We start from the raw sequence: 72089 nt of genomic DNA, 5'->3' as shown, positions 1-72089 counted from the left end.
AAAGAATGTAAGCTCTCCAATCATTGACATCTCGAACTCCTTCGACATCAATTCACCAAACTCTTTGCAAGAATCTTCATTTGATGATCCAAAGATGATATCATCAACATACACTTGGCAAATGAAGATATGTTCATCAAGCTTCTTGGTGAATAGTATGGTGTCGACCTTCCCAATGGTAAAGCCCTTCTCAATGAGAAAGTCTTGAAGGCGCTCATACCAAGCTCTTGGGCTTGCTTAAGCCCATAAGCCCATATAACGCATTGGACAACCTATAACATGATTAGGATATCTAGGGTCTTCAAACCCGGAAGGTTGATTAACATAGACTAGTTTATTTATAAAGTCATTTAAAAATGTAATTTTCACCTCCATTTGATATAGTTTTATTTCATGATGTGATGCATATGCAAGGAGGATGCAGATGGCTTCTAGTCTTGCAACCAGTGCAAAGGTCTCTCCAAAATGCAAACCTTCAACTTGAGAGAACCCTTTTGCATCTAGTCTTGCCTTGTTCCTCACAATAATGTCTTGATCATCTTGCTTGTTGTGGAACACCCACTTTATTCCAATGACTCTTGCACCTTTTGGTCGCTCTTCAAGAGCCCAAACTTTATTGCAGGTGAAGTTGTTCAACTTTTCATGCATGGCATTGATCCAATCTAGATCTTGAAGAGCTTCTTATACCTTGGTAGGCTCAAAACAAGAGACAAAAGTGTGATGTTCTATAAATAAAACAAGTTTTTGTGAGCGAGTCATTACTCCCTTTGATGGACTCCCTATGATAAGATCTTGTGGATGAGCTTGAAGTAGAGGTGAATTTCTTCTATCAACCACTTGAGGGGGAGGATGTGGAGCATCAACATCTTGTGCTTGTGTCACCATTTGCTCATGGGAGACATGAGTATCTTTATTTTCTATTCTCCCATCTTTTTCACCATCTTGTGACATACTTGATGAAGAAGGTGGATTGATCACTTGCACATTATCTTCATCATCATTAGGCTTGATGTCTCCAACCAGAATACTCTTCATAGCCCCCTCAATGGTTCATCACCTACATCATCAAGATTCTCATGTGCTCCTTGGGAGCCGTTAGATTCATCAAATTCCACATCATATGTTTCTTCAACCAAGCCAGTGGCATGATTAAATACTCTATATGCTTTGGACTTTGATGAGTAACCAACAAGAAAACTAATATCACAATATTTTTGAAACTTCCCTAGGTGTTGCCGCTTCTTGTAGATGTAGCATTTGCAACCAAACATCCTAAAGAAGGAGATGTCCGGCTTCTTCCCATTGAGCAACTCATAAGGTGTCTTGCCAAGAAACTTTTGAAGAAATAGATGGTTGGATGCATAGCATGCGGTGTTGATAGCTTCCGCCCATAGAGCTTCGGGAGTGTTGTACTCATCAAGCATTGTTCTTGCAAGAGTGATCAATATCTGGTTCTTCCTCTCAACTACACCATTTTGTTGATGAGTATATATTACGGAGACCTCATGCTTGATCCCAACTTCATCACAATAGGCTTCTATGTTTGTGTTGTCAAATTCTTTACCGTTGTCACTTCTAATCTTTTTGAGCTTCACTTCAAATTCATTTTGTACTCTCTTAGCAAACTTTTTGAAGCATGATGCAACTTCGGATTTATCATGAAGGAAGAATACCCATGTGTATCTTGAATAGTCATCAACAATCATAAGACAATAAAGATTTCCTCCCGAACTCTTGTATGTTGTTGGTCCAAATAAGTCTATGTGAAGGAGTTCTAGCACTCTTGTGGTTGACATGAAAGCTTTTGTTGGATGAGTATTTGCAACTTGTTTGCTGGCTTGACATGTACTACAAAGCTTATCCTTCTCAAACTTCACATCCTTCAACCCTCTCACCAAATCATTCTTCATTAGCTTCTTGAGTGAGCTCATCCCAACATAAGCAAGTCTTCTATGCCATAGCCACCCAAGAGTTATTTTGGTGAATAGGCACGTCTTCAAATTAGCATTTTCGGAGGTGAAGTCTAATAGATATAGGTTGTTGTATCTAAATCCTTTGAATATCACTTGATTATTATCCTTCATATATACAACAACTTCCTTCTCGGTAGACAAGCATTGGAAGCCAAGATCATATAATTGTCCAACAGATAGCAAGTTGAAGCTCAATGAACCAATATATAGCATATTTGAGATAAAATAATCATTTGATATTGTCACTTTGCCTAATCCTTTAACCTTGTCCTTTGAATTATCTCCAAATGTGATTCTTTCTTGTTCATCTACTTCTTCATCTAGTGAGGTAAACATACGAGGATCACCAGTCATATGATGTGTGCAACCACTATCAAGAACCCAATAACTTTCACCGGTCTTGTAGTTCACCTATACACAAGAGATCAAGCTTTAGGAACCCAAACTTGTTGAGGACCCTTCACCTTCTCAACAAGTGACTTTGCTACCAAAATTTTCTTAGGCCTATTCTTGTTTGGAGGTCCTAAGAACATGACTTTTATCTTTCCACTAGAATCCTTTCTAAGCATATAATGAGCATTGAAGGCAAAAGGTCTAGCATGCTTGGGCAAGTGTTGTGGTGATGGAGTTTGATACTCATGGGCAAAGTAACCTTCTTGTCCACACTCAAAATATCTCTTTGGCTTTGGCTTTGACTTATGTTGTCGTTGAGCTTGAGCCTTCTTCTCTTGATTTGCCAAGTACCCAATGCCACTTTTATCCATCTTCATAATGGTATTCATTAGTAGCTCACTTTGAAGATGCTTGCCTTTTGTGAACTTGCTCAATCCAATCTTAAGATGTTTTTTCTCCAACTTGAGCTTCTTATTCTCTTCTTTGAGTGCATCATTGTTTTTCTCTTCCTTGAGCTTCTTGTTTTCTTCTTTAAGCTTCTCATTTTCAAGAATAAAATCACCATCATGATCACGAGTTTCTAGCATAATAGTGTTGTGGCTTTTGATCTCTTCAAGATCTTTCTTGAGCTTTTCATTGTCATTCTTGAGCTTGACATACTCATCATAACTATCGGTCTCAACCACTTGCTTGCCCTTGCTACTAGAACTTTGCTCAATGCTTTCAATGATCAAATCATCACATGATGTAGCTATATCAATCTTAACAATATTGTTAGTAGCATCATGTGGCTCATTGGATAAATATTCTTGAGCAATGATAAGATTATCATAATTAATCTTAAGAGTAGTATATTCTTCTTTTAGCATGTTGTGGCTAGCGACGAGCTCATTGTGTATCCTCTCAAGTTTATTATGTTTATCTTTAATTTCTTTCTTAGAAGATTTGAGCTCCTTGAGTTTGGATGATATAGCATCATTTGCTTCTCTAATCTCAATACTAGTTTTTTCGGCTATATCACATTTAGCTAAAAGAGAATCATTCTTAGCTTCTAGTTTTTCATTCTTAGCTCTACTCTTTCTAATGATCTTAGTGTATTGATTTAGCAATTTAACAAGATCATCATAAGAAGGTGATTCATATGCATCATTATCACTATCGCTATCATCATTGCTAGCATGTTCATCACCACTACTATCATCATTTGATACCTTGCGATCACCCTTGGCCATAAGGCATAGGTGTGTAGAGGATGATGGCGGTGGTGGCGGTGAAAATGATGAAGTGTCAATAACAATGGCGGCCACCTTCTCGTTGTCACTATCATCATCGGATGAGCCACTAGATGAATCAATGTCCGTGAGCTAATCACTGACGATGTATGCCTTTCCACTTTTCTTCTTCTTGTGGAAGTCCTTCTTTTTACTATCTCTCTTCTTGTATGGCTTGTTTTTCTTCTTCTCATCTTCTTCTTCATTGCTTGAGTCATCTTTGTTGCCCTTGTACTTGTTCTTGAACTTGTCTTTCTTGGGCTTGGTGCATTGGTGTGCTAGATGCCCAAGTTCTCCACAATTGTAGCAATCCATCTTGGAGATTGGCTTCCTTCTAGAGCTAGTGAAGAACTTCTTCTTCTTGCCATCAACTTGATGCCACACTTGTTGAGCTTCTTTAGCATCTTGGCGGTTCTTCTCACCATGAGAGTAAGACTTGCATCATCAATTTCATCATCACTTGAGCTCTCATACTCAAAGCTTGCTTTGCCCTTCTCTTGGCTAGCTTTGAATGCTAAGTCTTTTTCTTTCTTCTTAGTAGAGGATGATCCACCTTGTGGTATGATGTGCATGTACATCTCATAAGCATTGATCTTTCTCAAGATTTGTGTTGGTGAAAAGATCACCTTGATGAAGCACGGTCACAATATGCTCATATTTATCAATGGGGAGGACACTCAAGATTTTTCTTACAACATCGGATAGTTGCATTTGAGTGAGTCTAAGCCCATTGACTTCCTCTACAAGAATATTCAAATGTGAGTACATCTCATTAGCACATTCTTTAGGAAGCATCTCAAAAGAGTTAAGCTTTTTCATGATAAGATGATAGCGTTCCTCATGCTCACTCTTTGTTCTCTCATGGAGCGCACAAACATCTGACCATAGTGCATGGACGTCCTTGTGGTTCCTCACCCGGTTAAACACATCTTTATAAAGGCCTCTAAAGATGGTGTTTCGAGCCTTTGCATTCCATTTCTCGTAATTCACCTCATCGTCTTATAGGTGTGTAGCATCCTGAGATTTTAGGAAGCCTTGTGAGGCGGCTCTAAGTATTCCAACATCTAGAGCTTCTAAATACGCCTCCATGCGGATTTTCCAATATGGAAATCATCCCCCTCAAAGATAGGAAGAGGACCATCCCTGTGAGACATCTTTCCCTAGGCGGTTAAGCCTAAATACATGAGCACGAGGCTCTAATACTAATTAAAAGGATCAAGATGTCCAAGAGGGGGGTGAATTAGGCTAATTCTAAATTTCTTTGCAATAATTAAGTCCTACGATTAGCCCAATTAACCCCTTATGCCTAGAAAGTATTTCTATTGATCTACCGCACAAAAGTTTAGTAACCTATGTTCCAGTCCTACTCTAGCATGGCAATTCTATCAATGTAAATGACAAGAATTAAATTGCTCAAAGTAAATGCACAAAGTAAAGAGAGAAGGAGGAACGCGGCGATGTTTTGCTAATGTATCGGAGAGTCGCCACTCCCCACTAGTCCTCATTGGAGCACCCATGCAAGGGTGTAGCTCCTCTTGATCCGCGCAAGGATTAAGTGCTCTCTACGGGTTAATTCTTTGACACTCCATCGTAGTGAATCACCCACAACCGCTCACAACTTGAGTTAGGGCATCCACAAGCTCCACCGGATGATCATCAAACTCCCAATCACCATCAAGCCATCTTGGTGATGGCGATCACCAAGAGTAACAAGCATGAACTCTCACTTGACCACGACAAGCCTAATGAGAAGGGTGGATGCACACTTTGCTACTCTTGCTTTCACTAATGAGGGCTCTCTTTGGGATTCTCAAATCTCAATCACCTCACTAGGACATTGCTCTTCTTGGCACTCTCAAAGGTGTTTCTCAGCTGTTGGAATGAGCAAAAGTACCCCTCACATGAATGGAGGAAGTATTTATAACCTTGGTTGAAAAATGAACTGTTATGTGCCTCTGCGGGGTGACCGGATGCTCTGGTTATATTGACCAGATGCTCCGGTCAGTTCTCCCTGAACATCTAGTGTTTAAGTTGTGACCGAACACTGGACAGCATCCGGTCAGCACTGACTGGACGCGTCCGGTCACGATTTCCCTCTCTGGAACCTTACTAGAGTCGACCGGACGCTGGCACCCAGCGTCCGGTCACTCAACTCTCAACGTCTGATCATGTCTAGACGATTTTACCTTTATCAAATGAACTGACTAGACTCTACACCAGCGTCCGATCACTCTGGAACCAGCGTCCGATCAGCATTTGACCCTTCATTCACTTCCAACTCTCGATCATACGTGAATGAAGTTTGCTCCAATGGATCTAAGGGCTTTTTAGAAGCTACCTAGTGCTAGATTTAGCAAGTGTGCACCACACCTAACCCACTAGACTCACCTAGGTCAAGCTACCCATCCATACCCCCTTAATAGTATGGCCAAAGAAAAAAAATAAAGTCATAAACTACTCTAAGTGTCTCCTCAACACCAAACGACACTTATAACTAGTCCATCCTTAACCTTGTCGTCCATCCTTTGAAAACCAAAATGATTTCCATCATTGGGGCATGACCACCATGATAGCCCAATCGATCTCCATTACAGTGATCTAACTTAATTGCCTTTGCAAAACACACGTTAGTCACAGTAATCACGTATTATCATTAATTACCGAAACTCAACTAGGGGCCTAGATGCTTTCACCAGGTATGCACCGACATACCCTGCAAACCTGGCCAGCAGTAGTATATATACTATTATATTGTATATATGTTGTATTTGTTAAAAAGAAAAAAAACATACTTGGACACCATCGCGTGATGACGGGAGGCCCATATGATGCATTGACGCGGCCCATGTGGCAAGGGAACTCCAATTCTCCAAAGTCCAAATGTCTGATATGTGCGCTCCGTATACGACCCTTCGAATTTCATAATCTAATCTCGATCAGACGGGGAGCCACGGAGGAACACGTGCGTCGCCGCCTAACAGGTGAGTCTGTGATGCCCTAGCCGGTCGTGCCCTGGTGCCCTGCCACCCTCCGCTATGCTCTGAATGCTGGATCGGAGGATCGCCATCTAATTCCCACGTCCTGTCTGCAGAATAAACGGTTGTGCCAGTCAGGACTTATCGTCTTGATTTACTATTTTGGTTAGGTAAATTTTAATCTTTGCTCTTCGTGTTTTTTAGAAAATTATTTTCTACATTCATAACTATTTGGTAACATTCATAGCCAGTTGAAGCTTCTAATCCTCCACCTAATCAGGTTGAACTAGTGGTGGAAGACCGGTGGTTGATCTGGTTGATGAAGAAGATATAGTAAGACAATCATATTCCTTAGAAAGCGTCAAATAAAACAGTCTGAAAAATAGTATTGTAAGCCTCTGGTACTCTTTTATGCCTATATTTAAACTATCGGTATGGCTTTTGAACTATTTATATTGTATTTAGTAGATGGTTTCAACTTAATCCTTGAATTTAAGCCTTATCATGTTACTTAGTGCGTGTATACTAAATCACGTTGTAAAATTTATAATTGTTACTGAATTGCTAAAATGGATTTACCAAATTGTATCTGAATTTTTTTTCTAGTGGCATCCCTAAAGTTAAAATCTTAGATTCGCCACTGGTCATCTTGGAAGATGGGCGTAAGGTGGAGGGGTTAAAGCGATGTTCTATCAAGAGGGGTCATGGCATCAAAGATTCATCCTTGGTTTTGATTATATGACCAAACGCCGTCCGGGTAGTAGGAGTAAAAAAAAGGGCACTCTTCCAGAATGGAAGAGATTTAAACAAAGAGAGTAAAAATGAAACTACCAATGGACTTGCTAAGTTGGCAAAAGGAAGTAGTGTATATATAGACATTAGACGTTGAAGTTTACATATGTCTGTTTTCTGTAAGCAGATATATCCGAAATATGAGTAATACACAAAGGCTATCGTTTTCTTCATCTCTAAGAGAAAAAAAAACTACTCACTCTATTCCAAATTATAAGACTGTTGTCTTTTTTAATACATTATTTTTTCTATAATATATCTAGATATAGTGTATATCTAAGTGTATAGCAAAAGCTACGAACCTAGAAAAGTCAAAAAGTCTTATAATTTGGAATGAAGGAAGTACTAAAGTATTCCCTTCATCCAATAATAAGTGTTCTTCATGTCTTTTTTCTGCTTTTTATTTTTTTTCAAAGTGTAATGATTATATCTTTATAGGGGTATATATATATATATATATATATATATATATATATATATATATATATATATATATATATATAATTTCTTATTAACATTGATCTTTTGATCGAAACTCCAGAAGTGCACTTGTTCAGGACGAAAGGGGCAGTAATTCGTGAGGACACGCCCAACGCAGGCAGTACCCATCAATAGCCCCATGGAAAAGTTGGTCTCCACGTAGACAACGACAAATAGAGTCATCATTTTCACACCGCGTTGCGTGCTCTGCATCCTACTTTTTGCATGACCATGACTCTCTCTCCCTTGTCATCCACGTATGTTTTTTCCTAGCTTTTAGTCTCATAAAATCATCCGAGCTACTGCCCCGTACTTGCAACGCGTGTCCCAATAGTTACTTCATCATTTTGTCACATGAAACTACTGTCTTTTCTGCGAGCTTCTCAGTATGTGAAACCACTGTTTTATGTGATTCGGCTATATCACGCGGATGTGACGTCTGGGACAGTACTCCAGCATGGAGCGTTTAGAAACCCCTGAATGGCTTTTCCAATAGACAGCACGAACAACGTAGCCACGCAGGCAACAACCACCTGCCGCTCCAAAGCAGGCCGTGATTACGTCACCGCACGCGTACTCCTCCCTTCTTTAGCCTTTTCCCTATGTGCTATTATGAAATATGCTCAATTTCTACATGCCACTAAAAAATTCATACAGACCCTAGTGTCATGACGCTAAACTCTTTTGTCCAACACGCCATTCCGTCCAGTTTTGCTCCTAACGGTGAGTAACGGCGCAGCCAAATGACTTAGATGCCCTTAGGCTTGAGAGACTATGAACTAGTTGGTTTGCTTCTGTACCATTCCCAGGCCAGCCCCAGGCTGAGCGCTTTGGCGCCAAAGCTATGGTGTTGGTGACAAAGCCAGGGTTGTTGGGCCCAACTGTCATGTGCTTGCCAAATGTTTGAATGATGAATATGAAGATTGTTTATTTGTCTAGAATGCAACAACATATAAGAACAATATAACAACAACAGTAAACAAACATTCATCACATAACAACAGCTACCTTATTGTTTTTCATCACAAAGGTTTCATGGCACCAACATTCATCACATAGTAGCTAAGTTATTGGTTTTCATCTACAGCTAAGTATTGTCATGCCATCATAGAACATTCATCACAGAGCAAAAGAACAGTCGTGCCATCACATAACATATGTTTTTCCAGAACTACATCACTAAAAGAACATTTAGCAGGCACATTTCACTGTAGCTGGAGCTTCTTCTTGCTTCTGGTATTTGAAGCGGGGCTGGCTGCTGCAACTTGGAGCTTCTTTGATGTAAGCTTCTTCTTGATCCCTATCTTCCTCCTTGGTGAAGCCTATGGCAACACAGTCTCCAGTGGCTCTGTCTCTATTGTAATAGAGTCTTCATGGAAAGGGGCCAGGTGCACAGTTTGGATTGGAACAGGGTCAATGGAACTAGTTCCAGACCTTGTGGCAAAAAGGCAGAGTATGCTTTAGCATTAGCAGTCATAATAGAAGTGTTGTGATCAATTGAAGAGCTAGTAAACATACCTGTTAGACACACTATTTGGACCTAAGCTTGAAGTAGTAGTGGTAGCTGCCCCTTACTCTTCTTGGCACTAGAAGAAGAAGAAGATTTCCTCTTCCTTTTCTTATGTGTAGCATTGACCACTGTCTCATTGTGTGGGAACACCATCTAGGATGGAGTAGCAACCACAATGATAGTCTCTGTGTTATAGCTTGTTGTTTTTTAGCCTTTTCTTTAGAAGACCCCTACATAGGAAAAGTTATATTAGTTAACTAAGTTATTGAAGTTGTACATGTATCTGCAAAGTAATTTAGTTACATAGTTTATCTTTTAGCCTTCATTACAGCTATATCTTCTGGATTTCCATTCTTGCAAGTGTACCAGTGATGCCCTAACTCATGGTAGATGGGGCACTCATGCTTCTTTGCCCTCTTTCTTGCTGCTGCCTCCCTCAAGTGATGATTTCATCCTATTCTTCCTTCTATCTCCTGTGGACCTAAGACAGGGAGGGTGCATAAAAAAGCCATGAGTAGCTTTGGGCCACATGCTCTTGTCAGGAATACAAGGGATGGAACCCTCATATGCAGCTCTGAATTTGTTGATAGAGAAGTAATCATCCACGTGGTCTTCCAGTTTTTCATCAGGAATTGAAGTAATGTAGGCTATTGCATGCTTGCATGGGATTCCTGACCCCTGCCAAACCCTATAGGAACAGGTTCTATCAGGTAGGCTGATCACAAACCTGAAGCCACTACCTCCCTTAGCACATAGTTCTACCACACCATTAGGGGAGGCTGTGATCACTTCAATGTCCAGGTTGTAACTGTCTTCCCTTAGCTTCTGCAAGATGTGAGGCAGAATCTTTCCCTCCAGCTTCTTGGCTACCTTCTTCCTATGGTTTCATTTGATCAAAATCTTCTATCTTATAGTGTCCAGCAAGTCATCTAGGTGCTTTACCTTCTTAGGTTTGATCCAATTATTGAACGACTCAGCCAAATTATTAGTCACATAATCAATCTTTAACAATGTCCTATACTGGCTCCTGGTCCAAAGTTTCTTATGAGTTTCTTACAGATACTTCATTGCCTCAGGTTTGGCTACAACCATTGCTTGATAGTGCTTCTCAAACATGTAAGGGCTCCATGAATATGAAGAAGCCCACAAGTGATCATCAAATACCTTCCTATTGTACCTCTTCTTGAAATTCTATACTAAGTGATACATACACTCTCTATGTTCAACATTTGGAAAAACTTCACTAACCCCATTCATGATTGTCTGGCCATAATCTGTGCAGAATGTCAAGCCCTCTAGGGTGCTTATTGCTTCCTTCAACCTTTCCATGAATCATACTCAATTCTCATTGATTTCTGAGTCAATTACACCAACAGCTACCAGATATATCCAGTTGTGCCCATCTACTGCACAAGCAATGCACAACTGTCCCCTAAACCTTCCTGTTAAAAATGTGCTATCTACTACAAGATATGGTCTACAGCCTCTAAGAAATCCATCAACATATGGTTTTAGTGCAGAGAATAGCCTACTGAACCTGATCTTATTGTTGATTGTGTGATTATCAATGACAAGAAATGATCCAGGACTTGATTCTTCTAACTGGGCCTTAAGCCTATACAGGTTATCAAAACTTTGGCCCCGCCCATAAATCTTATCCATGGCAAGATTTTTACCTTTATACACTCTCTTGTAGGGCACCATAATTTTGTGTGCATCCTTCAACCTCCGTTGCAGTTCTGTTGCACCTAGAGTTTCATCTTCCTTTAGCCAATCAATCACATGACTGCACACCCAAAACTGTGTTACCCCTACATAGATTCCTTGCCTCCTAGTGCTCTGACACTCATGAGGGTAGGGGTTCCTTTTTACCTGCAAAACAGTCAAGTAATGCACTTATTACAAGCCACACAATGCAAGAAAACAGGGAGCAGTCAATGAAAATAATGTACTAACACATTACCTTAATAGTGTGCCCATCCCTTAGAGTTGATGCATGAAGTCTCCACCTGCAGCCCTCACTCTGCTATGAGCAGTTCACCCTATACCTCCCTGTATCAGCAATCTTAAAAGCATCCATATCCGAATACACTGTTCCTACTAACATAGGAGGGTCCTTTTTGTCATAATCAACATCAGACATATGTTCAGGCTCTCTATCTTTAACCATATCATCTATGTCTTCTACTTCATCATTAGAGGATTCATCATCAGAGTTTGTCTCAGAGGATTCATCAACACCAGAACTCTCATCTTCCCATTCTTTACTCCCACCTTGGCTCTGAGGATTGGGAGGAGGTGGAGGGTATTGGAGACCAAGGTCAATATACAACCCTTCTTCATCAACACCCATATACTTATTCATTGGGTTTGGGTTAGCTAGGTATTCAGGTTCAGCACATTGAGTATGTGTGGCATGGCTTGGTTCTGCTAAGCTTTGACAAGCAATTGAAATGGTGAATGTGGGTTCAACAGAGTTCAAAGTGCTACCAGAATCCCAATCAGGAATCACAGGGGGCTCACTACTTGGGCTATGATATGCAACAGTAAACAAGCAGCATTTGGAAGCCTTATGTTTTGCAAACATTTCAACCAAATCTTAGTCAGTGCAGACTTGGATGTTCACTTTACTATCCATGCAGAAATAAAACAATCTCACTATGTCACCGTAGTTATGAGGATACTTGTCGACAATTTCAGCAACCAGGTCTGTGAAGTTAGTACGGTCAGCATCCACGACTTTGTTCAACGAAAACCACCGCGCACGAGAACTAGGAGCAACAATCCAGATTTCTATGTTGTATCTATTTTCCGCGTCCATCCTACAGATGAACAAGGAGCACGCAATCAACACTACAAACACGGGGCACAAACGTAGGGCACTAAATACCAATCAACACTATAAATACGGGGCACCACGAAACCAAGGGGGGAAGTAGTGAACTCACTCGTCCGGAAGCCAATCCGGTCGCTCGCCCACGCCCTTGTTCCCCATCATGCCACGCCTATCCTCTGGATCCACTGTCGAATCCACGCTCCACTACCCTATGCGCCGCCACAAGCATGGAGGATTCGTCGTCTTCTCTCCCAGCCGCTGCTACAGCCTCCGTCGTCGGATTCGCCGCCGCTAGGGTTTCTCCATCGATAGGGTTAGAAAACTGAGGGAGTCGAGCGAGAAGAGAGAGTGAGAGACTGAGGGAGATGCCGGTCAATATCGGTCAACACAGCCTTCACATATGCCCGTGACTAAAAGGGTAACATGGATATTTTTTCTGTCCAGTTCCACATGTAAGAACTGTCAAACGGTTAAAACCAAATAAAATAGAGACGGAATGGCATGTTGGAAAAAAAAAATAGCGTCGTACCACCCGAATCCTTGTAAACTTTTTAGTGTATAGGAACAGAGCATCTTTAGGGCCCGTTCGGTTATGCCGTTCCCGGTCTTTACTGAGCAGAAACAGTTCCCGTGCTATAGAAAATACTGAAGAAACGAAAATGGCAGGAATGGATCTGGCCAGGAATTATTGTAACCGAACGAGGCCTTAGTAAAGGCACGCGAAAACGCTCTCCCTTCTTCCTCGCCGCCCCGCCCCCTTCGTCGTCGCGTCCTCCTGTTGAGGCCTCGGCGCGAGGGCACGCGATCCCGTCACTGTTCACCCCCTTCTCCAAACACTAGCTCCGCTTCCCGTTCCCATCCCGCTGTAACGCCGCAAGATCGGGAGGGGGACGAGGAGAGGTCGGCCGGGAGGAGATGCACCGAGACCGAGGCGTCTCGGCGGCGGCGGTCCCCGGTGACCGGAAGCGGATCGGCGAGCCGATGGACAGATCGTCTCCGTCTACGTCATGGGGGTTTTCCGTAGGCCGCGAGAAGGAGCGGATCGGCGCGGGGAATCAGCCGGAGATGCCTCGCTCAGGCGGCGGATCCACCGCCATGTCCAAGAGCAAGCTCTCTGACGGTGAGCGTTGCTTGCCATTATGCTTTCATTATTTTGTGGGTTACTTTCTTTGCTCTGTTAGTAAATTTTTTAGGCCTGCTAGAGGTGGATTGTATGCGGTTAAAGAATTGTCAGTAGAAACGTAAATAATGGCATGAACAATTGTTAGATCACTCATACATTGCTTACCAGCTGATGGGTACTTCCTTTTTTCACGATTTCTGTGTATTGCTGTTCAGTCATATATGCTTAACTTTTTTAGTTTGTTTGACTGTTTTTTGTGTGTGGATCTTGTATGCATATGAGGAAGTTCTAGGTGGGCACAGTAAATAACTAGGTACTTCTACAAAGTTACCCAAGTGTTACCATTGTTAGTAACATAACACAACTTATGTAATGCATGGTAGTTGTAAAAACGTGAATAACTGTGGTGGCATGTTTAAGGAGGTTTGGTGCTCATTTGGTGTGACATTTTGTCAGTTGTCTTTCTTTGCTTGTTAGGTCAATTTATGTTTACTTTTTATGCACCTTTTTGGTGACCAGGGTCATTCAGCAGGATCACTTATATATGTGGTTGCTTGTAGTTGTAGCTTTGACTTGAGAAAAATGCTAGGTGTCAGATATTGACCCAAAAATGCAGCTCTCCTGAATTTTCGAGATATTGAGCCCAAATCGTTGTGGAGACAATGCTGAAATGCTAGAGGACAGACTAGTTCAACCAAACGGAGAAAAGAGGCCCAGACAAGCTCTAGTGTTGAAACAACCTGACTCAAATTGGCCAAACAGGCTGAATACGAAGAATTCCAAAATTCAAACTGCAAATTAAATGAATTGATTGCAAACTGCTTAAACTAGATATTTGTACTTGCTTGCTTACATATCTCCCAGCAACCTTGTTGTATGACCAGTGGAAATTTAGTGCCTACTATTCTGCAGTGAACAGCAATTCTTGTTAACCTTTTACAGTCGAAATCTACTTTTCTGTTTTGAATAAGGAACATCGCCTCACCAGAACAATTCAGCAATTTAAGTTTTTGTCTGATTAGTTGAATCAGATGACCAGATTTCACAACCATGTATTTTGTTTCATGTCTTATGGATGCGCATGGTCAATTCGGGGATATTTATCCATACATTCCATGTGCTGGGTTAAAGCGTTATGTATTGCTTAATGCTAGTGATGGTATGCTCTGCAACACGTTTTATTTATCTACTTTAGCTAAAGTTGTTGTAGTTCATGTTCTAGTGGTTCTTGATATTTCTTTGTCAATCATAATTTGTGTGCTGATTGATTTACAGCAGAATCAGAAACCGACAGCAAAGAATCAGATGTGAGTGGTTCTGATGGGGAAGATACTTCGTGGATTTCATGGTTCTGTAGTTTAAGGGGTAATGAGTTTTTCTGTGAGGTTGATGATGAGTACTTACAAGATGATTTCAACCTCTGTGGGCTAAGCAACCAAGTTCCATATTACGACTATGCGCTTGATCTGATATTAGATGTTGAATCTTCCCATGGTATGCCCCTCCTCTTTTTAACATTCAATTTAGATAGAACATGGTTGGAGGGCTCATACTGTTTTTCCACCAGCTGTAACCAGTCTCAGATTTGCTAGCTTTATTATATTTGAAGTGGCATGAAGTTGTGCAAGATGCTAGAACAGACTGTTAGGGATTGGAGACCAGATTGTTCTTTTAAATGAAAACTATTCCAGTTGTTGTATCATAGGATGATAGGAACCAATATATTTCATGTAAACTCTTCTGCAATCACCTTGGACCCACTACAAGGAATTAAGGAACAGATCACTCTTATTAATATTAGTAACGATTTATGTTCCTAGTTGTCTTGTTTTCAGTTAGGGTATATTGAGTTTCACATCCCGACTGAGTGGATGGAATAAGATGTAGAAATTTGGAACTGTAATATGGTGTCATATAGTCACATAACACTGTATGTCCCCGCATCTGCATGACATTTGACCATAAATTCTAGGTGCATATGTAACAACACTTGTATAGAGTAGCTGAACCACAGAAGCAGCACTAATATGCATTCCCTAAAACTTGTGTAAAGCATTATAACGTCTTCTATTTTTTTCTGCACGATAGAAAAAAATGTTAGAATGAAGCTTATCAATTTAGAATTAAGAGGTAGTTTGGTTTGATGAATGGAGTAGTCCATCGTCTTCTCACATTTTTGTTTTTTTTTGTGGAATGGACTGGGCTGATCTGTCACCACCTCATCCCTTGCAACCTACTCCATCCGTTCCAAATTATAAGACGTTTTGGCTTTTCTAGATACATTGCTTTTTCTATATATCTAGATGTAGTGTATATCTAAGTGCATAGCAGAAACTACTTATCTAAAAAAGCCAAAACGTCTTATAATTTGAAATGGAGGGAGTAGTAATGATTAGTCGAGTAAAATCCACTGCTGGCCCTCAAATTTGTCCATGAACTTGCAGATTGCAAAAACCCATCCTAAACTTACTAATAAGTGTTCCATGAACTTATATATTGCATATTCACATCCCTAAACTTAATAAGCAGTGTCATCTATGTCCGAATCCCATACAAGATGCTAAAACTTAAATAATATGTGGCATGCCACTGTGATACATAAGTGTGTGCTTCTTCCCTCTTAATGAAAAACAGGCCACGATGGTCTTGTTCGTGAAAAAAGTGTGTGCTTCATTCACATGCCTGATCTGCTCCGAGAGGGAGGGGTCCATTTCCATCCCTCACTGGTCAGTGGTCACCATGAGTGCGTGGGCCCATATTCTTCTCGACATCTACTATGGTAATACGTAACCATGCCATATCACCACTGACCAAAAAGCAAACCCTTGGTGGAGTTCACCTTCGCCCACAGGACCTCTGATCTCCCTAAGCCACGGTGATGGCCGCTGGGCAGCCACTTATCGTTGACGTGTGATGGACCCCCGTTGGAGCTAACTAGGCATGTGATGGAGCACATGTTTCATATCACGGTGGTCGGCGTGCCATCTAGGTATGCCTCAGTGTCTCTAAGACTGACTCCAACAACATACCCAAACGCAAAAATGCGTTATCCACAGTGTTTTTAGGTATCAAAACACGCCTCCAACAGAAGACCGAATCTAGATACCCATTCTGGGTACTCGACGATTCGGTTGGCAAATCTGCGTCGCCGAAGAGAGACGACGCAAACAAAGCCGCGCGCTGCCACCTCCCCACCTTCCTCTCCCCTCCGCTTCCCCTTCCCCTTCCCCCACCTCGCAGGGAGCCGAAGCAATCGGAGCAAGAAGACAGCGGCCGGCTCCTCCCACTCCCAGGCCGCAATGGACGCCGCCGAGGCGAGGAGCAGCAGCAGCGCGTCTTCCTCCGCGGAGTTCGAGTTCTGGCCACTCCACCCCAACCCCGCCGCCTTGCCCTCCTGCGCCGACGAGCTCTTCGCCGGCGGGGTGCTCCTCCCGCTCCCCGTTCTCCCACCGAAGCCGACGTCCAGGAAAAGCAGTAGCGGCATCAGCCAAGGTGTGCTCGTCGCGGAACCGGAGCCGCAGCCGGAGCCGGAGCTAGGGGAGGCGTCCCTTCTTGCGACCGTCGCGCCGCCGGCTCGACTCGGCGAGGCAGATCCGCGGCGGAGCGCGGCCGGCGGGGCGAGGCAGGCTCGAGGCGAGGAGCGCCCGGAGCGGCGCGGCGTGGCGAGGCGGATTCGGGGAGGAGTGGAGTGGAGAAGGCGGGCCGCCGCGGGAGGAGTTGACGAAGGAGAGAGCGCCGCCGGGCCCTGCCTGCGCCGGTGCGCCGCCACGCCGAGGGGCGCCCGCGCCGGGGCCCACCAGTGCCTCTGCGCCACCACGCCGGTGCGCCGCCGCGCCGAGAGGTGCCCTCGCTTAGGCCGCCAGCGCAAGACCGCCGAGCCCGCCTGCGCCGGTGCGCCGCCGCGCCGAGGGGCGTCGTGGCCCCGCTGCCGCCGCTGGCGAGGTGCTGCTGCTGCCTGGGGAGAGAAGAGAGGGAGGGAGCGTGGAGAGAGAGAGAGGAGAGAGAGCACGGATATTTTTTTGCGGGATTTGGGGCTCATCCGTTGGAGAGCTCAAGAACGGGGTGCGTAGCTTTCTGCACTGTGCGTTACCTAAAAGCTGAAATGGGTATCCGATTTAGGTTATGTTATTGGAGTCAGTCTAAGGGGATTTAGACCTAGATGACATTGTTTATTAAGTTTAGGTATGTATACTTAATTGCTTATGCAATCTGCAAGTTCATGGACCTGATGGTTTACTGGGCAAGTTTTGAGGATCACCAGTGGATTTTACTGTAATTAGTATAAGCATGAAGGATGGAGTCGCACCACCAAAATTCTTTCTTTTGATGAACTAATGATGGACCAGTCAAGTGTAAGCTAGGATGAGGTGGTTCCTCAAACCAAGGACCCCAACTGTCAGCTAGGATACTGGAATAGTGTGTCTGTAGTCTGTACTATTTGCAATAGGTGTTATTATTGCTAAAAGGAAGCTAAATTATTGTATGACAACACCTTTTCCAATAAGGCTTGTACAATTACACAGGTGATATGTTCACAGAAGAGCAAAATGAACTCATTGAATCAGCTGCTGAGATGCTCTATGGATTGATTCATGTTCGGTATATTATTACAAGTAAAGGGCTATCTGCAATGGTAAACTTTCTCAAATTGTTTCTGATGGATATATTATTATTTTTATGAATTTGTATATTATCACATTTGATGTTTGTGCAGCTGGATAAGTACAAGAACGTTGATTTCGGTAGATGCCCTCAAGTGAATTGCAGCGGCCAACAATGTCTTCCTGTTGGGCAGTCGGATGTTCCTCGTTCGAGTATGGTGAAGATTTACTGCCCTAGATGTGAAGACATCTACACTCCAAGATCCAAATATCTAAGCAGTATCCTTTCATTTCTGTTTAAGTTTGCTGTCTTACTCTAATGGTTGCTGAAAATATTTACCATCACGTGATCTCTATGTCAATAGATAATTGACTTAGCAAGCTGCTGACATGCCTCCCAGCTTAGGGGTTAGGGCTGTGTAATTACACTTCATTTACTTGTGCCTTCCACATTGCAGCACTTGGCTAGAAGCCTAGAATGTGTTTTTTATAGGGTACCCAAACTGATAGCCTGCAATACTATTCATTTCATTAAAGCAAATGTTGTTGGGTTCATTTGCAATTTTTTAGGAAAAGAACATACATTCAAGTTTCCACATTGCTCTGAGCCTATGACATGCTAAACTTACTCTTGGTAGTCAATGTTTTACTTGTACATCAAGCTAATTCTTCCCAAAAACTTTTACTATGGTTCAGAACACTGTATAACATGGATGCAAAAGTTGTGAACAAACGAAATGGCATATATTTTTTTGAGGTAAATATGAAATGCCATAATACATTGTAAGAATGGTTTTTGGGCTGACAGGAAAAAATGTTTGTTTTTCTTCTGTAGCGTTGTAAGAATTGTGTTTCATGTTTTGGAACATAGGCCATTGTGCCCTACCCTTGACTTGTCATGTAGACATCGACGGGACTTACTTTGGGACAACATTCCCCCACTTGTTCCTGATGACATACCCGCATTTGAAGCCACAGAAGCCGTTGCAGCAATACGTTCCCAGGGTATTTGGGTTCAAAATTCATAAGCCATGACAAATTTGAAGGTTGAATGTGTAAAAGGTTCATCTGCGTCCAATAGCGCTTTGTGATCTGCTGGTTTGTGTCTGTATTGTTCACACGACACGACATTGGAATACGACATTGGAATACACCTGACCCCCGGCTGACCTCCCTAGTCTGGTTTCTTGCTCTGGCCTGACATTCTGATTTGATGCTTGTGGTTTGTTTAGCCTAGTCAATCATTCCATATTTTTTCACGATCTTATGTACTGTGGTTCTAATGGTTTCGTATATGTGTGTGTTCTTTTAAAAACATCCATATTTTTTCAAAAAAAAGTTATTGTATTTTTAATTTCGCAGTTAAAGAGGTCAACGCGTGTGATGTCGTTGTCACCTACTTTCTTCGTCCATAAAAGAATGCAATTCTCGTTTTTCGAGAAGTCAATCAGTTTGAAATTTGATTAAAATTATATAAAAAAATACTAACATTCATGATGCAAAATTAGTATCGTTAGATTAGTTATAGAATATATTTTTATAATAAATTTATTTAGAGACATAAATATTAATACTATTTGCTATAAACTTGGTTAAACTTAAGATACTTTGATCGGCATAGATCCTATAATTGTATTCTTTTGTGGACGGAGGAAGTGTATTATATTCTTCTTCTGCTGCTGTGATAGTTGCCACGTAAAAAATGATGGTAGCATATTCTATTATTCTTCCGCTGCTGTGATAGCTGCCACGTAAAAAATGATGGTAGCATCAATATGACTGTTAGAAGTGAATGTAAATGAACAAGACGTGGAAGAACAGTTGCTTTCATTAATCTTAGAAATATATTTATATAAGTGGAGGGGTGTCACGAAGGAACACGACTGTTTTCAAAAGACATGACCTTTGGAACTAAAATTAACTGTCTAATCATATCTACTAATCTCGTACTTGATGGATGAGATCACTCGTGTATGTTTTACAGAGCGTTGTGCGTCGTGTGCCCGTGTGAGTCTCTGTCTGTGAGCCTGTGTCTCCGTGAGTCTCTGTCCTTCCTAGAAGCGGCCCCGGTCACTCCCTTTTATAGTCGAAGGGAGGCACGGGGGCGGTACATGGGTTTGCTACGTGGCGTTTTGTGAGCAGAGGTGGCATGTCCGAGACCTGTAGCTCGTCACTGTGGCGGCATGGTCGGTGGAACGGCCTTGTCCTCGGTGCACTGGAGCGACACGTCGGTCACGCCTGATCCTGTGCGACGTGGGAGCTCCTGCGGCTTGACGCAGGGTATGGTGTGTACTGCGGACGACGTGCCGGTCGCTGTATGTTGACAACGTAGAGAGTCGAGGCCTAGTCGGTGCAGAGGCTAAACCATTGTGGGGGGCTCGGCGGGCACAGGTCCCGAGGCTACCGAGACCCCGAAGCAGATAGCCGAGGCTCGGAGGGAACATTTGGTCTTTGTACGTCGATTCCGAGGCTACAGGGACCCGGACATGACTCTCCACGCCGCGCTGTCCTCGGAGCAGGGGTTAGGCAGCATAGTGCAGCACGGGTGTCAGTCGTGGGCACAGTGCCGAGCATAGCGGCCGGTAACCCCTGTCCCGGACGGCATGGCGTCGATGTGACTCACGTCTCGTCGGCCACTTCGCTGTATCGAGCCGTCGTTCGGCTGATGTCACGGGAGTGGTTGAACGCGTTAGTTGGACGTGACGTCCTGTCAGAGAAGTCAGTCAAGGCGGATGCGACGGGGTTGTTGCCGAGCCGGCCTCGAGCGAGGCGGAGAATCGGTACCTCGTCCGAGGCCTTACGAGCGGGGCCTCGGGCGAGTCGGAGAATCGGTACCTCGTCCGAGGCCTTACGGGCGGGGCCTCGGGCGAGGCGGGGAATCGGTACCTCGTCCGAGGCCTTATGGTTTCATTTTGGGCCGAGCCCACTTCGGGTGAGTCGGGATACTGTCCAAGGTGGGCCGGGTGATCCTGCCAGGCCTCGGATAAGGTGGGGTTTTGTCGGTGGTTGTCTCTTGGCTTTGATATTTACAAGGTCTAAGCGATTTTTTCGGTCCTTGCTTAGGGGACCCCTTTTTATGGTACCCAACACCTACTCTATTCATCCACAAAAGAATGCAATTCTTGTTTTTCGAGAAGTCAATCAATTTGAAATTTGATTAAAATTATATAAAAAAATACTAACATTCATGATGCAAAATTAGTATCGTTAGATTAGTTATAGAATATATTTTTATAATAAATTTATTTAGAGACATAAATATTAATACTATTTGTTATAAACTTGGTTAAACTTAAGATACTTTGATCGGCATAGATCCTATAATTGCATTCTTTTATGGACGGAGGGAGTGTATTATATTCTTCTTCTGCTGCTGTGATAGTTGCCACGTAAAAAATGATGGTAGCATATTCTATTATTCTTCCGCTGCTGTGATAGCTGCCACGTAAAAAATGATAGTAGCATCAATATGACTGTTAGAAGTGAATGTAAATGAACAAGACGTGGAAGAATAGTTGCTTTTATTGATCTTGGAAATATATTTATACAAGTGGAGGGGTGTCACGAAGGGGCACGACTGTTCTCGAAAGACATGACCTTTGGAACTAAAATTAACTGTCTAATCATATCTACTAATCTTGTGCTTGATAGATGAGATTACTCGTGAAGAGATGCCTGTTCGTCTGTAGACGTCCATTCGCGTATAGGTATCGTTTCACAACACTCCCCCTTGATCGAATCTTCCTTGAGATCAATGCAACTGTAAACTGAAATTCCTCGAAAAACCCTATGGGAAAAATCCGAGGAATATATGATGTGCCATAAAAACTCCTTTAAACCTTATTAGAAAATAAGGAGAAAATAACATATTTATTTGTGATTTAAATAAACCACTATGTCATTGTATCCCATTAAAAATCCCAATGGGAAAAATATTAGAGATACGACATAAAGATAACTCCCCAAAAATCTTTCGGAAAAAATATGAAGAGCAATATAAAGTGATATGCCGCTAAAACTCCTGTAAAAACCCAGTGGAAAAATTAGGAGAAAATGTGACGACATATTATTGGTATTGCCTCTTGGATAACTCACATAAAAAATATTTTCAGGGAAAAACCATGAATGAGTTGTGAGGGCAATATGCGTCTTTGATATTTCCCACAAAAACCCTGATGGGAAAAATAGAAAATATGACACATGCTTATGTTAATATTACCCCATTAAAAACTTTAACAAGAAACCTTATGAGTAAAACTTGTGAAAGAAAAGAGTATAATATAATACTGGTACAAGTCAGCATCTAGGAGATGTCTCTCTCTGATTCTTGTAAATTTCAAAGTCGTCGCATACCAATCTTATGTAGAAATTTTTTGAAACATAGAAGTTGGTAAGGACTTACTAAATAGTTCAGCGAGATTATCGCATGCGGTGATTTGCAAGATGTTTATTTCCTCACTTTCTTGTAACTTATGGGGGATAAAATAGCTTAGGGGCAATGTCCTTAGCGACATTACTCTTTATGTAACATGTTTGCATCTATGTAACATAAGCGAAATTATCTTCATAGATAATTGTAGGTGATTTAATCAAACCAATACCACATATCTGTTGTATGTGGTTAATCATTCTATGAAGTCATACACATTCATGTGATGCCTCATATAGAGCAATAATTTTAGAATGATTAGTAGAGGTCGTCATCAGAGTCTGTTTAGAAGACTTCATGAAATAGTTGTACCTCCATGTAAGAATACAAATCCAGTTTGGGATGGGGACCAGATAAGTAACCAGCATCCGTGTATCCAATCATATTGGGATCATGATTTCTCTTAAAGAATAAACCAAGATCCTTTGTGCCACTAAGATATTTGAGGATATGCTTCGCTCTCGTCTAATGACGATGAGTTAGATTTGCACTATGTCTAACTAGTATGTTCACTGCAAATGCGATATCAGGCCTGGTATAATTTGCAAGATACATAAGTGCTCCAATGACACTAAGATATGGAACCTTGGTCCTAATATTTTTTCTCCAATATCTCATGGTCTAAATGGATCTTTCTCTATTTCTAAAGAACGAACAACCATCGGGGTTTTGTTATGATATGATTTGTCTATATTGAATTTCTCCAATATTTTCTAGATATAGGTTGATTGATGCACTAAAATTTCTGAAGGACAGTGCTCAAGTTGTAAGCCTAGGCAATATTTGGTCTTACCCAAATCCTTCATCTCGAATCCACATGATGGAAATTGTATCTCAAATGATTGCATAATTATTTCTGTATCATGATGATATCAAAATAACCAATATACGCAATCATGCTTAATTATACACAATGTATGTTGCGATTTGTATTTGGATTCAGAATATGAAGTCCATTGGGACTTATACGTCCGAATCTATCAAATTCATTTGATATGCCAATTATTAAATTTGAAAAACTTCATTTTCACACATACCATGGGGTATGCTATGCCGGGTCTCTACATGAAACCATATGCTACAAGCTCTCATTGTTCACCATCTTGCTTCTGAAAAGAAACTCTGTGAGGGAAGATATTAATGTGGTAATACTTCTCATCATTGAACAAGAGCAATCTCCTTAATTGCCACCTTTTAGTTTGACCAAATTTGAGTGTGAAGACACTCTACCTAGGACTTTTGGTCTGGATCCAGTAAGGTAAAAAAGCAATCTTTAAGGAGTATATGCCACGACAATTTGTAGTCTTTAAATGATTGATTCAGTTCTTGAAATCAATATAGCATGTGAAAATGTTAACCCTTTTGGACTCTGAGTCATTTCTCATATGGAGTCAGGGTGTTCCAATGTCCCAGGATCAGAATTTGGGTGCACCATTGATCCGGATGGATTTTGATCTGGGTTTTGGATGCTTATCCATTTTGGGTGTCTACCAACTTGAGGTTGGCTTAGATTTACTGATTTGGAAGATATTGTCCTCGGTATCCTCGGATGCTTACTTGGAGTATTATCCTTAGGAGCGACCGTACTTCTCCCCTTCTTCTTTGGAAGTGGGAGTTGAATGGTTTTAATCGGTACCTCCATTCTTTCAAGCGCATTATAAGTAGGATAAGAGAATTTTGTAACACCCTTATTATCAGTAAATGTTTCTGGCAGATTCTTTGCAATATGATGCAAATATAAGATGTTTTAAAGATTAGGTTTAGAATTTTTGGTACGTGGATGTGCGGATTGCTCTTTTTGATTCCTGGCATTCTTAATGTGGTATAAATCTCCCCCTAATGCCTAGAATTATCCTAAAATGTGATCAACATACGAGCAATTTATAAATCCACTGCAGAGTTACCTCTTGGGATCCCTAATGCCCATTGGTATATTGGGGTGGTGATATGGGTATGTGAAAACATACTTGATGCACAGATAGGAAATGTTTGGTTGCGGCCAAAGTTTCATGTACATACTGCAACGGAGGGAGTTGTATAAGTGCAGCTTGATGAATTTGAATTAACGATACGGTATGTAAGGCCGCATGAAAACAACTTAGTTCTAGTAAATTACAATTCTATTTTAATATGTCATACAATTTGATTATCAATAAGAGACTCAATAAAACTATTATTGGTATGGACATAAGGTACTTGATATATAGTACCTAAAAACCAAACTGTTCCATATAAAATGGATTTGATCCCGCATCTAGGATAATTTGCTCTAAATTGAAGATTTTGAGCAATGAGTTTGGTATAGTGATGATTCTCATGACTAAGAGACACACCTGTGACTATATTATGGATGCATAAATGTGCATTACATAGTATCTTTATGGTCCATAAAATGGTAAATAGAGTCACATGTATGTTCTTGAATTTCTTCAAGAAATGTAGTGGCTCATATTAATGCTATGACCAATAAAATTGACAAGAATTCTCAAGTTATCTCTATAGTTGAATAACTAAGGCAAATGTGCCAAGTCTTGTTGACATCAAGAGAGAGAATTATTTGTACGCAACATTGGATACATGTTATGTATATATAGTCAAATCCAACTCAAGATGTTTTGTTTAAGTATTGCCATATCTGTTGTTAAGAGAAAAATACTCCTCTTAGTTGTCATCTTGTGGTTTCCATATGAAAACCACATTAACAGATATCTCTATAATTTTAATTGGGTACATTATGAAATCAGAATACAAAAATAAATTCATAATTATTATTTAAGTACCAATAGGGAGTATGATAGTAGGACGACCAAAGCCCACTATCATGACATCGCGTCAAGCGATTAACAAAATATTTCCTTGTCTCTATGTAAGAGTTTAGGAATATTTTGCTTCCCTATGTATAGAGTTTGTGATGCAACTATCCACTAAGCAAAATTCCTCTTTGTATTTGGATTGACTCCTGTATAGGTCTATATATAGCATGAAGAATATAATGACATTCTTTGCAAATATATAGATTACATACAAGTTAGTTAATGGAATATCAAATGTGATGGCACATTATTGTGATATTCAATTACAACTGATGATAACATTTTATATTACAACACCAAAAGAGGACGTAGATACTAGGTATCTTTGTAAATGGAAGACAAATTTGGTCTCCAAAATGGATCAAGCGAAGTAAATTCGATGATCGTGCTCTCCATGCTCATAAGACCCACTTATTAATTAAGTGTTTGGTTGCTACTTGTTTTTTTCATGAAACTTGTTGTGAACAACTGGCCTTCCTGGTGGTGTCAGGTTGAAGATAGAAGCGTGCTTCATATCTTTATTGTTGAGCCGGATATTTATGTCCAATGGATTTATAATACCGATCAATTAAATGTTTTAAGGCATGACATTTTCAAGTTGTGTGGCTGTAACATACATAATTAGGATAAAATATGGTTCTGTCATATTTGTGAAATGCCTTGACCCTAAAGAATGCACGGGGCTGCTACTTCTTTTTGCGTTAAATTTTACCATTAAAGTTTTATGGATGGCATTATTACATGGCATCGAACTTGTTATGATTCTAAAAATTCAATGTACTTCAGATGATAGAGCATCACTATAATGCTAATGATGATTCCTCGATAAGAGTTTATCATACACTTAGACCTGAAGTAATGTAGGAATTAATCTAGAATACATTTGGTAAGTTGTAGCCATTCAGAGATGGCATTGGGCATAATGACTGCCTTGTGTATGGCCAACATACAATGTGGAACATTTGTGTTGTACAAATAATGAGATAATACACTTCATCGATTTTGCATTAAAAATTTAAGCACTATGAGCCTTAAATAAAGCATGAATGGGCTTAACATGAAATGAAAATTGCAAATAACAAAGTAGTTGTAATGCAAAGGTCGAGAGGCATGCGTGCCTCTGTTCTTCCTCTTGTTCGCAGAGCAAAGTGCTGATAACGTGTTAGAAGTGAATATAAATGAACAAGATGTGGAAGAACAATTGCTTTTATTGATCTCGGAAATATATTTATACAAGTGGAGGGGTGTCACGAAGGGACATGACTGTTCCCAAAAGACATGTCCTTTGAAACTAAAATTAACTGTCTAATCCTATCCACTAATCCTGTGCTTGATGGATGAGATCATTCATGAAGAGACGCATGTTCGTCTGTAGACGTCCGTTCACGTATAGGTGTCGTTTCACAACAATGGCTACACGGTTCATATTTCTTTCTCATTGTGCGCCTTTTCTACTTAGATTGTCAAATATGATGATGGCATGCTATTCAATCTTCTGTCTATAAGAGTGCAATTTTTTAAGCCCATCCTCGAAGTGGCATTGTGAAACTATGTGGAGAGTGTCCTAGCCTCCCTTTGGAACGCCGAATTTTTTTTTCAGTTTTATGTGTGTTTCCCGTGAAAATGAACTTTTCCGTGGGTTATATATTCACTTACGCATAACCCTGGGAAAAAATAACCGAGAACAAAGAACTGAACCGAAATAACCGAAACCGAAACCGAATTAACTGAAACCGAAAATTTTGGTTCCCAGTTCGGTTCCCAGTTCTCAGAAACCGAAATAATATCGGGTAATTCAGTTCCAGACCTCGGTTAACCAAACAAAACCAAAGAACCGAATCTGTACATATTGGCCCAATAGCAAAAGAGGCCCAGCCCAAATTCCAACCCTAGGTATATAACACAGCCCCTCAGTTCCCATCCCCACCACCTAGGCGCCCACCTGACCTTTCCCTGTCCCTGGTCCCACGCCACCTCCTCCCCTGTCCTCGGTCCTCCCCTGTCGCCGGTGTCTGCTCTGGAGGTCGAGGCCGAGTCCGGTGCGTGCCCGTTGCCCTAGAGGCCGAGGTATGGAGCCGCTGCCGCTCGTTGCCTAGAGGCCGAGGCGCAGAGCTACTACCGCTCGCTGCCTTGAGGCCGAGGCGTGAGGCCGTGGCCCGTGCAGCCTCGACCGGAGGCCGAGGCGCCGAGCTGCCGCCGCTCACCCCCTGCGTGCGCAAGCCCTCCACCATCGTGCCTACCTGGAGTCCTCTGCCTCTGCTACCGGCAAGGACTCAGGAGGCCAGATCTAGACCAAGGGGCGACTGCCGCCTGAAAGCATCTAGGCCCCTAGTTGGGTTTCAGTGATTAATGACAATACAAGATTACTATGACTAACATGTGTTTTGCAGATGCAATTAAGTTAGGTCATGGTAATGGAGATCGATTGGGCAATCAAGGTTGTCATACCCCTACGATGGAAATCGTTTCGGTTTTCAAAGGATGGACGACAAGGTTAAGGATGACTAGTTCTAAGTGTCGATTGGAGTTGGAGTGACACTTAGAGTAGTTTGGGACTTTGTTTTTCCTTTGGTCGTACTATTAACGGGGGTATGGATGGGTAGCTTGACCTAGTTGAGTCTAGTGAGTTAGGTGTGGTGTACACTTATTAAAACTAGCTCTAGGTAGCTCCTATGAATGCCTAAGATCCTTTGGAGCAAACTTCATTCACATATGATCGAGAGTTGGAAGTGAATGGAGGGTCAAATGCTGACCGGACGCTGGCCCCGGTGTGATCGGACGCTGGCCGCAGGGTCCAGTCAGTTCATTTGATTAGCTGTCTGCGTTCGGTGCGACCGGACGCTGGAGAGGTCAAGTGACCGGACGCTGAAAGGCAGTGTCTGGTCGACTCCAGTAAGGTTCCAGAGAAGGGAATCTGTGACCGGACGCGTCCGGTCAGTACTGACCGGACCCTGAGGGTTCAGCGTCCGGTCGAGTCTAGTAAGGTTCCAGTAAGGGTTTCATGCAACCGGACGCGTCCGGTCAGTGCTGACCGGATCCTGCCAGCGTTCGGTCAACTCATTTTTACTGGTTCGCGGGTTGAACTGACCGGAGCGTCTGGTCAACATGACTGGAGTGTCCGGTCACCCCGCAAAAGCTCATAACGGTTTGTTTTTCAGGCTGCCTTATAAATAGAAGCTCCACTCATGTGTGGAGTCACTTTTGCTCATTCCAACAGCTAAGAAACACGTTTGTGAGTGCCAAGAAGAGCAAGGTCCTAGTGAGGTGATTGAGATTTGAGAATCCAAGAGAGTAGCCTCATTAGTGAATCAAGAGTAGTCAAGTGTGCATCCATGTTCTCATTAGGCTTCGCGTGGTCAAGTGAGAGTTCGTGCTTGTTACTCTTGGTGATCGCCATCACCTAGACGGCTTGGTGGTGGTTGGGAGCTTGGTGATCACCCAGTGGAGCTTGTGGGTGACCCAACTCAAGTTGTGAGCGGCTTTGGGTGATTCACCGCGATGGAGTGTCGAAGAATCAACCCATAGAGAGCACTTGATCCTTGCGCGGATCAAGGGGGAGCTACACCCCTGTGCGGGTGCTCCAACGAGGACTAGTGGGGAGTGGCGACTCTCCGATACCTCGGCAAAACATCGCCACGTTCCTCTTTCTCTTTACTTTGAGCATTTACTTTGAGTATTTACTTTGTGCAATTCAATACTTGTCTTTACATTCATAGAATTGCCATGCTAGAGTAAGTTTGGAACATAGGTTACAAGTCCTTTGTGTGTTAGTTTGATAGAAATACTTTTCTAGGCACAAGGGGTTAATTGAGCTATCGTAGGATTTGATTATTGCAAGGAAATTTAGAATTAGCCCAATTCACCCCCCCTCTTGGGCATCTTGATCCTTTCAATTGGTATCAGAGCCTCGTGCTCACGTTTTTAAGCTTAACCGCTTAGAGCAAGATGTCTCACGGGGATGGACCTCCTCCTATCTTTGAGGGTGATGACTTTCCATATTGGAAAATCCACATGGAGGCGTACTTAGAAGCTCTAGACGTTGGTATTCTTAGAGCCGCCTCACAAGGCTTCCCAAAACCTCAAAATGCTACTAACCTACAAGGCGATGAGGTTAATTATGAAAAATGGAATGCAAAGGCTCGCAACACCATCTTTAGAGGCCTTTGCAAAGATGTGTTCAATCGTGTAAGGAACCACAAAGACTCCCATGCACTATGGTCGGACGTTTGTGCGCTCCATAAGGGAACTAAGAGTGAGCGTGAGGAACGCTATCATCTTGTGATTAAAAAGCTAAACTCTTTTGAGATGCTTCCCAAAGAAAGTGCTAATAAGATGTATTCTTGTTTAAATGTTCTTGTAGAGAAAGTCAATGGGCTTGGACTTACTCAAATGTCACCATCCGACGTTGTGAGAAAGATCTTGAGTGTCCTCCCCATTGACAAATATGGGCACATTGTGATCGTGCTACATCAAGGTGATCTTTCCGCCGCTACACCGACACAAATCTTGGGAAAGATCAATGCTCATGAGATGTACATGCACATCACTCCATAAGATGGCTCATCCTCTACAAAGAAGAAAGAGAAGGACTTGGCATTCAAAGCTAGCCAAGATAAGGGCAAAGCAATACTTGAGTATGAGAGCTCAAGTGATGAAGAAGATGATGAAGAAAGTCTTGCTCTCATGGTGAAGAAGACCGCCAAGATGCTAAAGAAGCTAAACAAGAGTGGCATCAAGTTTGATGGCAAGAAGAAGAAGTTCTTCACTAGCTCAAGAAGAAAGCCAATCTCCGAGATGGATTGCTACAATTATGGCAAACTTGGCCATCTAGCTCATCAATGCATAAAGCCCAAGAAAGACAAGTTCAAGAACAAGAACAAGGGCAAGAAAGATGACTCAAGCAATGAAGATGAAGATGAGAAGAAAAAGAACAAGCCATACAAGAAGAGAGATGGCAAGAAGAGGGACTTCCACAAGAAGAAGAAGAGTGGAAAGGCCTACATTGTCGGTGATTGGCTCACGGACATTGATTCATCAAGTGGATCATCCGATGATGATAGTGACAATGAAAAGGTGGCCGCCATTGCTATTGATCTTGCATCTTCACCGCCACCATCGCCATCATCCTCTACACACATATGCCTTATGGCCAAGGGTGAACGCAAGGTAACTAAGAGTGATGATAGTAGTGATGATGAGCATGCTAGTGATGATGATAGCGATAGCAATGATGATGATTCACCTACATATGATGATCTTGTCAAAATACTAAGAAAATACACTAAGATCATTAGAAAGAGTAGAGCTACAAATGAAAAGCTTGATGCTAAAAATAATTCACTCTTAGCTAAGTGTGATACATTGGAAAAGGCTAATGATGAGCTTAGAGAAACAAATGATGCTATATCATCCAAACTCAAGGAACTAAAATCTTCCAAGAAAGAGCTCAAAGATAAACATGATAAACTTGAGTGGGTGCACAATGAACTCATCACTAGCCACAACAAGCTAAAAGATGAATACACTACTCTTAAGATTAATCATGATACTCTTGTTATTGCTCAAGAATTTTTATCAAATGAGCCGCATGATGCTACTAACCATGTTGTCAAGATTGATATAGCTACTTCATGTGATGATTTAATTGATGAGAGCATTGAGCATGGATCTAGTAGCAAAGGCAAGCAAGTGGTTGAGTGCAATGACTATGATGAGTATGTCAAGCTCAAGAGTGATAATGAGAAGCTCATGAAAAATCTTGAAGAGATGAAAAGCCACAACATCATTGCGCTAGAAACTCTTGATCATGACAAAGAGTTGATTCTTGAAAATAAGAAGCTCAAAGAAGAAAATAAGAAGCTCAAGGAAGAGAAGAAAGATGATGCTCTAAAGGAAGAAAATAAGAAGCTCAAGTTAGAGAAAGAGCATCTCAAGATTAGATTGAGCAAGTTTGCTAGAGGCAAGCATCTCCAAAGTGAGCTACTTATGAACACCGTCATGAAGATGGATAGAAGTGGCATTGGATATGTAGCAAGTGTAGAGAAGAAGAAGGCTCAAGCTCAACAACAACAATCAAAGCCAAAGCCAAAGCCAAAGAGATGTTTTGAGTGTGGACAAGAAGGCCACTTTGCTCATGAGTGTCAAACTCCACCGCCACAACCCTTGCCCAAACATGCTAGACCCTTTGTGTTCAATGCTCACTACATGCTTAGAAAAGATTCTAGTAGAAAGATGAAAGTCGTGTTCTTAGGACCCCCAACAAGAATAGGCCTAAGAAGATTTGGGTGGCTAAGTCACTTGTTGAGAAGGTGAAGGGCCCTCAACAAGTTTGGATTCCTAAAGCTTGAATCTCTTGTGTGTAGGTGAACTACAAGACCGGTGGAAGTCATTGGGTTATTGATAGTGGTTGCACTCAATATATGACCGGTGATCTTCGTATGTTCACCTCACTAGATGAAGATGTAGATGGACAAGAGAAAATAATATTTGGAGATAACTCAAAAGGCTTGGTTGAAGAAACATATAATGTGGAATTTGATGAATCTAACGGCTCCCAAGGAGCACATAAGAATCTTGATGATGTAGGTGATGAACCATTGAGGGAAGCTATGAAGAATATTCCGGTGGGAGACATCAAGCCAAAAGATGATGAAGATGATGACAAGTCATTGATCAACCCTCTTCATCAAGTGTGCCACAAGATGGTGAAAAAGATGGGAGAGTAGAAAATGAAGATACTCATATCTCCCATGAGCAAATGGTGGTTCAAGCACAAGATGTTGATGCTCCACAACCTCCTCCCCAAGTGGTCAATAGAAGAAATACACCTCTCCTACAAGATCATCCACAAGATCTCATCATAGGGAGTCCATCAAAGGGAGTAATGACTCGATCTCAAAAACTTACTTCATTTATTGCTCATCACTCTTTTGTCGCTTGCTATGAGCCTACCAAGGTAGAAGAAGATCTTAAAGATCCGGATTGGATCAAAGCCATGCATGAAGAGTTGAACAACTTCACTCGCAATGAAGTTTGGACTCTTGAAGAGCAACCAAAAGGTGCAAGAGTCATTGGAACAAAGTGGGTGTTCCGCAACAAGCAAGATGATCAAGGTGTTGTTGTGAGGAACAAGGCAAGACTAGTTGCAAAGGGGTTCTCTCAAGTTGAAGGTTTGGATTTTGGAGAGACCTTTGCACCGGTTGCAAGATTAGAAGCCATTCGTATCCTTCTTGCATATGCATCACATCATGAAATGAAACTATATCAAATAGATGTGAAAAGTGCATTCTTAAATGGCTTTATTAATGAACTAGTCTATGTTGATCAACCTCCCGGGTTTGAAGACCCTAGATATCCTAATCATGTTTATAGGTTGGCCAAGGCATTATATGGGCTTAAGCAAGCCCCAAGAGCTTGGTATGAGCGCCTTCGGGACTTCCTCATTGAGAAGGGCTTCACCATTGGGAAGGTCGACACCACACTATTCACCAAGAAGCTTGATGGACATATCTTCATTTGTCAAGTATATGTTGATGATATCATCTTTGGATCATCAAATAAAGACTTATGCAAAGAATTTGGTGAATTGATGTCGAAGGAGTTCAAGATGTCCATGATTGGTGAGCTTACATTCTTTCTTGGTTTTCAAGTCAAGCAAATGAAAGAAGGCATCTTCATCTCTCAAGAGAAATACACAAAAGATCTTCTCAAGAGATTCAAGATGGATGAATGTAAGCCAATCAAGACACCAATGCCTACCAATGGACATCTCGACCTAGATGAGGGAGGTAACCCGGTTGATCAAACTCTCTACCATTCTATGATTGGTAGCTTGTTATATTTAACCGCATCTAGGCCCGACATCATATTTAGTGTGTGTATGTGTGCTAGATTTCAAGCTAGTCCTAAGGAAACACATTTAATTGCCGTAAAAAGAATCCTTAGGTATCTTAAGCACACACCAAGCATTGGCCTTTGGTATCCCAAAGGAGCTATATTTGAATTAATTGACTATTCCGATTCGGATTACGCCAAATGCAAAGTTGATAGAAAAAGCATATCCGGAGGGTGCCATTTGCTTGGTAGATCACTTATGTCTTGGTCCTCCAAGAAATAAAATAGTGTAGCTTTGTCCACCGCCGAAGCAGAATACATTGCCGCAGGTGCTTGTTGTGCACAAATATTATACATTAAACAAACTTTGCTAGACTATGGTGTAGTTCTAGAAAAGGTACCTCTTTTGTGCGACAATGAAAGTGTGGTAAAACTTGCAAATAATCTAGTTCAACACTCTCGCACCAAGCACATAGATATCCGCCATCACTTTCTAAGAGATCATGTTGCTAAAAATGATATATCACTAGAAGGTGTAAGAACCGAAGATCAGTTAGCGGATATCTTCACTAAATCGCTAGATGAGGCTATATTTTGTAGATTGTGGAATGAGCTCAATGTGCTTGATTTTAGTAACTTCACTAAAAATTAAGCTTGTGTTGTCCCTTGCATTCATTGTAATATACAACATGTTTAACTTTTGGCAATGCATATAGGGCTTGTCTAACATGGTTAAGATAACCGCCAAAAAGCGTGTGAAGAAGCTTAACCTTGGATCAAACTTGACAAGCAACTAGATTTACTTACAAGTATTGCATATGCATGAATGTTGTTTTGTCGTTTTGTTCCATTTGCCCTCTTATTGCCTATTTTCTTAAAAAGAATTATAGCCTAAGGCAAAATATTTTAAAAAAATAAGAGGGTTTGAGAGAGGTCACTCATATCAGTCCCAATTGGTGTTTATTTGGATCTTATTCACGTTGGGACTTGATTGGGAACAGGCATCGCGAAGGAACTTTGAAGATTTGCTAGAAAAGGTGCACCGGACGCTGCTGTCCAACGTCCGGTCAGTTCACAGGAGGTGAACTGCTGGTGAAGGAGTGATCGGACGCTGCGTTTGTGCGTCCGGTCTGGAAGGGATCTAGCGTCCGGTTGATTGAAGGAAGAACAAGCTGTACTGACCGGACCCTGCCTGCATCCGGTCATGGACCACTGGACGCGTCCGGTCCCGATTCTAGAGGAATTGGACCTCTCTAGAATCGACCGGACGCTGGGTGATTGCGTCCGGTCGCTATCACCGGAGCGTCCGGTCAGTGGATCCTGCACGGCTTTAGGACTCTTTTCCGTTTCCTTTCTTGTCATGTTGGGGGTCCTCATTTAAACCGCAACCCTTGCGTCTTTTCTTGACCTAACCCGTACGCCGCCGTGTAAGCCACTGCGCCGCCGCATCTCGCCGAGCCCGTGCCAGCGCCGCCGCTCCCGCGCCCAAGCTCACCACGCCGCCGCAGCCGAGCACCTTGCACCCGCCTCACACGCCACAGCGCCTCCCCTGCCTGCGCTCACCCCTGCTCCGCGCCACCGTAGCCGCGCGCTCAAGCCACCGCGAGCCTCTCGCGGGTCAGCTTCACCGGAGTCAATCCCGTGGGTCCGGCGCCTCCAGTCATTGTGCTGCTTCAACAAGCGCCATTCAAGCCCTGACCCTACCTCCTTGATTGGTAAGGCTATACTAATGTTTCAATCTTGATTCTTTCAATTGTGACCTAGATCAATTGCATTGTACTGATTACCAATCGCATTCAGGGCTTTCGATCTACCCTAGTCGGTTCCGAGGTTCCCCGCGCGACGTCGTTTCTTTTTCTCGGATCGCTGGTTCGTCAGGTAGCTTGCCCATCGTCTCAATTTCGCACCTACATTGCTTGCTTCCTAGGTCTTTCGCATCTATTAGATATATTGTATTTATTCGTATATCCATCTATTCTATCGTGCAGCGAGTCGGTGCCCCTGAGGTTCTTGTGGCAGTTGGTAGTCAACTCGGAGCCAAGCTCACGAGTAAGGATCGAGGCCAAGCCTCGGGAGTGTCAGTTTGACAGTTGATCTTCATCAGCGACAGTTCATCCTCTTGTTAGATCAGATGGCTCGCACCAAGAACGTTGGTGGTGGCCTAGGTGATGATGACTGGAGGCCCCTGCCTCGCTAGCCTATAGGATCGAAAGGCAAGGCAACAAAGCAGGTGACATCAAAGAAGCGCAAGTACCCCGACGCAGAGACAGCGAGAGCAGCAGCTGTTGCAGAGGTCACAGAGCGTGCCGAGAGAGGAGGCACTCGCAGTGGTGTTGTCATAGCAGATCCACAGCTCACACCAGCACAGAGGGCAACAGTTGAGGAGGCTGAGCGTCGTCATGGTGGTCCACCTGGGACTGTCATGATGGTAGGACGTCGACTGGCCATTGAGGAGGCTCGACCTTAGGGGGAGTCCCAGCAGGAGGCACAGCAGCAGCCCCCACCAGCAGAGCCTCAGCCAGCTCAGGACACTCAGGAGGGTTAGTAGGCCGAGGAGACCGTGCCGGCACCCCAGCTCCACCACTCTAGTCGTACCAGTGCCACAGTTCCACCGAGGCCAGCTACACAGTGCAGAGGTTCACACCCACCGCCTAGACCACAGGGTCCGCCTCCAGTGGTACACCTTGACTTGAGGGCCACCACAGCCAGACAGGTTCGCCAGTTGAGGTTTGTTGAGTTCGATGTGTGGTTTCCTCTAAGGAGGGATGATAGAGCAGCAGAGGGGTTCTACACACCGCTCCAGGAGGATTTCTATAATGCCTATCTCAACAGTGAGGCAGTGTTCAGATCATAGAGAGTCTATAGTTTGGAGTCTATTGTGGCAGCAGCTGGAGAGCACATCCGCCCTTACTTGTCTATTTGCCGGGGCTCACAGATCTGATTGGCCGGATAGGAGTATATGTACCATCTTGGGTCCGGCAGTTTTATGCTTCACTCTACGTTGATCCGCATCACAACTTTATTCACTTTGCATTCAACGGCAGAGATTATAGGGTGATGAGTTTTAGGGCCTAGGAGATACTGAGGCTACAGGATTAGCCTGTCAAGTTGCATGAGGTATGTTATGGACAGCAGGAGCCTCCCAGGCGTCCTCATGGAGGGTTGGTGCCCCCTACAGATCTGGTGCGACATTGCTTCAAGGAGCCCTTTGGTGAGGGGTCGAGCAGGAACCCCAGTGACCTGACTCCTACAACGCGAGTGTTAGAGGCCATTATCAGAAGGACACTGCTTCCTAGGTTAGGATACAGGGAGGGTCTGACTCGCTTACATCTCTAGCTCCTTAATGCCCTGATGCAGCAGACCATGTTTGATATTTGGGACCTCCTTCTATCAGAGATGGAGGATACCATTGCTGAGGGCTTCAAGGGTCGCCGATAGCTTCCTTATGCACATTGGGTCACATTCTTGATGCTACAGTGTGTGCACGTTAGGACCCTTGAGTTGGTTGCAGAGTACAGGGCTACCACCATAGAGTTTCCCGCATATAACATGGCACAGAGGATCAGGCACAACACTCCACAGGCACCAGCTCGTCCCAGTCATCATCCAGATATTCCAGAGTCAGCAGCTCAGCGGGACGAGATCATTAGAGGCATTGCCGCCACAGAGGAGGAGCAGCTTGAGGCACAGCAGGGGATGACTGAGTCTAGTGATAGCTCAGATGATGACTATCTGCCGATTCCTCAGATGCCTCCACGCAGACATGATGCAGAGGTCGGTAGTTCTAGCTCAGCTCCACCAGCACCGTAGACGGACCCCACATTGATTGCCATTCTTGAGCGGATGCAGTAGGATCAGGCACGACAGGCACAGGAGACCGCTGCCAACTTCACACAGTTCTAGGCTCGTCAGGACGAGTTCCAGAGGCAGCAGCAGCTTCTCCAGCAGCAGCAACAGCAGATGCATCAGCAGCAGATACTCATGTAGCAGCAGCTTATGGGCTTTATGCAGCATGTAGTGACAGCACTTGGGGCCCCACTACCACAGCCTTCGCCCCAGCTTGCTCAGCCTGCCTCCACCACGACGACTCCAGCTATACAGCCCAGCGGGCTTCAGAGTCAGGGACAGCCTCCAACTCAGTTTGCTTCACCTACAGTTCAGGTGTCCCAGTGGTTGTCCTCACCGGTGGTTGCCCCGCAGTTCACTCCATATCACATGGGCTTCTCACCAGAGTAGTCACCCTCGCTTTTTGTGCCTAACACGTCAGTCTCCAGGAGTCTTGGAGCATCTTTCAGCGAGCTGACCGGCATGCCTACACAACCTCATATGCATACCGCCGATCCTTCTATAGTAGCTCCAGTCGCAGTGACTAATTAGAGGCTCCCCTCGTCTGTCGCCTCTTTAGATCCTACGACAGACGTACTAGCAGCTTCACAGGCAGCACCAGCCCCAGCTTAGACCCAGACCGCTTCAGCGACACTTCCTGCCATAGAGGGTCAGTCAATACAGAGCTCAGGGTCAGATGATGATGGTACCCAGTTCCAGCTTGCCCCACGCACTTCAGCGCCCGACTCATCCACTGCAGCCCCACCGACCGACCCTTAGGTTTTGGTGTTTGACACCAAAGGGGGAGAGGGTTTGAGTATGTAGACTCAGGGGGAGCGAGCTTTAGGGGGAGCTAGTTATCTAGTATTAGCTTATATACATTTGGAGTTTTATTTGTGTGACACACTATTACTATTATGCATTCATGTGTTACTTTCATGCATACTATTATATCTATGTGATAGTGCTATCTATGTGATTGTGATATATGACATGTGCGCTCTCTACTTTACATTATGTATATGTCATATCGCTTGTGTTATGCTCATTTGCCTTTGCTTCCGCGTTTATACTCCGATGCAAATGAGCTTTGTTACTTGTACTCATGCTTAATTCATATCCTTTGAGTACATAGTGTTGGCTTGGGTCATATAAGCTTGCCTAACACTTTTGTTCTTATCGACAAAAGCTTATATGAACCAAGCCCGTCAAAAACCTCACTCTTTCATATACTCGAGGTGGTATTGTCATCAATTACCAAAAAGGGGGAGATTGAAAGCATCTAGGCCCCTAGTTGGGTCTCGGTGATTAATGACAATACAAGATTACTATGACTAACGTGTGTTTTGCAGATACAATTAAGTTAGGTCATGGTAATGGAGATCGATTGGGCAATCAAGGTTGTCATACCCCTACGATGGAAATCGTTTCGGTTTTCAAAGGATGGACGATAAGGTTAAGGATGACTAGTTCTAAGTGTCGATTGGAGTTGGAGTGACACTTAGAGTAGTTTGGGACTTTGTTTTTCCTTTGGTCGTACTATTAAGGGGGGTATGGACGGGTAGCTTGACCTAGTTGAGTCTAGTGAGTTAGGTGTGGTGCACACTTGTTAAAACTAGCTCTAGGTAGCTCCTATGAATGCCTAAGATCCTTTGGAGCAAACTTCATTCACATATGATCGAGAGTTGGAAGTGAATGGAGGGTCAAATGCTGACCGGACGCTGGCCCCGGTATGACCGGACGCTGGCCGCAGGGTCTGGTCAGTTCATTTGATCAGCTGTCTGCGTTCGGTGCGACCGGACGCTGGAGAGGTCAAGTGATCGAACGCTGAAAGGCAGCGTTCGGTCGACTCCAGTAAGGTTCCAAAGAAGGGAATCTGCGACCGGATGCGTCCGGTCAGTACTGACCGGACCCTGAGGGTTCAGCGTCCGGTCGAGTCCAGTAAGGTTCCAGTAAGGGTTTCATGCGATCGGACGCGTCCGGTCAGTGCTGACCAGACCCTGCCAGCGTCCGGTCAACTCATTTTTACTGGTTCGCAGGTTGAACTGACCGGAGCGTCCGGTCAACCCGCAGAAGCTCATAACGGTTCGTTTTTCAGGTTGCCTTATAAATAGAAGCTCCACTCGTGTGTGGAGTCACTTTTGCTCATTCCAACAGCTGAGAAACACGTTTGTGAGTGCTAAGAAGAGCAAGGTCCTAGTGAGGTGATTGAGATTTGAGAATCCAAGAGAGTAGCCTCATTAATGAATCAAGAGTAGTCAAGTGTGCATCCATCTTCTCATTAGGCTTCGCGTGGTCAAGTGAGAGTTCATGCTTGTTACTCTTGGTGATCGCCATCACCTAGACGGCTTGGTGGTGGTTGGGAGCTTGGTGATCACCCGGTGGAGCTTGTGGGTGACCCAACTCAAGTTGTGAGCGGCTTTGGGTGATTCGCCGCGATGGAGTGTCGAAGAATCAACCCGTAGAGAGCACTTGATCCTTGCGCGGATCAAGGGGGAGCTACACCCCTGCGCGGGTGCTCCAACGAGGACTAGTGGGGAGTGGCGACTCTCTGATACCTCGGCAAAACATCGCCGCGTTCCTCTTTCTCTTTACTTTGAGCATTTACTTTGAGTATTTACTTTGTGCAATTCAATACTTGTCTTTACATTCATAGAATTGCCATGCTAGAGTAAGTTTGGAACATAGGTTGCAAGTCCTTTGTGCGTTAGTTTGATAGAAACACTTTTCTAGGCACAAGGGGTTAATTGGGCTATCCGTAGGATTTGATTATTGCAAGAAAATTTAGAATTAGCCCAATTCACCCCCCTCTTGGGCATCTTGATCCTTTTTTTATTTTCCCCCTTTTCTTCCCTTCTGTTTCGCTGATGTAATGTATGGCTCGATTAGTTCGGTTCTAACCGAAACCGAACCGAACTAACTGAGACCGAATTTCCTCGGTTCCAAGTTTCCTAGCTAACCGATCGGTTCCAGTTTTATGCTAACCGAATTTTATAAAGAACCGAGAAACCGAACCGATTGGTTTCGGTTAACCGAGTGCCCAGGGCGACTTACACAGCTTTCTTGATTGCCTCAACATCAGGCAAGTTTGGTTAATTTAGTTATTTTTTTGTTCTGTATTAGAACCCAGTTCATTACTCTTGATGGAGAGCGAGGATACACCCTTTTAGATTTTTTCTATTTATTTTTCTATCTAGAATTAGAACCATATACTTGGTAATAATAGGAACTGTTAAAGTGTGAATGTAAATGAACAGGATTTGAGAAAACTGTTTCTTTCATTGATCTCTGAAATATATTTATATAAGTGAAGGGGTGTCACGAAGGGACACGACTGTTCTCCAAAGGACATGCCCTTTGGAGTAAAACTAACTGTCTAATCCTATCCACTAATCTTGTAATTGATGGATGAGATCACTTCGTGAATATGTGTCTGTTCATGGCGTCGTTGATGAGATCACCGAAGGGGTGTCTGTTGAGAGACACCGTTTCGTAACACTCCCCCTTGATCGAATCTTCCTTGAGATCAATGTAGCTGTAAGCTAAAATTCCTCGAAAAACCCTATGGGAAAAATCCGAGGAATATATGATATGCCATAAAAACTCCTTTAAACCTTATTGGAAAATAAGGAGAAAATAGCATATTTATTTGTGATTTAAGTAAACCACTATGTCATTGGTATCCCATTAAAAACTCCAATGGGGAAAAATATTGGAGATACGACATAAAGATAACTCCTCCAAAAACTTTTTCAGGAAAAATATGAGGAGCAATATAAAGTGATATGTCGCTAAAACTCCTGTAAAAACCCAGTGGAAAAATTAGGAGAAAATATGACGACATATTATTGGTATTGCCTCTTGGATAACTCACATGAAAAACCTTCTCAGGGAAAAACCATGAATGAGTTGTGAGGGCAATATGTGTCTTTGATATTTCCCACAAAAACCCCGGTGGGGAAAATAGAAAATATGACACATGCTTATGTTAATATTATCTCATTAAAAACTTTGACAAGAAACCTTGTAAGTAAAACTTGTGAAAGAAAAGAGTATAATATGATGCTGGTATAGGTCAACATTTAGGAGATATCTCCCCCTAATTCTGACAAATCTCAAAGTCACCACATACCAATTCCATGTACCAATTTTTTTTTTTTTGAAACATAGAAGTTGGTAAGGACTTAGTAAATAGGTCAGCGAGATTATCACATGACTTGATTTGCAAGATGTTTATTTCCCCGCTTTTTTGTAATTCATGGGGATAAAACAGTTTAGGAACAATATACTTAGTGATATTGCTCTTTATGTAACCTGTTTGCATCTATGTAACACAAGTGGAATTATCTTCATAGATAATTGTCGGTGATTCAATTGAACCAATACCACATGACTATTATATGTGGTTAATCATTCTGCGAAGCCATACACATTCTCGTGATGCCTCGTATAGAGCAATAATTTCAGAATGATTAGTAGAGGTCGCCGTCGGAGTCTATTTAGAAGACTTCATGAAATAGCTGTACCTCCATGTAAGAATACAGATCCAGTTTGGGATGGGGACCAGATAAGTAACCAGCATCCGTGTATCCAATCATATTGGGATCATGATTTCTCTTAAAGAATAAACCAAGATCCTTTGTGCCACTAAGATATCTGAGGATATGCTTCGCTCCCGTCCAATGACGATGAGTTGGATTGGCACTATGTTTAACTAGTATGTTCACTGCAAATGCAATATCAGGCCTGGTGCAATTTGCAAGATACATAAGTGCTCCAATGACACTAAGATATGGAACCTTGGTCCCAATATCTTTTCTCCAAAATCTCGTGGTCTAAATGGATCTTTCTCTAAAGAACGAACAACCATCGAGATTTTGTTATGATATGATTTGTCTATATTGAATTTCTTCAATATTTTCTGGATATAGGCTGATTGATGCACTAAAATCCCTGAAGGACGGTGCTCAAGTTGTAAGCCTAGGCAATATTTGGTCTTACCCAAATCCTCCATCTCGAATCCACATGATGGAAATTGTATCTCAAATGATTGCATAATTATTTCTGTATCATGATGATATCAAAATAACCAATATACGCAATCATGCTTAATTATACACAATGTATGTTGCGATTTGTATTTGGATTCAGAATATGAAGTCCATTGGGACTTATACGTCCGAATCTATCAAATTCATTTGATCTGCCAATTATTGAATTTGGAAAACTTTATTTTCACACATACCATGGGGTATGCTATGCTGGGTCTCTGCGTGAAACCATATGCTACAAGCTCTCATTGTTCACCACCTTGCTTCTGAAAAGAAACTCTATGAGGGAAGATATTACTGTGGTAATACTTCTCATCATTGAACAAGAGCAATCTCCTTAATTGCCACCTTTTAGTTTGACCAAATTTGAGTGTGAAGACACTCTGCCTAGGATTTTTGGTTTGGATCCAGTAAGGTAAAAAGGCAATCTTTGAGGAGTATATGCCGCGACAATTTATAGTCTTTAAATGATTGATTCAGTTCTTGAAATCAATATAGCATGTGAAAATGTTAACCCTTTTGGACTCCGAGTCATTTTCCATATGGAGTCAGGGTGTTCCAATGTCCCAGGATCAGAATTTGGGTGCACCGTTGATCCGGGTGGATTTTGATCCAGGTTTTGGATGCTCATCCATTTTTGGGTGTCTACCAACTTGAGGTTGGCTTGGATTTACTGATTTGGAGGATATTGTCCTCGGTATCCTCGGACGCTTACTTGGAGCATTATCCTTAGGAGCGGCCGTACTTCTCCCCCTCTTCGTTGGAAGTGGGAGTTGAATGGTTTTAATTGGTACCTCCATTCTTTCGGGCGCATTATAAGTAGGATAAGAGGATTTTGTGACACCCTTATTATCAGTAAATGTTTCTGGCAGATTCTTTGCAATATGATGCAAATATAAGACATTCTAAACAATTAGGTTTAGAATTTTTGGTACGTGAATATGAGGATTGCTCTTTTGATTCCTGGCATTCTTAATGTGGTATAAATCTCCCCCTAATGCCTGGAATTATCCTCAAATGTGATCAACATACGAGCAATTTATAAATCCCTTGTAGAGTTACCTCTTGGGATCCATAATGCCCATTGGTATGTTGGGGTGGTGATATAGGTATGTGAAAACATACTCGATGCGCAGATGGGAAATGTTTGGCTATGGCCAAAGTTTCACGTACATACTGCAACGGAGGGAGTTGTATAAGTGCAGTTTGATGAATTTGAATTAACGATGCGGTGTGTAAGGCCGCATGAAAACAACTTAGTTCTGGTAAATTACAATTCTATTTTAATATGTCATGCAATTTGATTCTCAATAAGAGACTCAATAAAACCATTATTGGTATGGACATAAGGTACTTGATATATAGTACCCAAAAACCAAACAGTTCCATATAAAATGGATTTGATCCCGCGTCCAGGATAATTTGCTCTAAATTGAAGATTTCGAGCAATGAGTTTAGTATAGTGATGGTTCTCATGACTAAGAGACACACCTGGGACTATATTATGGATGCATAAATGTGCATTACATAGTATCTTTATGGTCCATAAAATGGTAAATAGAGTCACATGTATATTCTTGAATTTCTTCAAGAAATGTAGTGGCTCATATTGATGCTATGACCAATAGAATTGATAATAATTCTCAAGTTATCTCTATAGTTGAATAACCAAGGCAAATGTGCCAAGTCTTATTGACATCAAGAGAGAGAATTATTTGTACGCAACATTGGATATATGTTATGTATGTGTAGTCAAATCCAATTGAGGATATCTTGTTTAAGTATTGCCATATCCATTGTTAAGAGAAAAATACTCCTCTTAGTTGTCATCTTGGGGTTTTCATATGAAAACCACATTGACGGATATCTCTATAATTTTAATTGAGTACATTATGGAATCAGAATACAAGAATGGATTCATGATTATTATTTGAGTACCAATAGGGAGTATGATAGTAGCACGACCAAAGCCCACTATCATGACATCACGTCAAGCGATTAACAAAATATTTTCTTGTCTCTATGTAAGAGTTTAGGAATATTTTGCTTCCCTATATATAGAGTTTGTGGTGCAACTATCCACTAGGCAAAATTCCTCTTTGCATTTGAATTTACTCTTGTATAGGTCTATATATAGCATGAAGAATATAATGACATTCTTTGCAGATATATAGATTCCATATAAGTTAATTAATGGAATATCAAATGTGATGGCACATTATTGTGATATTCAATTGAAATTGATGACAACATTTTATATTACAACACCAAAATAGGACGTAGATACTAGGTATCTTTGTAAATGGAAGACAAATTTGGTCTCCAAAAATGGATCAAGCGAAGTAAATTCGATGATCGTGCTCTCCATGCTCATAAGACCCACTTATTAATTAAGTGTTTGATTGCTACTTGGTTTCTTCATGAAACTTGTTGTGAACAACTGACCTTCCTGGTGGTGTCAGGTTGAAGATAGAAGCGTGCTTCATATCTTTATTGTTGAGCCGGATATTTATGTCCAATGGATTTATAATACCGATCAATTATATGTTTTAAGGCATGACATTTCCAAGTTATGTAGCTATAACATACACAATTGGGACAAAATATGGTTCTGTCATATTTGGGAAATGCCTTACCCTAAGGAATGCACGGGGCTGCTACTTCTTTTTGCGTTAAGTCTTACCATTAAAGTTCTTTGGATGGCATTATTACATGGCATCGAACTTGTATGATTCTGAAAAATTCAATGTACTTCAGATGATAGAGCATCACTATAATGTTAATGATGATTCCTCGATAAGAGTTTATCATACACTTAGACCTGAAGTAATGTAGGAATTAATCTAGAATACATTTGGTAAGTAGTGTGCTTTCGCAAAAACACAATGTTGGGGGATATTTTGGAACAACATAATTATATTCTCAAGTGGACTTAAGATCCTAGAGATAAAGTTGTGGCCAATCATAGTAGGTATTGGACAGAATGACTGCCTTGTGTTGTTCGTATCAATCATTAAAAACTAGCCATATAGTGCTTCGATTTGCATCCATCGAGATACACATATGTGTGTTCTGGATGTGTATGGTGCTTTATTTAAAATAAAACTCCATACTTAATTGATCATAAATGGTGATGCTCTCTTATGAGGAGCATCAAATATTGCCATGAATCCATAGAACATCAAGTTTAACATTACGTCCATTGACCATGTTAGATAATGGTGACCATCAAGAGCAAGAGATCAAACTCTTTGCTGGCTACTATTCTAACAAGGTTTAAACCATAGATTTTCTGAATTTACGCTAAGGGTAAATTTAAAATTACTATGGTGATGTTGTATTAATTAATGCAAAATAAATAGGAGACAAGATATATCTCACTAATAGTGTAAACCTCATTTATGCTAACACATTAGCGGTAGTCATCATAAAGATGTAGACCTCTAATAATATGGACATAGTCTGTTGAACAGTAGATGTCTAGTGGTGTATGCAATTTGTATAAACACATTTTAAGGTAATCATCAAAAAGATTGATGTAGACCTTAGTTAATCCGCAAACGAATTAGGTACGCACGTTGAGGATAGTCATTAAGTTATGAACTTAGTGTAGATCCCGCAGTAGCAACTATGGTGCTACCTTGTGTATGGCCAATAGGAATGCTAATTAACGGTAGTTATCTTGTGAAAAGATATAGACCGTATGTTCCAATTTATGATGTTGGGTACGCACATTGAGGATAGTCACTAAGAATTTAGTGTAGATTCCACAGTAGCAACTATGGCGCTACTTTGTGTATGGCCAACATACAATGTGGAACATTTGTGTTGTACAAATAATGAGATAATACACTTCATTGATTTTGCATTAAAAATATAAGCGCTATAAGCTTTAAATAAAGCATAAATAGGCTTAACATAAAATGAAAATTGCAAATAACAAAGTAGTTACAATGCAAAGGTCGTGATAGTAATACTACATGTTTATTGGGTTTGCCAATTTGGACAAACACTTTGAACATGCAATGTTAATAGCACATGTTTATTGGGTTTGCAAATTTGGACAAACGCTTTGAACAGTACTAAAAAAATTCTAGAAAACATAGGATCTGGAAAGCGAATTTACAGTGATAAATTCATCTGCAGCAGTACATGTCATGATGCAATTCTTGATGACACATGGATCTCAAAAATACTTATTTACTGAGGTAAATATTGTGCATCATATTGTATTTTAAACCTAGGGTCTAAAATTAATATTTACATGAGGTAAATATAGTATGCTACAGACATGTTAAAACCTGAGGGCTTAATCATGAATCTGGAATACATCAATAATCTATTAGGATTATCGTGCAATTCATAGGAGAAAGAAGGATTTTTATGCAAAAAAATGCACATCCTTATCCTTTCCCAGGATACAATCATCGAGCGGACGGTTTCCACAATCGCGTCGTTTGGCCTCAAGGGCGTAGATGCCGCCGCCGGCCTGTTGGCAAACGCTGCCGACTGCCGTGGTGGGGCGAGCAGCCGCGTGAGGGCCATGAGCGGCGGGCCGAGGACTACGTGCAGGGGCGCCAGCCGCAGGCGCAGGAGCCGCCGTCCGCCGCGCGTGAGGCGGAGCCGCGCAGGCGAGGGCGCGGGAGGGGCTGCCAGCCGCTGCGCGCGAGGCGCAGGCGCGGGCCTGGCCGCGGGTGGCAACTGGCCACGGGCACTGGCCGTCGGGGCAGCCAGCCGCGGGCCGCAGGTGCGAGGCCGCCGCCACTGCAGGCGTGGAGGGCGCCGGCCACGCGCTCAGGGGCACGGAGTCTCAGGCCGCTCGGCGTGGAGCAACAGGGGGCCGTCTCTGGTCTGGCACACGCGAGCGCCGCTGCTGGTGTAGCGAGCAGGCCCACCAAGACCGGTCGGACGCGCGGACTCGCGGCCATTGCCGTAGAGAGGTAAGAACATGATAAACTGAAGAAAAACCATAGCCGGTGGTTACCGTCTTTTGTTCTGAGTGCGTCCTTCGTCTTCTTTCTTTCGATGTGGATGACGACCACGGTGTTGCAATGAAAACGGTCATCGATTTCTTTGTCGATCCATGTTGATGGTGACTGTTCGGCCAGCCATCATCATGTACGCATCAGTTTCCTATGGATAAGATGAAGAACAGATCTTCGTTTCTTTTCCGGTCTTGGAACGATGAAGGCCTGCGTGGCCTCTGTGCTTGCATCGAACATGGAGGCCGGCAGGATCCAGTTCTGCCTCCTTGTTCTGACGTAAAAACAATGATGAAGGAGCATGATGCCGGCACTGTTCCTTCGAGGACGGACGGCTCTGCATCATCGATGTCGACTTCATCTCCGGTATCGAAGCGTTCTCTTCCTTGTTCACGTAGAGCAAAGTGCTGATAACGTGTTAAAGTGTGAATGTAAATGAACAGGATTTGAGAAAACTGTTTCTTTCATTGATCTCTGAAATATATTTATATAAGTGAAGGGGTGTCACGAAGGGACACGACTGTTCTCCAAAGGACATGCCCTTTGGAGTAAAACTAACTGTCTAATCCTATCCACTAATCTTGTAATTGATGGATGAGATCACTTCGTGAATATGTGTCTGTTCATGGCGTCGTTGATGAGATCACCGAAGGGGTGTCTGTTGAGAGACACCGTTTCGTAACAGGAACGACACATTATGGCAAAAAAAAAAGTTTGATTCAGAGAGGGAGAAGACGCGGCAGAAATTAGAACAAAAATATCATTTGATTCGTCGATCGTCAAAAAAAAAAGATAAGAAGCAAAGTTTCCCCTTTGAGTTTGAGCGAAAAAACAAAAATGCAAGAAAAAATGCAATCCCTACCACATAATAGTGCACCTACACGCCTTCATCAACGTTGTTTTTTAACCGGAAGACCTAGAGCTAACTATCGAGACTTTGGGCTATCCAGACACATACTTCGAGAAATGGTTTATGCATGTTTGTTACCGGGTGCAATAAGATCCCGTTGGTAAGAATAAAATACCCCTTCTTTCATATTTGTATAGTTTTCTCGAATTGATGATCGTAGAAGAGCCCTCTTTACCATTCTCCCCCAGACATGGGAGAAAGCAACACACACACCAACGGCACAAATCATCAATGAAACACGAAACCACACATGACGCAGATTTAAAAGGCAGCCAACATACCTAGCCAGGACAGGAAATTCAACAAGTTCTTCTGCTACAGTAGTGGTAACACAAGGAAAACAAAAGACCAGCAAAATCTCATCTAACCTACCCTTTCTTTCTAAGGTTAGGATCCCAACCTACCAAAAGCAACAATAACAATCTAGGCACCCTGCTTCCTACCCTGAATCCCCTGATCAGGCGTCAGACGCACACCCCGGGCCGCTGCAGGTTGGATTTTGCGCGGATTTCGTCCACGGCGTTGTCGCCCCTCTCCACTCTGATGGACTCCAGCATGCTCCCCAGAACCTCGGATGCGAGGCTGTCGTCCAGGGCATGATGTCCTGCTGGCTCTTCCCTGCCATCCCTCTCCTGCAGCAGCCCTCCTACCTCCGTCAGCGAGATCCCGTCTTCCAGTATGACTCTGGCAAATATTTGGCCCAGGAACTTGGTCGCTTTCGGCGCATCGGTCACGGCATCCTCCAAGGTAGATAGAACATGTTGAAACCTGGCAATTTGGCAAAGAAGGCAGATGGTCAATGGGGGTTTTGAAACCAAGTCACCAACTATAGAAAGTAAGTTCTGTTATGTGCAAATGGACCATACCCCTGGAGTAGCTGCCTCTGGCTCAGCAAATGCTCTTGAGCTGTGCACAAGTGCACCAAAAGCTTGGCCAAGAGTTCCCTTTCCAGGTCTTTTCTTTCAAACGAGTCAGTGATCCAAAGTGACACAAGGGAAGGATAGAAGCTGGGAGCATTCAGTTCTTTCATGCACAGAGCGACCTCCTTCTCATCCTTAGCACTGGGAGCACCAAATATTATGTCAGTGTAACACTAAGAATATGGCAACCTGCAACTAAGTAGAGGTTCCATGTTTGCTCCCCTCTGTTAATCAGCTTCCCAGAAATATCAAACATGCTAGTAGGCAGTACCATGCATAACTCTTTAGTTATAGTCTGTTTGAGTTACGCTATACACAAATTCATTCTGAGAAGCAAAATTTATGCTTGTATATGAACATATTGCTATAAAAAAAGAAGGCTACCTATGACTGGAAAGAATCACCAACAAAGATAACACAAAAAAGCGGACCTTTTCTTTCTTATAAAATCATAGTAGCAGATTAGATTCTTTACCCAATGAAAGATGTAGCTATCAAAGGATTAATATAAACAAAACATTCTGGACACCATACAATGTAAGTTCATAGTTTTCTTTTCCTAAAATGGGCCCATAATTACATGGGATTCACTTGTACCATCTGTGGATTAAAAAAAGGTAAAGTCCATTTTGCACCCTTCAACAATCGTTGGAGTTTGATTTTCAACCTTTGATTTCAAAACCAGATAATTTACACCCTTGAACTACAGTGGCACTGCTTTCACCCCATAAACCTGTTTTAGGTTAATTGATTCAGCAGTAAGTTAGCAGTATCATGAAATAAGTTTTAAGAAAAACATATGGTGAGCTCTAACAGAAGGCCTCAATTACATTTCATATTCTACCTCTTTCAGTTTCACTGTTACTTGGCTTATTTATTTCATGACCATGCTGATTGGCCTGTTGAATCATCCTAAAATAAGTCCATGTGGCAAAGCCACTGCAATGCGTCTGCCAAGTTGGATGAAAACCACCTTCCCGCCAGTGAAGGGGTGTACTGTGTTCGATTAATTGTTCAAGGGTGTAAGTTGTCTAGTACTCCATCCATTTCAAATTATAGTTCATTGTAGTTTTGTCCTAAGTCAAACATCTCTCGTTTGACTAAGTTTTTAGAAACATATATCAACATCTACAAGCTCAAATAAATGCACTGTCAAGTCATATTTCATGGATAATTTAATGAAACTAATCCGATGCTATAGATGTTGATGCATTTTTCTGTAAACTTGGTCAAAACTAGAGAGGTTTGACTTAGGGCAAAACTAAAGTGAACTATAATTTGGAATGGAGGGAAATAAATTTGGAGGTTACAAATTGGAATTACACGACAATTGAAGGGCTTAAAATGGACTTTACCCTACAAAATAGCTGATTAATCAAATTTGATAGCTTAGGGAAATACTTTTAAATAAAAAATCCTAAAGTGCTAATAATAGACACCTATCTCTCAGCATATATTTCGTAATAAATGAGAAACACACACAAATATAGCATTTGCAGAATATCAAATAAAGCATGACAGATGGGAACTTACCTGTAAAATTCTTTTATGGTTAGTATCGATTTCTCTTGAAGAACCTCTTCAGGGAATGTCTGCGCTTCAGCACATATCTCCTTTCTGACTGTGGAGGATGTATGCGTTTGACCTATAGTTGACGGTACTGGCGAAGAAAGATCCGCCATTCCCCAGGATGTATTACTGGCTCTGAAGCTTGTTGGATTACTTGTCACTCCTGTAAATGAACTGTCTCTTGAGTTTTCTGATGTCTGACCATGATGAGCATTTAAAGGAACTTCTGGTAAAATGTCATTTGAAACTGGTTGCTTCCCACAAAGCGACATTCCTCTTCCTAAGTCACCTTGAGGACCAAGGCGAATGGATTTATCAGCATGCCTTTGATGGAGTGGAACAGGCAAGACTCTATTTGAAGGTTGATATCTAGCATCTAGATTAACATTCTGTGATCCATATGTACAAACTTGAGAAGATCCACGAGAAGCTAACGCAGAAGATCCACGTGTGCTATCTGGAGGCCCTGGTCTTAACCCAGAGCTAATGCAAGTAACAGATGAGTTATAATTAGGAGAAGAGCCAAACCTAGTTGATTGGCCAAACTTCTGTTTTACTGCGTCCCTGTGGACCTCCTCTATCTTTTTTGGTCCTTCTACTTTCCTTCTCTGCCTCCACTTGTTTTTTCTAAGGTCAATCACATCTTCCAGCATAAATCTTATACGGGATGATAACTTCACATTTTCTGACAGCTTCAGTATAAGGCCAAAATAAAAATCCATATGTACCTTTGCCCTGGGATGATCTATCATCTCCCCGATTGTGCTCATCAATTTGCACAGAGCCTCTAGATCTTCCTCATCTGGGTTTTGATACTCACCTAGCAGTTTATTTATGCATTCATGCATTATTCTCTCTGTCAGCATTTTCTTTTTGTACAATTCCCCAATTAATCGAATATTTCCTAGCATGCGTCTCCGTGCTCGAATCCGTTTCTCCTCTCTCTCGCCTTCAGATTGTTTCGCTCCACCCTCTTCTTCTGCTTTATCTGCTTCAGCCTGCTCTCTTTCACCTCTTTCAAATTCTTCTTGGCATTTATTTAAAAGCAGTCGTTTGAAGGTGATTTTCTCATCATCTTTGACAAAGTTCGGTAGGTCACCAGCTAACCGGAAACAGAAACTAGCATACATCTCACAAAAAGTGGGTTCCATCAAAGCTTTGTCAAATATCTGAGATATGACACCAGTAAGTGTGACCACGTTATCAATATTCAACTCCTTGACCTGCGCAAAAAGTTTTTCGAAATTTTGGGGGGTTAACTTATTCAGAATAGCTTTCAGCTGCCTTTGTTTTGACCCTTCCTCATCAAACACCTTACCTATTTCATATTTTTTCTCAGCTCTGTGCATAACTGGCATAGATACTTGAGAAGGTGATGAAATACCATGAGCATTAGTTCTATGTTGCCACCTCTCATCAACAGAGCCACGTGACATGCTGCGCTGAGATACTACTTCTTTCATAGCTCTGGAGAGCATCTCACCACTATATTGACTAAATGGCTGGCTTTGTGATAGACTTCTTACAGATCCGTTCCCAACATGCTGTACTGCATCCCAATTAGAAAAGGCAGGTTGATGAACATTGTCAGACAGCAGGTTACGTCCAGAAACAGTAGAACAAAACTGTTTTCTCCACTTATCATCATCAAATTTACCAGCCATATGACGGTTAGCTCGGGAACCTCGATCTTTTATCCTTGCATGGTTTGGATTAAGTTGAGTATTGTCTATAAATGGAGCACCAACATGTACACTCATTACTGCTTCGGAAATATCAAATCCAATCATGAAACCTGCAGGAAGTTCAATGCAGCTTTGTGCAAATGTTAAAAGAAAATCCTGGGAATACTTTTTACGGTCAAACTCAGATTTATCTTTGTTTACTTCTGCTCCACTTTTAGAATGGGTACCCCCAAACACTTTCAACTTGTCAGCAGAGTTTTCTGCTGTATCTTCCCAGCTGAACGAGTCACTTCTGTTCTGGCAATCATTCCCACCAGTTGAATTGTACTTTTCAGCATCCCATGTACAATTCAGCTTTAAGTCAGTTGTCAAGGAACACTGAACATCCTCTGAAGTAACAAAACTCTCGACATTCTCATTGAGAGAACTGGGTGCACTATCAAGATCATAATACTTCTGTCCACTACCCTTAGGAAGTGTCTCCTTTCGTTTTTTTCTTCGTCCATTGATACTTTTGGCCTTTGTTGACTCCAAAACAACTTTTTTTGTTTGCACCACTGAAGCAGCAGTCGTGGAGCAAGGATTAGATATTTCTGAATCAATCCTCTCTTGTTCCGTTTTCCTCTGGGAGGTAGCTGAAGTAGAAATAGGGGCTGCATTCTTGACATCCCTCGCAGAGTCTACTCTACTGTTATTCTGCTTGTTCTCTGATTGAGATGTTATGATTTCTGCATCCGATGAAGGTTGCTGACTGTCATTTGATGTTTGGATATCACCAACGTATATGGAAGGATGCCAATCAACTGACTGGTGACATGCATGAAATCTTCCAGATTTAGCAACACTAGTGTCATCCTCCAATCCAAAGGCAGTACCTGGAGTGGTCGCATCTACTTGTTCTGTCTTTGACTCTGAGCACATCCCTTTTTCGTTTGGAACATGTTCTTCTATCATGAAGTCATGGTTTTGCAATGGAAGTAAACCATTAAGTTCAGAAGAAAACTTTTCTTGGAACGGAACTGGATTCACCTTTGCCTTTCCAAGACCTTCTGTGGATGTATTAGACCCCGCAAACTTTGGTGGCACCATTTCTTGTGCATAAATTAATGGAGGCTTCCCCAAAATGCTATTGCCATGATATTTATAGTTCCTGTTAGTCGGTGACGTCCCATCAATATTGGAAACTAATGAAGTTGCAGTCAAGATGACACTAGCAGTTCTGCCAGAAGCCTCAGTATGCGATGACTCGAGTTTTGCATGGGACGATAAAGTTGTTGGAACCACTAACGATTCTTCCACCTCAATAGGTTTTACTTTTACTGAAGATTTAATAGATGCAGTAGATTCCAAAGGCAGGTTACTGGTTAAGATAGTTTGAGGGCCTACAACTGGTGTGTCATGATCAACTGAAGCTGGTCGAGTCTGTGTCTGCTGGGTTGAAACTGCCTGAGATATTAAATTACAACTTATATCACAAGTTGCAACAGAATCTTTGTTATTTCCTTCATAAACTAAATTTACAGGTTCAGGAGACATTTCCAGCCCAATTTTGCGATAATTTTGCTGATTTGATATGGTAGATTCACTATTCTTTTCAGCAGGGAGTGTAATAGGCGGCTTTAGCTCAACATGAACTGGAGCAGGTAAGTTTGATGGAAGCATCCCTTTGAAATTTGAGATTTCGGAAACAGTATGCAAATTTGTCAATGGCCTGGAAGTAGCATCAAGCCAAGATGTCGGCATAGGAGGTCTGATGGAAGTAATTTGCTGGTTGCTATTAGTGGAATCAAAACCATGCATCGGGGTTTGAATTTTGGAGGAAATTTGCCTACTTGCAGGAGGGACAGCAGTGGAGTTGGGAAGATAGATAGGTGCTGAATTGTACGTGCCTGGTCTAGGATAATAAACTTTCTGAAGTGGAGAAAATGTTTGAACAGAGTGAGGTAGCTGGTTTATATTGTTTAAAGGCATCTGCCCAGAAGCAGGAACACCTATAATGGAATGCCCACGTCTATCCAGCATCAGTTCTTCGTGTGTCTCTGGATGTGTTATCTTGATAGTTCTCTTCTGTTCATCACCGCTTCTAGGATGCTGCTGAGATAACTCTTGCGCAATTCTCATGTTGCCAAACTGAGGAAGGTGACAATTAGCTGGAGGAGCACATCCAAAGCCTTGTCCGTGGTGAATGAAGGATTGCTGATGGAATGCACGAGGCTGAGCACCATGAACAAACATCGGTTGTATGTGAGGTGAATTACCCAGAGGGACAGCCATCTTCACGGGCAAGGAGCTGGATACGGAGCCAATAGACTGCATTTGAAAACCTGGGCCCCTGAATTCAATGGGCACTTGAGGTTGTTTCTGCTGGAAAGCCACAGGCATTGATCTCCCCGGTACTGGAAGCATAAATTGGGGTGGTACCATGTTGGGAGTATAGGAAGCTGGAATTTGCACGCTTATCTTGGGCTTGGTGGCAGGATATTTGTATGCAGTGTCACTCTGGTTAGCACTGACAGTGTTTTTTGTTTCTTCTTGATTTTGACACTGCTGTTGAGTTGGGGAAGACATAGTTCTGAGCAACACCTTGCATGAATCTGTGCACACCTGTAGACCATTTAATATACATTAATTAATTTATAAAAGGTTGTAAAGCAACTGAGCGAGTTTGACTGAGGTACTAACTTTGCTAGTTGGAGGAACAGAATTCAGCATTGTCTGCGTTTCATGCAATTCAGGAACATGAACATTCTCATATTTGCCAATTAAGCCAGCTTCTCCACCAATAACCAAATCATCGCTTGCTTCCTGCTTTTGCAGCTCTTGTATAGGAGATGAGGAAACTGTATTAGGCTTGTAATGTAATCCATGGCAGGCCTGAAATTGTCACGTCTATATAGGTAAGCGCAAAATAGTAGCACAAAGTTAATGCAAAGAGGAAGATATATGGTATCTCAATTCACTTGCAAACTAGAGAAGCATGATGATCCAAATTAAGATGCAGTCATATTACTAAATGGCTCCACAAAAATGTATTATAATTTACATCAGGATACAAGCATATACATTATGGTGTGCAGAAGAAAGAGTCAACCATCATTTGACATGGTATGATGTGCAGAAGCATGGTATTTTATCATTTCTATTTTATTGAATAATTCTATCTCCATTTTTGCACATCCAAGCATCTTGGTTTACTTGATTAGAGAGTTCGCATACCTAAGCACTGAAAAGATATAATCAAGGAAATGATCCAATAGCATGAGCGAAACGGATGGTTCAAAATTTTCAACAAAAAAAGGTGTTCCAAATAAATTCATTTAGTGAAATAAATCATGAGTACAACAATGTTGTGACTAGTGTTCGAACAAGTGATGGAGACACGGATGACTTCCCGATTAGGATAAGACTACATCAAGGGTTAGCTTTGAGCCCTTATCTATTTGCCTTAGTGATGGATGAGGTCACAAGGGACATACAAGGGGACATCCTTGGTGTATGCTTTTCGCGGATGATGTAGTGCTAGTTGATGAAAGTCGGACAGGAGTGAATCAGAAACTGGAGTTATGGCGGGAGACTTTGGAGTCCAAAGGTTTTAGACTCAGTAGAACTAAAACTGAGTATATGAGATGTGACTTCGGCACTACTACTCGGGAGGAGAAAAATATTAGTTTGGAAGGTCAAGTAGTGCCTAGGAAGGATAACTTTCGATATTTAGGATCAATGCTACAGAGAGACGGGGATATTGATGAAGATGTTAGCCATAGAATCAAAGTAGGGTGGATGAAGTGGCGCCAAGCATCTGGTGTCCTATGTGACAAAAGGGTACCACAGAAGCTAAAAGACAAGTTTTATAGGACGGCGATTAGACCTGCTATGTTGTATGGTGCAGAATGTTGGCCTACGAAAAGACGACATGCTCAACAGATAAGTGTCGCGGAAATGCGTATGTTGCGTTGGATTTGCGGTCATACAAGAAGGGATCGAGTTCGGAACGATGATATACATGATAGATCAGGGGTAGCACCAATTGAAGAAAAGCTTGTCCAACACCGATTGAGATGGTTTGGACATGTACAACGGAGACCTGCAAAGGCACCGGTGCGTAATGGAATCCTAAGTCAGGATAGTAACGTGAAGAGAGATAGAGGAAGACCGAAGTTGACTTGGGTAGAGGCAATAAAAGGAGACTTGAAAGGATGTAATATACCAAAAGACTTAGCATTAGATAGGAGTGCTTGGAAAACAGCTATTCACGTGCCTGAACCTTGATTGCTTCTTCTGGGTTTCAACTCTAGCCTACCCCAATTTGTTTGGGACTTAAAGGCTTTGTTGTTGTTGTTGTTGTTGTTGTTGTAGTGAAATAAATCATGAGAAATGAGCAGACCTTTTCATGTTTCTTCCCGTTCAGATCATGAGGGGATGAGGATGTGCAGGAAGTAGTTTCCTGTGAGAAGATCAGCATGAAGCATTAGCGGGTAGCAAACTGAAAAGCCAACAGAAAAATAGTTGAACAAGGATCCCATACCTGCTTGTTAATAACTCCAGGGCTAAAAGTTCCGAACTGAAGAGTAAATGGAGGGGATGAATATCCTGGGGGCCAACATCATCAGAATTCAGAAGGTAATCTTATCCAATATTACAATCACAATCAATTTAAAATATAACTAGAGGACTTGTTGCTGCTATCATGTTAAGCTCAAAATTCTTGCAAAGCAGAAGAACCTTTTGTCTGTAGTGTTGGGGTTGGGGAATCTGCTGCCCAGGTTCCTTCAGCAGAGACTGAGCTCAAAACATCACTCTGAGCAGGCACATTGGAAGGTTTCACATTATCCAGTGATCCGAAAGTCTCTAAGAAAGAGAGATCATCAGACAGTTTTGCTAAGAAGAAAGCTTTAGCAAGATAGTTTATGCTGTGATATATATTAGCTAAAGTGGTAACAAGAAATAAATGTAATCGGTTTCTAAACATTCTGATCTCATCAATATCTGCTAGAAACTTACCACAAAAGAAAAAAAAAATGTCATGCTTAAGGGTTATATATAGAAAAAAAAACAATATAATTCCATGTGGCAACACTACATAATGGCATGATCTACATCCACAAACTCTTCTGTGCACGTCAAGCATGCAAGTACGATCAAAGAAAGTGAAAGTGATGGCTACGGAAGTTCACACAGCACAAGCATTTGCACCTTGGTTCACTGGTCCCGTATGCTCAGCAGCGGCAGCACTCCCACAAGGAGGACAGCAGCCAGTGGCATTCCCCTGGGTTGGCGCACCCGCCGGCGACCTCGGCCTGTACTGCTGCTGCACGCTCCGGGGCCTCCCGCTGCAAATAGATGCAAATATGCAATTGGCACAACAAAAATGTAAACATCATAACAACCAATATACGCGCCATCACGATGAATAAACAGTAAACACGCGTCTCACCTCCGGTAGGGCGGCGATCGCGGCCGCGCAGCCGGAGCGGTGCTTCCACGGCCGCCGGAGACGACCCAATGCGTGCTACTGCCGCTTCCGCGGCCGGGCCTTCGCGCGGTGGTGGCGTGGTCGTTCAATCGATCCGACCTAAACTGGTTCCTGTACATATATCCCCCGCTTCAATTTGATATCTGCAACACCCAAAAAGAGAATGTTTGAAGCTCGCACCCACAATGAGTTCGGATCAACAATTAGGTTAAGTTGTTAAGCTATAACCATACAGAAGATTGAAAAGTGCACGGAAAATCTCGCTAAAAACTACTTTGAGATTTCTCTCTACACACATTGCAGCGAAACCACAGCCAAATTTTTTTTAAAAAAATATTAGGGAAGAGAAAAAACGGAAAAAATAATCTTTGCGGTGAAAGGATCAGCGCCATGAAATTATTTGTAGAACGCAACTAAGATTAACCAAATTGCAGGAAACATGCTAGTTCCAGGATGAGACAAGGCCAATAAATGAGTGAAAAAAAGGGCGATACAATCTGGAGGAGAACGAGCGCGGAGAAAAAAATCATCAGGAAAAAAAAAATCCCAGAGAGAGTCGTACATGATCAGGCGACAAGCAATGATACGAAGCAGGGTCGGGTTTTAGGGTTAGTGCCGGTGCGGTGCGGCGGAGGCGGAATGGAATCGGCCGCGGAGCGAATTAGCGAGGCAGAGCGACGAGGGCGAGAAGGCCGGGGGACATTTGGAGGGAACTGAAGGGTGGGGAGGCGAGACAAGTGGAAGGCCGGGACGCGTGTGCTTCGGCCGGGCGGTGATTAACCACCTGTGCCAGGATTAGCAATGGGAGATTAGTGGATGTGGGTTTAAGCGCAAACCGCTCTGGAAAGATGCTATCAGCTACTCCTGCTAGTAAGGTGCTACCACTACATCGGATCTGAGTCTTACTGATTCCACATGTTATTGGCACGCCACTCCATATTTGCTCCCCGGATGCAGTTTTGGAGTATGCTCAACAAGTTTTTCTTTTAAGAAAAAGATTAACCTGTTTTTAAGAAAGCCATCGGTACAGACATAATACTACAACGCTAAGTGCTGGGTTCCAGCCTTGCAATGCGGGTACGAAACAGTTATAAGGAGCAGGCTACAACGAAATTTCAACGACACATCTGTAGCCAAAATAGCTCGGTGAGAAGTTTCCAAGATATTCCATTTCTGCATAAATAAAAGATACTAGTATGTCAACATACAGAATGTCACCTCATCATGTTTGAGGCTTCGGCCAGCTGATAATAAAAGACAAGCAAGTCATAAAAAAAAAGTCTTCTCGATAGAAATCTTGTTGCGACACCTCCACAATAATACTAGCAATTAGCAATACAATACGTTTAGGTAATTTCAGCAAAACACACAATCTCTGCCAGGTCTATTATGCGGTCAGGCAATAAAATAAACCAATATTGATGAGTATAGGTAGGGATGAAAATGAACAGAAAAACCTCATCCTATTTTTTTATTTTGTCTCACCTGTTTCCATATTTACGAGATCCTGTTTCTGCATTTACTGAAACAGGAGAGGGGTCATTGTTGTGCTAATATAATGCATTCTATGTAATGACTAAGCTAGATTTGACAAAGTTTGTTAAAAAAATAAACCATAATTTAAGGAGAAACTCCTTAATTGGATATAATCTATGGATATATGCATCATTTGAGTGTTCTCTTAAGATGTCTTAAGATTTTTAGAATGCATCAGCAGTGGTGGAGCTAGAGCAAAATTGAGGGGGAACGCGCTAGTGTACCACAAGTATGAGTGTCTTTCTAAACAAGTATGTATATTAGTGTGCTTTTTCTTAGATTTGGTCAAAACTTATAAAGTTTGAATTAGGTTAACTCTTAGAAGTTGATTTATTTATGGCTAGAGGTAGTTTAGAACTATAGATTTTCTTACTTTTAATAAAACTATAGATTATTCTGTATGACCTCTCGGCCATATTCTTCATGCACTTTTCAAACTCTAGGTACGTCTCCGTTGAGTACCATTTCTTGTAAACGAAATACAGACCCGAACTCTCGCGTGCTTGTATCTAGAGGTAAAGCATTGATTGGAACTAAACTAGAGAAGTAAAATGATTTTGAAAGAAGAAAAAAAAGGCAGATAACAAGGAAAGCACGTTGACAAGCAGTAGAGCAGTAGATTCATCATCTATCAGCATTAATCCCCACAAACAAACCATGACGATTGGGTGAAGGCTCTAATCGCACACTATGTATGGCTTCTTGTTTTGCCTGCTAGGACCCAGTTTGCATGTTGTTCGACCTATTAGCCTGCTGCTATTGAGCTTGGGGGTGCATGTGCTTGAGCTCGTGAGGGGGATGGATTACCAAAAAATTATGATAGTTAGTTAGCTCTAAACTTTCTTTTGCCGTGGGCGCATGCGCGCGCACACACACTACCATATAGGTAGCTTCGTCCTTGTATTTCATGATGGAGAGAGTATACATGATGCGTCTAACAATTACATGTCCTTATGTTATGTTAATACACCTAATCACCAATTTTGCATGTACATGTGTTAACACACATGGCATGCAAGTGAACGTTATTAGACCGCACGTCCTCAACGCCTAGGTTTCTAGGAGACTCAAGGGAGGTTGTGTGTTTCCGGGCAGCGGTGATCCCTAGTGGCTCCAATAATCCCCTTCGCTCCTCTCGGGTGCTCTCTATCAAGTAGCCTACTGCATCCACGTCCTAGTTCTCATTTGTGTCCATGTTAAACCTCCTCCTTAGGAGCCCAACCAAGATCTGCTAGCCCTAGTTTTTCCACGATCCATTATTGAGTGCTGAGGGTGACGCTAGACAATGGAGGGAAGATGGAGTCATTGGAGGACATGTTGAAACATGCAAGTCTTAGAAGCGGAGAGAAAGGGGATTAGGGTTTAGAAAGAAAACCCTAGTTCAAAGTAGGGAGCAGAGGATCGCATGATCTACAAGGTTTTTTTAGAAAAATGGTGAATGTGGATGGGATAGAATTTGTGCATGTCCCACTAAGCATTCATTAATTGACTTGGTATTTATAATCCCTAACCCCTTGTGCCTTAGATCTGGTCATAGCTTCTCATTTCATCATATGGTATCTAAAATTATTGTTAACTCCTCGCCAAAAGAACTTGGCTATGATGGTATCCATCTTGTTGTGTACAATCTCAGGTAGCAAAATAGAGTCCCATCACACACATAGGGAGTATGCTCAACATGGTTGAAACACAAAGCAAAATTCTACTCTGTACTTGCAGTTTGCCTTGAAAACAACACTAAAGAGGATAAGGAATTTCTAGAAATCTTAATCAGCGGTCACTCAAACTTTGGCTAAGCACAAGCATGTGGAATACTAGAACAAGCACACTAGTGGACTAATGAGCCATTTCAACGTGAAAAGATAAGCTATGTGGGGAGATTTAGAGCACGCTTTATTTTCTTATCAAATGTGGGTGTGTTGTGTGAGTAGTAGATCTAGATAGTAGCATATGTGACACAAAATTTGTATAGGTTTAGGACCTCATGATGTGGTAACACTGGCTTATCCTAGTAGATTGTATTGCTTGTGCGCCGTATTGATGAGGACATGCAAACTTTTAGTACAACCATGAAAGTTAAAAATAAGGTGAGGTCATTCCTAAATTTGTTTGGTGAAATAAATGAGAACATGTTGTTACCTAATATTGGTCACTTGAATATGTTTAGGGAACATATTGAAGATGTGATGAACTCTGGAAGGATTCCTTCCATGATCTCTACAACTTATGGGACTTGGATACACCATGCGCAAGACCAATCTTGGAGTGCAAGGCCATCGAATCCCAACATCCGGTTCGCTGATAGTCAAACAATACTTTATTGGGAAAGCCATAAATCTTCCATCTAGAGTGTGATTGAAGTCCATGATTACTTGATGTAAGCTTTCAAATGGATCTGGTCCACCTTAATATCATGTTGACAAGGTCTCCAAATCATCATGACATGTTGTTGTTGTTTATGCCAAGTGTTGCGGCGTCACCTTGGCTTGGTAATCATCCTTAGGACCCTAGTCCAAGTTGGAGCATGGCTCAAGCATGTGGAGAACACATCAAGGATGTTCTAGGACGTTCTCCCTCTTGGCCACCTAGTTGGAATGCTAGCGTGGGTTTCCAAGCCAAGTTGGAGGCTCAAACAGTATCGTGTTGAGTTCATCTCATACTCTAGGAGCTACCCGCACTAAAATTGTCGCCTTCATAACTCAAGTCTTAAAAAATAAATAATACAAGAACTATACCGGACTCCTAAAGACTACTTCCAAAACTCAAGCTTAGTTAGACTCAACTCTAACTCCTAACTAAACTAGCTTGAACTAAATAGAGCCAATGATTGATTCCTTCTTCTATTGTTGTGTGTTGAGAGTGGTGCCAACACCCCCTATATATAATCTCAAGGAGTAGGAGGGTACTTACGTATGAAGTTGAGGCAGTTTGGAATGACATTGGGGGAGGGGATCGAGTGTTGGGGGCGTGCCCCGCCTATGGGCATCCTATGTGGCTCTATCGCCGTCCCGGTTTGGCTCTAGCGCACTCAGCATCCGTCTGTGATGAGAAGGATGCGTCAAGACCCCTTCTTGCCTTGGCAAAGTAAGGACGACGCTTGCCGTCCCGTCTTCAGAAACCCCTTTTCGCTATGGTGAAAAGGTGGATTCGGCGGCCGAGATCAGGCCGAGCCTAGCTCTTTCCCTTTCGCCCTAGCAATGGGACTCGCTGATGACCTTGGCTATTTGCCCAGGTGAATGGCCATTAAAAGTTTGGCTGCTTGTATGGTGGCGCTCGCCGTCCCATCCTCAGAAACCCCTTTTCGCTATGGCGAAGAGGTGGACTCGGCGGCCGAGATCAGGCCGGGCTCAGCTCTAGTGACTGTCCTAGCCTGTGCTGATCACCCATAGTGGCACGGCTGGAGTGTGGAGTCAGATGGGCAGACACCTTGGGAGGGTGCCCAAGTTGCAGCTTTCGAGGTCCTCAATGAGATATGTTAGGAGTTTGGGGATGAGCTTGTCAACGGTCCTATTAGATCCTTTCCTCTAGTGGACCCCTCGCAAACTGCTTGGACCCAACCAGGCGGTAATGCTTTGGTAAGAGACCAGGATGAAAGAGCAGGAAGTAGTAATTCTACCACGAGTGCCATGTATGCTGTTATGAAGATGTTTTACTCTCACCAGGATAGCTACATCAGTTGTATGCAAGAGCTCCGAAGAGCATAGGCTGCACTACGCAGGATGCGAGAACGTGTGTGCAGGCACCAAAGTGCAATTAGAGCAGCTCAGAATGAGATAGGTAATTATATGATAGCCTTGGAAGCTCTTCGGAGGTAGTTTGTCCGTGCTGTTGCTGAAAGGGATGCAGCCATAGCTGAGGTTCAGGGGATCCATGTGGAGAGAGACGAGGCTATTCGTCTTACTGAGACTTGGGAGGCAGCTAGAATCCGGACGGTGTTTCAGGCTGCTAGGCAGGCAACGGAGTTTGATCGTAGAGAGCAGAAACTTATACGCTAGGTTGAGGAGCTTTAGCTGGATGTTCATCATCTCAACAACATGGTGAACCCAATTCTTCCTCCAAATGCTCTAGCGGTGGAAGAAGATCCCCATATGTTGATTGCCGAGGATGATGGCATGGAGGTGGAAGCCGAGGCCGAGCCTGAAGATGAGGAGATTGAGCCTTTCAAGGATGACCACGGTGATGGTGTGTCCGACATCGACAGCGACCACCTCGAGGAGTAGCTTAGCATTAGTATCTAGCTAGATGCATTAGCTCTCTATCTTCGATCATTTATGTAATGAACTCGTAATTTAGTTCGATCTCATGGTGTACCCTTTGATGTACTCTTGAAACCTTGCATGCAATCCATGTTGTGGTTGTACTTTTAATGAATGACCGTTGAGTTGGCAAGCAATTTGGCATATATGGAATGCATTGAGAATGGCGTTAAGTAATATAATTGGTGATGTTATGGTTGTAGAAATAAATTATTGTGCCTCTATTTTATTGTATGAATTTATATTCTCTCTAGTAAATTTAGTTTGGTATAATTATATAATTCTTCTACAATTTTTTGACATCATAAATAATTGCTTATTGTTGCAATTCTGTAGATGCCTCGCACCTATTCTAGAGCCGGTGGGAACAATGGGAACGATGGTGCCAAGGGTAGTGGCTTGAATGGTTATGACAATGAAGATTTGCCACCACCGCCACTACCTACTCCGACAGAGTTGATGGCTATGCTCGCTGAAGGGCAACATGCTATGGGCGAGGCTATGCGCACCATGGCACAACAAGTCGCCTAGGGCAGACATCAGTGCCAGGGTGCAGAGCCAAACTAATACAGTGATTTCAAGGAGTTCCTAGATACCAAGCCGCCTATTTTCAAGGAGGTTGACGAGCCACTCCAAGCGGAGGAATGGCTGAACACACTTGAACAAAAGTTTCGTTTACTGAGGCTAACTGAGCCAATGAAAACTGAGTATGCATCCCACCAGTTGCAAGGGCCTGTAGGCATTTGGTGGAGTTATCATCGAGCCATCCTACCTGAGAATGCTCACATTACCTAGAATCAATTTAAGGCTGCTTTCTAAGGACACTATATTCCTCCAGGTCTTATGAGTATCAAGCATACCGAGTTTATGAAGCTGACCCAGGGTACCAAGAGCTTGACTAAATATCTACATGCTTTTAACAACTTGTCAAGATATGCCACATAATTTGTTGACACTGATGCGAAGAAAATTGCTAGTTTCAAGAGGGGGCTTGGCCCCAAGCTGATGAAGACTCTTGCTAATAACAAGTCTGCCACTTTCAATGAATTTGTCAGTGATGCCTTAACTCAAGACAATCAAAACAACATTTATGTTGCATCCATGAATCAGAAGAGAGCCTTTGAAGCAGGCGCTTCTCAGTCAAAAGCTCCAGTTGCTGCGAGACCTCAGTTTCGCCCACCTGCTCCCAAGTTTAGACCACCTCAGAAAAAGGTGCAAACCATTCAGAACCAGAAGATATTTCACAAGGCCTATTTGGTTGCTCTACCAAAGGGTGGCTCAGGACAAGGAAGTTCTAATGTTCCACCCAGTAACCTACCGTGTTGGAACTGCAACAAGCCCGACCATTGGGTAAGAAATTGCCCCTATCCCAAGAAGAACAACCAAAAGCAGGGTAATTCTAATGTGCGTCAGGGAAATGTGCACTATACCACTATTGAAGAAATTCCTACCGGTGAAGTTGTTACTGTAGGTACGTTTCTTGTGAACCAACACCCCGCAGTTGTTTTGTTTGATTCTGGGGCATCACATTCATTTATGAGTCAAACATTTGTATCCAAGCATAATTAGAGGGTAGTTACTATAGATAAGGGTAGCTACTGAATAAGTGCAGCTGAAAATCAAATCTCCACCAACCAAATAGTTAGAGATATGTGCATCTCAATAAGCAACCAGGAGTATACCGTAGATCTTGTAGTATTACCCAGGTTGGGCTTAGATGCAATCCTAGGAATGAGATGGATGAGTGGCCATGGAGTTCTTATTGATACTTCCACTCGGGTGGTTATGTTAAGGGAACCAGACAGTAATAATTCTTTCTTATTACCACTTTCCAGAGATTTTGATCTCCAAAATGTAGCTAATGCTATCCAGCCTGTGACTATTGCTGACATTCCGGTGGTGTGTGAATTCCCATACGTGTTTCTAGATGAGTTGCCTGGGTTACCGCCTGATAGAGAGGAAGAGTTCAAGATTGAATTATTACCAGGCATGGCACATATCTTGCGAAGGCCTTATGGGATGCCACCCAATGAATTAGCTGAGCTCAAAGTGCAATTGTAGGAGCTTCTTGAAAAAGGTCTCATTCAGCCTAGCTCATTACCATGGGGTTGTCCTGCCATATTCATGAAAAAGAAGGATAAATCTTTGCGGATGTGTGTGGACTACCGACCCCTTAATGTGGTAACGATCAAGAACAAGTATCCATTGCCTCGAATTGATATCTTGTTCGATCAGCTATCAAAGGCTAAAGTGTTCTCCAAGATCGATTTAAGATTGGGGTACCACCAGATTAAGATCAGTTCGGAAGACATACCTAAGACTATTTTCTCTACTAGGTATGGTCTATATGAGTACCTTGTCATGTCTTTTGGGCTGACCAATGCTCCTACCATTTCATATATCTCATGAATTCGATGTTTATGCCTGAACTTGATAAATTCATAGTGGTATTTATTGATGACATCTTAGTTTATTCTAAGAGTGTAGAAGATCATGAAGAACACCTAAGAGTTGTCTTAACAAGGTTGCGAGAATAGAAGCTGTATGCTAAGTTTAGCAAATGTGAATTTTGGTTAAAGAAAGTACCTTTCCTTGGTCATGTGTTATCTGAAGATGGAATCTTAGTAGATCCAGGCAAAGTGCAAGAAGTTATGCATTGGAAGGCCTCAACTTTGGTTCATGAAGTTCGGAGTTTCCTTGGATTAGCAGGTTATTATCGTTGTTTTATTCTAGACTTCTCTAAGATAGTCAAGGCCATGACCAGATTACTTCAGAAAGATGAGAAATTTGTGTGGACTTTGGAGTGTGAAGCTGCTTTTCACACTTTACGGACTTTGTTGACCACCGCCCCAGTTTTAGCATAGCCTGACATAGAAAAACCATCTGATGTGTTTTGCGATGCATCTGGTACTGGTTTGGGGTGTGTGCTCATGCAAGAGGGTCGAGTAATTGCCTATGCCTCGCGTCAATTGAGGAAACATGTGGTTAATTACCCAACTCATGATTTAGAGCTAGCCGCGGTTGTTCATGCTTTGAAGATTTAGAGGCACTATTTGCTTGGCAATGTGTCACATTTACACTGATCACAAGAGCCTCAAGTATATCTTCACGCAACTTGAGTTGAACATGAGATAAAGAAGATGGTTGGAGCTAATCAAGGATTACAACCTAGAGGTGCATTATCATTCGGGCAAGACAAATATAGTTGCATATGCTTTGAGCCAGAAGTATCATAGCAAACCATTACTAGAAGATGGCTTCAACCTACTGCATCGTGTAGTTTTACATAATCTCACTATTAGTTGCTCTCTTTAAGCTAAGGTCATGGGACTCCAAAAGACTGACATGGGTATATTTCATATCAAGAGAAAGATGGAAGAAAAAGAGACTAAACATTTTATATTAGATGAGAGAGGTGTACTCTGGTTTAAGGATAGACTTGTTATACCTAAAGATAGAGAACTTAGAAACCAAATCTTAGATGAAGCACACTCTTCTCAATTGTCCATTCATCCTGGTAGTAGCAAGATGTACTAGGATTTGAAGATCTAGTTTTGGTGGACAAAGATGAAGAAAGACATTGCTGCATATGTGGCTAGATGTGATACTTGCTGCTGAGTCAAAGCCGTTCATTTGAAGCCAGCAGGGTTACTCCAACCGCTGCCTGTTCTAGGTTGGAAATGGGAAGAAATCAACATAGATTTCATTGTTGGTCTTCCAACCACTCAGAGGGGTAACAATTCCATCTGGGTAATTATGGACCGTTTGACAAAATCGGCACATTTCATTCTAGTTCAGATAGTTTACCGCCCACATCAATATGCAGAGTTGTATATCACCCACATAGTGCGATTGCATGGGATACCAAGAACCATTATGTCTGATAGAGGTTCATAGTTTGTAAATTGTTTTTGGGAACATTTGCATATTTAGTTGGGTACCAAATTGATCCAAAGTTCTGCTTATCACCCTCAAATGGCTAGGCAAATAGAACGAGTAAATCAGATTCTTGAAGACATGTTAAGGGTCTGTGTAATATCTTCAAAGGGTTCATGGGAGAAATGGCTACCTTTGGCTAAGTTCTCCTACAACAATAGCTATTAGGAAAGCATCAAGATGGCCCCTTTTGTGGCTTTATATGGTCGTAAGTGTAGAACTCCTCTAAATTGGGTTAAGCCAGGCGAAAGACGGTATTATGGTTGACTTTGTCAAAGAAGCCAAAGAGCATGTTTGGATCATTCAGTGACATATAGAAGCTGCTCAATCAAGACAGAAAAGTTATACGGATAAGAGAAGGAGTCCTCTTGTATTTGAAGTTGGTGATTCATGTACTTGAAAGTATCACCAATGAAAAAGGTACAACGATTTGGTGTGAAGCGAAAGCTGGCGCCCTGATATGTGGGCCCATACAAATTATTGAGCAATGTGGACCAGTAGATTATAGACTTCAACTACCACCAGAGATGAGTGCCATCTTCAATGTTTTCCATGTATCCCAATTGAAGAAATGTCTTCGTATGCTCGAAGAAGCCCTTGAACCCACTAATGTCAAGATCCAGTCTAACTTGACATATGAAGAAGAACCTATCTAGGTGATAGAAGAAATGGAGAGAGTGACTAGAAGTAAGGTGATTAAGTTCTATAAAGTGGTGTGGAACAACCATAGTGAACAAGATGCTATGTGGAAAAGGGACGATTTTCTGCGTGATGCCTACCCCATTTTCTTTAAGAATTGGTAGGTCTTTCTAATCTCAGGACGAAATTTCTATAAGGGGGAGGGGTTGTAACACCCTGGTGTTAAGCATGCATTTGGCATTGGCATTGCACGAGCACAAGCATCATTTATCATTCATGAGCATGAGCATCTCAAATTTTATCTCTATGATTGCTTATATCACATGTGTTGTCACTAAATGCTTTACATATGCTAGGGTTTACATGTGACCAATGTATAAAATACTTGTGGGACCTTAGGGGTACCTTAAACATGTTTAGAATGTCATATGTAATAACTTTGGTATTCATGACTTGGGCCAATTGGGCCTCTAAGTCATGGTTATAGTGTAAGTTACCATTTTCAGGTTGTATGTTTGACCTAAGTTGAACTATAGCATAGAGTGTTTGTATGGTAGTGCACCCTTAATCAAAGTTATAGTACTTGACAAGAGTAATAACTTTTATTTTTGGGTCAAGACCTAACTCAGTGCATAGCATGCTCAAAAATAGCTCCCAAGTGGCAATAAAATGTTGTTTTCAAACTTTGAAAATTTTAGTCTGGGATTGATTTTCAGTTTCAATGTACCATACTTTGGAGCTTTGTATTTTGAAAACTATAGCAAATTAGATGTTGCTCCCTAAAGCAAATTTGGAGTTTACATGTAGCTCTACAACTTTGATTATTATGGTTTTCGCTTAATCGCTACGGATTTGGAGTTAAACGATCGCAAAATCGTGCTGTCAGTCAGAACTGGGCTGACTGAATCAGCTGAGCTGATTCAAATCAGCACTGGTCCTGGCCGACCATGCGTGGTTGAAAGGTCGAGATGGCGGACTAGAGGGGGGGGTGAATAGTCCTTTCTAAAAATAATTACGTCGGCTAACCGAAATAAGTGCGGAATTAAAACTATCGGTCTAGCCAAGACTATACCCCTCTATTTATGTTCTCTAGCACCTTCCAAAGATACTAATTAAGCAACAAAAGGTGCCAGGCTAGCTAGAGCTCACCTAACCAATTCTAGAAGCAAGGTTACACAAACCTATGCTACTAGTACTTCAAGCAACAAGGGAGCTCCTACACAAGCTAGTAAACAAAAGCACAAAGCCACCTAAGCTCACTAGCAATGTTCAATAACAAGGCAACCAATGCCGAATTAGAGAGCACAATTACTTAGCTACATAAACTAAGTAATGTGACTAACAAGGTTACACAAACCAAATTAGCCACACAAGGGAGCTACTTCTATGCTACACAAGTAAGAAGGTAACTAGTAAGCTACACAAGCTAACTAATTACAAGAGCAACTACACAAGCACAATGTATATGAAATATAAATGTAAGCTTGTGAAAGGGGATTGCAAACCAACAGGAAGAAAAAGGTTTACACGATGATTTTTCTCCCGAGGTTCACGTGCTTGCCAACACGCTAGTCCCCGTTGTGTCGACCGCTCACTTGGTGGTTCGGTGGCTAATTGGCATCACCCGCTAAGCCCGCACGTCGGGCACCGCAAGAACCTACCCTGAAAGTGAGGGTAGCTCAATGACACACTTAACTAGAGTTGCTCTTCATGGCTCCCATGGGGCGAGCACAATGCCCCTCACAAAGCTCTTCTCCGAAGCACCGCACAAGCTTCTTACGGGCTTCGACGGAGACCACCACCAAGCTATCTAGGAGGTGGCAACCTCTAAGAGTAACAAGCATCACCGGCTTATAACTCAATCACCTAGTGCCACTCGATGCAACCTCATGATGCAATCACACTAGAATCGCTCTCTCACATAATCGGATGATCACTATCAAGCATATGTGAGATGGAGGGCTCCCAAGCACTCACAAGCATGGACACAAAGTCCCTCGAGGTGCTCAGCTCCAGCCATGGCCGAGACCACCTTCTATTTATAGCCCCATGGGCTAAACTAGCCGTTACCCCTTCACTAGGCAAAACTCGGAATGACCAGGCGCTCCGGTCGTATCGACCGAACGCAGGACCTCAGCGTCTGGTCAACGGATGCTCACCACGTGTCATCTCCATTCAACCTCAGTCACTTGATCTCAATGGTCAAGTGATGACCGGACGTAGCTGCACAAACTGACCGAACACAGCAACCCCAGCATCTGGTCATTTCTAGTAAGGTACCAGTCGTGACCAAACGCGTCCGGTCAGTCACAATCGAACATAGCGTTAGCATCCAGTCCTTCTCCAACTTTTCTATGTCACCTACGTCACCATACGTCAGCTAGACCGGACACACCCTGCCAGCGTCTAGTCACTTCTAGCGTCAGCGTTCGGTCAAAGACCGATGCCTGCACGCTCTCTGCCGCCACTAACTGGACATAGGACCCCAGTGTCTGGTCACCACGTGACCAGCGTCTGGTCCACTCTGTGAGACCCTATCTTTTCTATATAGGGCACCGGTGGCACCGTCGGACTGTCCGCACTCTATGGGCGGACACTCCACCGGTGGAGTTTCGAACCCTTCTCACCTCCGTTCCATTGCCAAGTTGATCCACATCAACTCCAACTTCATCTCCTTTGGAAATGTGCCAACACCACCAAGTATACACCGCTATGTGTATGTGTGTTAGCATTTTCACAATCATTTTTCAAAGGATTAGCCACTCAACTTGCCACGCCACTCAATTCTAGCGACAATGCAAAGTTAGATCACTCGAGTGGCACTAGATGACCGATATACAAACAAGTTTGCCCCTCTTGATAGTATGACCATCTATTCTAAACCTAGTCACAAACTTCTCTACACACCTATGATCGGTGAAATGAAATGCCCTAGGTTATACCTTTGCCTTGTGCATTCCATTCCATCTCCTCCAATGTCGATGCAACACATGCACCAACACGATCAACAATGATATGATCCACTCCATATCATCACATGATCATATTGGTTCATCGATCTTGACTTCACTTGCTTTTCACCGTTGCCTTCGTCCATTGGTGCTAAGTCTTGCTCAAGCTTAACCGCCACGCGGTCCATCGCTCCAAAGCCTCCGACTTGTCCTTCACGCTTGCAACTAGTCCATCAAGCCAAGTCTTGTCTTGATCTTCTTCACCTTGATCACATGACTCAATGTCATGTCTCATGTGCAATAAGCTCCTTCATCATCACATGTGTGAGCTTTGCAACATCACCAAGCTATTTTCACCTTCATGGCATATGTTGCTCACACATATGTATCTATGGACTAATCACCTATGTATCTTACATAAACACAATTAGTCCACCTAGGTTGTCACTCAATTACCAAAACCACACAAGGACCTTTCAGTGGCACGCGCCCGCTGTGTGGCGCTCATACACCGCCATTGGCTCCGCGACGCCATGCCGAAGTAGATGAACCGTGCGATGTGTTGCTGCTGCTCCCATTTCATCTCTCGCTCTCTGCTCTTCTCTCCACGACGCATCAAGGCGACCACGCCTGCCATTGCCGCTGCCATGCTCCACCTGCTTGTGCACCGTTGTCACTACACCACCGCCCAATCTAGCTCGCCAGCAGCTCCACCATCATCACCTCTTCCACCCCAACCCGCTAGCCCCACTTGCCAAGCCTTGGTAAGGGTGCATTTTGCATCACCATTGACTTGAGCTCGTTGAAGCACCACTACGTGCTTAGCTCACCGTGGCCATGCCTTCCATCGCACCTCCTACCCTCCTTTTCTATGGTCTATGGTCAGTTTGTGGTCCTTGCACTTAGGTAGGAACTTGGTTTGATGCTACTGTGCGATCACGCGGGAACACACCGCCGCTCCCGCCATGGTCGCCATGGCTGTGAGCTTGAGCTCACCACGGCCAGCTGTCTCGGGGTCACTCCTGTCCTCGCTCGTTGTCATCTTTGCATGGCCTTGTGACCTAGATCCAGTAGGCTAGACAGAGACTCCCTTCTCACCGCCTGGCTAGCCAAAATGGAGAGCCCCACCACAACGCACCGAGCGCCACCACATGGCCATGCACGTGGCCAAGCTTGTCCAGTGCGTCACCATGGCCTAATCCTCATCATAGTACTACGATAGGTCTCTAGGACAGAGTAGCCAGTCCTCGCCAGTGCATGTCATGGTCGAAGATGGCCGGTGCATCACTGTACAGCTCTACTGTGCCGCCATCGCCACCGGCGAGCC

The 72089-nt window shown here is 42.6% G+C and overlaps 2 protein-coding genes and 1 long non-coding RNA gene across 6 annotated transcripts; 2 read left to right on the top strand and 1 right to left on the bottom strand.

The window, feature by feature from the left end:
* Window positions 1–12899: 12899 nt before the first annotated feature.
* LOC136491235 (casein kinase II subunit beta-1-like) lies at window positions 12900–19311 on the top strand. Of its 3 annotated transcripts, none has more exons than XM_066487479.1 (5): window positions 12900–13350; window positions 14632–14847; window positions 17877–17986; window positions 18068–18233; window positions 18859–19311. In XM_066487479.1, the coding sequence occupies exons 1-5, from the start codon at window positions 13146–13148 to the stop codon at window positions 18987–18989; spliced, it is 828 nt and encodes a 275-aa protein (XP_066343576.1). In that variant the 5' UTR covers window positions 12900–13145; the 3' UTR covers window positions 18990–19311. The 3 variants fall into 3 exon arrangements, with proteins under 3 accessions (XP_066343576.1, XP_066343575.1, XP_066343577.1); XM_066487478.1 differs by having other exon boundaries at window positions 12901–13350; window positions 14629–14847; XM_066487480.1 differs by lacking the exon at window positions 12900–13350 and adding an exon at window positions 13378–14512.
* Window positions 19312–46349: 27038 nt separating this feature from the next.
* Window positions 46350–47398, top strand: LOC136494371 (uncharacterized). The gene is made up of 2 exons (XR_010768581.1): window positions 46350–46845; window positions 47014–47398. It is a non-coding gene; the product is annotated as an uncharacterized lncRNA (long non-coding RNA).
* A 633-nt stretch (window positions 47399–48031) lies between these two features.
* On the bottom strand, window positions 48032–58089 carry LOC136491233 (eukaryotic translation initiation factor 4G-like). 2 transcript variants are annotated; one of them, XM_066487476.1, is made up of 10 exons: window positions 58007–58089; window positions 57406–57587; window positions 57165–57301; window positions 56694–56819; window positions 56497–56561; window positions 56356–56415; window positions 54654–54845; window positions 50251–54575; window positions 48664–48858; window positions 48032–48565 (listed from the first exon to the last, which is right to left on the bottom strand). In XM_066487476.1, exons 2-10 carry the CDS (start codon window positions 57561–57563, stop codon window positions 48262–48264), a joined length of 5562 nt encoding a protein of 1853 aa, XP_066343573.1. In that variant the 5' UTR covers window positions 57564–57587; window positions 58007–58089; the 3' UTR covers window positions 48032–48261. The 2 variants fall into 2 exon arrangements, with proteins under 2 accessions (XP_066343573.1, XP_066343574.1); XM_066487477.1 differs by lacking the exon at window positions 58007–58089 and having other exon boundaries at window positions 57406–57902.
* Between the last annotated feature and the right edge of the window lie 14000 nt (window positions 58090–72089).

This window comes from Miscanthus floridulus, chromosome 11 (assembly GCF_019320115.1).
Source record: "Miscanthus floridulus cultivar M001 chromosome 11, ASM1932011v1, whole genome shotgun sequence".
Classification (NCBI taxonomy): Eukaryota; Viridiplantae; Streptophyta; class Magnoliopsida; order Poales; family Poaceae; genus Miscanthus; species Miscanthus floridulus.
Note: the sequence above shows the minus strand (reverse complement) of the source record. Positions and strands in the feature narration are given on the sequence as shown.

Excerpts from the sequence above, each read along its gene's own strand:
- LOC136491235 (XM_066487478.1), top strand. The coding sequence starts at position 13,146 with ATGCACCGAGACCGAGGCGTCTCGGCGGCGGCGGTCCCCGGTGACCGG. Across the intron at positions 17,987-18,067 it reads GTAAAGGGCTATCTGCAATG|CTGGATAAGTACAAGAACGT; the intron begins GTAAACTTTCTC and ends ATGTTTGTGCAG. Across the intron at positions 18,234-18,858 it reads AAGATCCAAATATCTAAGCA|ACATCGACGGGACTTACTTT; the intron begins GTATCCTTTCAT and ends CTTGTCATGTAG.
- LOC136491233 (XM_066487476.1), bottom strand. The coding sequence starts at position 57,563 with ATGTACAGGAACCAGTTTAGGTCGGATCGATTGAACGACCACGCCACC. Across the intron at positions 56,416-56,496 it reads CTGGAGTTATTAACAAGCAG|GAAACTACTTCCTGCACATC; the intron begins GTATGGGATCCT and ends ATCTTCTCACAG. Across the intron at positions 48,566-48,663 it reads CAGAGGCAGCTACTCCAGGG|GTTTCAACATGTTCTATCTA; the intron begins GTATGGTCCATT and ends CCAAATTGCCAG.